Source organism: Lepus europaeus, chromosome 7 (assembly GCF_033115175.1).
Source record: "Lepus europaeus isolate LE1 chromosome 7, mLepTim1.pri, whole genome shotgun sequence".
Classification (NCBI taxonomy): domain Eukaryota; kingdom Metazoa; phylum Chordata; class Mammalia; order Lagomorpha; family Leporidae; genus Lepus; species Lepus europaeus.
This window is the reverse complement of record NC_084833.1, coordinates 121,153,863-121,225,951: the sequence shown is the minus strand read 5'-3', so window position 1 is coordinate 121,225,951 and position 72,089 is coordinate 121,153,863.

The following is a 72,089-nucleotide window of genomic DNA, read 5'->3' as shown; positions in this document are numbered from 1 at the left end:
TGCCTCCCAAGGTGCATACCAGCAGGAAGCTACACTAAGGAGCCACAGCGGGGACCTGAACCCATGTGCTCTGATGTGAGAGCCAGGCACTTCAACCGATTTCTTACCCTCTAGGCCACCTGCCTGCCCCCTCCATGAACTTTCCTAAGTCCCTTCACGTGTAGGCTTCTTGTAGGTAGAATCAGGGAAAAGCCCATTCAAAAAGGGAAGAACTGTGTCTGTGTTGGTTCCAGTGTTCCATGTGACACTAGGCAAACAGGAATTGTTGCATGACACCAGGGCACAAGCATCAAAGGTATGTGAGGAGACATGACGATGCGTTTGCTAAGAAATTCAAAATAAGAAGCTACACAGTAAAACTTAACCTGGACACATCAATTCAGCTCGGCTGTAGACACCAGGAAAATGAGAATGCATTGCTTGGCCTTGACTGCGATGAAGCCATTGGATGCGAGGCACTGGCTCGGGGCAGGGGAATGGGGAGGAGCGTTGTAGCACAGAGATTTGGGGCTGACATTCTTTTCTACCTGACTGTAACTCCGATTTCTCACCTGGGGCAGTCATTTAATGTGCCTAGGCCTCCTGGCCTCTGCAAAGCAGGGGGACTCATACAGTCCATGTAGGGTAACTTCCAGTTCAGAGGTGACACGTGTGAGTTACTCCACAAATGGCGGCCCCCATCATCACTGCTATTATTGTTATTATTACCATGGATGAGCTTGGGGAAAATTAAGGAACTGCAGGGGAAGAGACAATTCTCTAACTTTCACAATGTGTGGGCTGCTGTAAAAGACAGAACTGGAGTTGTGTTCCAGGTCACCTTTATCCAGAAAACACTTAGTAAGCAGTGTTCTTTTTTTTTCCCCCACGGATGCCTGGGCCATTTTAAATATTATGGTTATTTTAATACACTTTTATTTATGGTACCATGATTCCAAAGCATAATGGACACTGTAATGATTTTCTTTTCAGTCATTTACCTGCTCTTCCATAAATCCATTCCATAAGTATATCGGAATTGCTGCTTTTTTCCCCCGCTCCCCTCATATGCATCGGTGACCATCAGACCGGATGCCAAATAGTTTGAAGCTCAAGACCACATCTTTATCTCTTGAGTTTGTTCACTCAGTGGCTCATCCAAGTCTGTATACACTCAGTGCTCACTGCTGCAAAACCACGTTCCCATCACGGTACTCAAACTCCCCAGCTTGTTCTCCTGAGTTTTTCAATTGATACCCATCTACGCTAACCTCCACTCACGTGGACCTGGTTAAGGTTCTCTGAACCCACTATGCACTTCCAAGTCCTGTTGTCCCCATGAGTCTCCTCCAGACACTGCTCACCTCACCATTCATACTGCACCCACCTTCCATAATTGGGTGTTGGGTGTATCTTCTGGATCCCCAGCATCCCAAGGGCCAGGTCATGCTCAGGATGTCATAGGAAGACTGCGGATGCAGGTGCTTGTGCAAGTGTGAGTGCTGCTCATGAATCCAGAGTCAAAAGGCAAGGGTTCAAGTGCAGCTTACAGGTAGGTTCTCTGAAGGCCCCCTGCCCATTTCTCTATAGTAACATTGGATAATAATAGCAACAATAATATCACTTGGTATGCAGTTGTGGAAGCTACTGTGCAGTAAAACATGCACAGTGCCACAACTGAAACCTGTGAGCACACAGTGCAATTGAATGAAGCATACACAGGGTAGGCTTTCAGTCCCCATATCCTCACCAACCGGTGGGGTGATCATGAGCGATTCACTTGGCAATTTTAGATTTCAATTAACTGCCCATAAAATGAGAGCCACAGCAACTATCTTGCCAAGTTATCAGGGCTGTTAGGACGTATGTGAGATGCTATAAGGTAAAACTGTTTGGTGAATTTGCATGGCACTACGGAAAGCAGAGGTGGTGAATGGTGTGACCTGAACAGTCTCTGGACCAGGGGTCTTGCTGGGACCCCAGCTTTAGCAGGTGCAGGCAGAGGGGTAGAGGGTGAGTTTCCCCATCTCTCTGCACCTCCCCTCCTTCTTTACAACATGGGAAACTCTCTCCCAGGATTGTTAGGCACATGAAATGAGTTAACATGGTGGTTCCGAAAAAAAGTTTATGGAAATGCAGATTATGAAAAACCAATGCATGGGGGAGTCCAAACATTTTTTGAAGTTGAATGAACTTATCTATTACTTTCCTTTTCTACTAACTCTTTTGAACTATCCTCCCCCTTAGAAAGTGCTCAAAACATTGCTTGATAAACTAAATAAAGTGAGCTAAGCTGTAATTGTGGGTAGTGTGTTGAGTGTTCCTCCCCTGTGCCACTACATTGTGGCCAGATCTGAGTGAGGCGCATGGGCTGGAGGGTTCAGCCTCATCTCTGCCTTGAAGCCGCTGGAAGAAAGGTAGTATCCTTCTTGGCTTTTCCCATCCATCATTTTTCCTATGTTACTCTGATAGCCTTTAATTCCCCATCCTCCCCGGAACCACAACCCAGATAAGTGACTTTACACTGAGCAGAACTCCTTCCTGCTGGGAGGCAGCCCCAACTCCAGGAATGTCTTAGTTAATATGTTCACATTGCCCTTGAGAATGAAGTCTCTGATATATGGACATGTCCTAGATTCACTGGGCCCAAATCCTGTAACATTTCGAGGCTGTCTTTAAAAAGAACATACCATTACAACTATAAAACTAGGTAAAAGTGCATTTATTGAGAACGAGAAATCACTAGGAATATATTTTTAAAATCTGAAAAATATCCACAAATATCAGTAACTTCAACAAAATAACTTTGTTATTGATTATCTCCTACAATACACTTGTGTTACATGTTTTCTGCATTCTTGGGTACATACTTTTTTTTGTACTCATTTCTTTATATGCTAACAATTTTTTAAAAGACTTACTTATTTGAAAGTCAGAGTTACACAGAGAGATAAGGAAAGGCAGAGAGAGAAAGAGAGAGAGAGAGAGATCCTCAATCCCCAATTGGCCACCGCAACAGCTGGAGTGCGCCGATCCAAAGCCAAGATCTAGGAGCTTCCTCTGGGTCTCCCATATGGGTGCAAGGGCCCAAGGACTTGGGCCATCTTCTACTGCTTTCCCAGGCCATAGCAAAGAGCTGGATCAGAATTGGAGCAGCCAGGACTTGAACCTTGAACTGGTGCCCATATGGGATGCTGGCACTGCAGGCAAAGGCTTCACCCACTACGCCACAGCGCCGGCCCCACTAACAATTTTATATTACCATTTTCCCAAGGATAGAAAGCTCATTCAGTGCATAGTCTACTATGGTTGATTTTTTTAAAAATTTAGTTTGTTTATTTGAAAGGCAATGTTAGAGAGGGAGAGAGAGAGAGAGAGAGAGAGAGAGAGAGAGAGAGAGAGAGAGAGAGAGAGAGAGACTTCTATCCACTGGATTACCTCCCAGATGATTGCAATGACTGGGGCTAGGTCAGGCCAAAAGCAGGAGCTAGGAATTTCTTCAAGGTCTAACACATGTGTGCAGAGACCCAAGCACCTGGGCCATCTTCCACTGCTTTCCCAGGTGCATTAGCAGGGAGCAGGATCAGAAGTCTGAGCACTGGGGACACAGACTGGCGCCCATATGGGATACCAGCACTGCAGGTGGCAGGGCAGCTTAACCCATTACGCCATAGTGCCGGCCTCTAGCATGGTTAGTTTTCAAATGGACAGCTTTGGATAATATCTTACAGCTTCCCAAACTGTCATTGGTAATGTCATAAACATTCTTGGAATTTTGGTCTAGAAGCATATCTATTGAGTTTCTTTCATTTATGTGCTGTGACATGCAAAAGAAATGTCCACAGACTAGTTTCTAGCTTCTGACATCTCAAATCTTGCTTTCCTGCACTCTCCACATACTCCTAGTGATGGGCCCCATGGGGCGCAGTCACATTACCATGTGGCTTCTATGGGACCTTGGGTTCCGCAGCGCAGGTGGTTGGCACAGTCAGGAAGGCATCCCCACGTGGGGGCAGCTAGCAGGAATTCCATATGCACAGATGTGACAGGAAGTGCATTAAATGCATCTGGAGCAACCAAAACTAAATGCATCCCTAAGTCAAATTCTTCCTGGGTAGACCCCCAACATGCCATGGCCACTGGAATGCCACCCATTGTGCAATGATTACTTCAGATGGAAAGCAATAGAATAGGCTAATCCTCCACCTGCGTCGCTGGCACCCTGGGTTCTATTCCCAGTCGGGGCGCCGGATTCTGTCCGGTCACTCCTCTTCCAGTCCAGCTCTCTGCTGTGGCCTGGGAGTGCAGTGGAAGGTGGGCCAAATCCTTGGGCCCTGCACCTGCATGGGAGACCAGGAGGAAGTACCTGGCTACTGGCTTCGGGTCGGTGGGCTGCAACACGCCAGCCGTAGCGGCCACTTGTGGGGTGAACGAACGGAAAAAGGAAGACCTTTCTCTCTCTCAGTCTCTCTCTCTCTCTCACTGTCTAACTCTGCCTGTCAGGAAAAAAAAAAAGCAATAGAAGAACTGACTGCAGTAGAAATATTTTATACTAATAGTTTACATTATACAACCAGGCAACTATCTCTTTAGCACCTCTTCCAAGGGTCTTGGAAGCACCTGCTACAAACGAGGAGCCCTGTGTCTGTTACCTATGGCTGCTTCACAGATCATCCCCAAACAAAACGGGTCAAGGACTTCTGAGCTGCCCCGGCTTCACAGGAACACCCAGCTGAATGCAGCCCTGTGGGCGGCCCCAGCCAGCCCTATGTGAGGCAGAGTTAGGGTGTCCCTGCTGAGTTTGGTGTAAATTGCAGTCCTGAGTGAGTACACAGTGGGTTTTGTTTTGAGCCAGTAGGTTTTCTGCCCAGCAACAGAAAGCAAACAGAGCCACAGACAGCTGCATTTCACCCAGAAGGATGATGCTACCCTAGCAGCGCCAAAGACAAGTGGTGTTGACTGTGGGGGTCATGTGGCAGGGGAGGGGCCAGAGGTGGGGAGCATTGGTAGAGGACTGGAAAGTGGTGAGGCAAGCAGGCGCCTTGAAACTTGGCTGAGACCAGGTGCAAGGTTGCACAGGCCAAGAGGCTCCTTTTGGTGTGTATGTTTAGGTCTTTTTTTTAAATTTATGTATTTATTTGAAAGTCAAAGTTACACACAGAGAGAAGGAGAGGCGAAGAGAGAGATATTCCATTCACTGGTTCATTCTCCAATTGACCGCAACGGCCGGAGCTGTGCCGATCCGAAGCCCAGAGCCAGGAGCTTCTTCCGAGTCTTCTCACATGGGTGCAGAGGCCCAATGACTTGGGCCATCTTCTACTGCTTTCCCAGGCCATAGCAGAGAGCTGGATTGGAAGTAGAGCAGCCAGGACTCGAACTGGCACACATATGGGATGCTGGTGCTGCAGGCGGGGGCTTTACCCGCTATGCCACAGCGTCAGCCCCATGTTTAGGTCTTACACTGAGAAGGAAGACAAAGAACTTATTAGTCTCCAAGTGGAATCTTGAGGACATACTGACATCCCTGGCAGTTTCTCCGGGAGGCAAAAGATTCTTAAAGAACGGGCCTTAGAGGAAAGATCAAGCCCAAGCTGTGGCTCAAGACCCCCATGATAAAGCCTGCAGCAGGTCTGAGACAACTTCCCTTAGAACTCTAACCCAGGATTGAGGTCTCCTCGGCCTTACAGAGCTGTTCATCCGAGCAGCTTCACACACTAGTGGTAGAGAGAAATCAGCTGCCGGAAGAATCATGCTAGGACGTGGATCATGGAGGGTGACCCCCAATAAGAATGATAGACAACACACAGAAGTGTTCTGATGAGAGAGCTTCCAGATTGGTTGAAGGGGTCCAGGAGTCAAAATAAAAGGAAGCTGGGGCCGGCCACTGCAGCGTAGTGGGTAAATGCACTGTCTGCAGTGCCAGCATCCCATATGGGCACCGGTTCAAGTCCCGGCTGCTCTACTTCCAACCCAGCTCTCTGCTATGGTCTGGGAAATCAGTAGAAGTTGGCCCAAGTTCTTGGGCCCCTGTACCTGAGTGGGAGACCCGAAAGAAGCTCCTGGCTCCTGGCTTCGGATCAGCCCAGCTCCAGCCATTGCAGCCAATTGGGGAGTGAACCAGCAGATGGAAGATTCTCTCTCTCTTTCTCTCTCTCTCTCTCTCTCTCTCTCTTTCTGCCTCTCTTTCTCTCTATGTGTAACTCAGACTTTCAAATAAATAAATAAATCTTAAAAAAAAAAAAAAGAAAGGAGGTATGTGAACCCCCGGGTGTCTGTGCTGGGAAAATCAGGCTGGGCAGGCTCTCCAACTGCAAGCATGGACCATTAGATAACGAAAGAGGAAGAATATATCTGAGGCAAAACCAAGACTCTGAAGGCGGAACCAAAAGCTGAAGATGACAGTGGAACCAGAAGACCTCAAAGAGGCACTGATCAGTGAAAACGATTTGCTCCCAAGAAAATGAACGGGGAGCTGAATGCCTTGCTGGGTTTCAGAACTGCTGAGGCTCAGTGATGGGGACCTCTTCCTGTTCCTCTCCTTTTCGGAAGAGGGTTTCCAGGAATTCCCCCAGTCCTGTGTTAGTATTAACACCACAACTGAGGGCCTGTGCTGTGACATAGTGAGTAAAGCCGCCACCTGCAGTGCTGGCATCCCATGTGGGGGGCCGGTTCAAGTCCTGGCTGCTCCACTTCCAATCCAGCTCTCTGCTATGGCTTGAGAAAGTGTAGAAGATGGCCCAAATCCTTGGACCCCTGTACTCACATGAGAGACTCCGAGGAAGCTCTTGGCTCCTGACTTCGGATGGGCGCAGTTCCAGCTGTTGTGGCCATCTGGGGAATAAAATAGTGGATGGAAGACCTCTCTCTCTCTCTCTCTCTCTCTCTCTCTCTCTCTCTCTCTCTTTCTCTCTTTGCCTCTGCCTCTCTGTAACTCTGCCTTTCAAATAAGTAAATATTTAAAAAAAACGAAGACAGTGCCTCTTCCGCTTGCACGCTGGCTCTCTGTGCTAACCATCCTCTGCCATCCCACCCCTGGTCAACTGTTCTCTCCTCTGCTCTGTGCTGTGCCCAGGATTGCCGATCCCCCCCACTGTGTCACCTTCTCCGTTATCAGCGAGTGTCTCACCAGGAAAGTGGTCCCTCCCCGGTACCCTCTGCTCTGTGCCCAGGATTGCTGATCCCCCCCACTGTGTCACCTTCTCTGTTATCAGCGAGTGTCTCACCAGGAAAGTGGTCCCTCTCCGGTACCCTCTGCTCTGTGCCCAGGATTGCCGATCCCCCCCCCCACTGGATCACCTTCTCCGTTATCAGCGAGTGTCTCACCAGGAAAGTGGTCCCTCCCCGGTACCCTCTGCTCTGTGCCCAGGATTGCTGATCCCCCCCCACTGGATCACCTTCTCCGTTATCAGCGAGTGACTCACCAGGAAAGTGGTCCCTCCCCGGTACCCTTTGCTCTGTGCCCAGGATTGCCGATCCCCCCCCCCCCCACTGGATCACCTTCTCCGTTATCAGCGAGTGTCTCACCAGGAAAGTGGTCCCTCCCTGGTACCCTCTGCTCTGTGCCCAGGATTGCTGATCCCCCCCCACTGGATCACCTTCTCCGTTATCAGCGAGTGACTCACCAGGAAAGTGGTCCCTCCCCGGTACCCTCTGCTCTGTGCCTAGGATTGCCGATCCCCCCCACTGGATCACCTTCTCCGTTATCAGCGAGTGTCTCACCAGGAAAGTGGTCCCTCCCCGGTACCCTCTGCTCTGTGCCCAGGATTGCTGATCCCCCCCCCCCACTACATCACCTTCTCCGTTATCAGCGAGTGTCTCACCAGGAAAGTGGTCCCTCCCCGGTACCCTCTGCTCTGCAAAGCTGCTGCCAGCCAGTGGCCAGCACTGCCAAGGCAGAGAAACTGGCAGGCAGCCCCTCTCTGATGGCCGTGAGGTGGTCGCAGCTGCCCGTGACTGGGAATTACTGGGGGCTTCAATCTCCTCTTCAGATTTCCTTTACTCTGCCTACAACTTCTGCCAATTGTCTCCTCATTACCATATCTGCATTTGAGGCCAATGGAATCCTGATTTTTTTTTTTTTTTTTGCTGTTACCTGGACCGATAATCATCCCATGCTCGTTCCCGAATTCCAAATCCTGCTCAGTAGAAAGAAAGAATGACTACAGAACAAGAGGTCATAGATACAGGATTTCTATCTTGAGTTTATAATTTACGAGCTCAGTAACCTTGAACTAATCAATTAAGGTTTTGTGCATGATAATTTTCTCAACTGAATCCAGAAATAATAACAACCAGCTTTGCAGGGCGTTGTTTTGGGCATCCAATCCTGATCAGGCCCTGAATCTTGAACACGAAACATTTTAGGCCCTCCTCCTTTCTGGAGTTAGGCAACTATGAAGCCACCAAGGCCAGAATCAGAGTTAAAAATAAAGGCACAAAAGCCTTGAGCTTAAATAAACCTGGCTGCCATTCCATTATGGCAGTTTCCCAGTGGCCGGTAGCACAGGCCCTAGAAAAGGATTCCTGGTGATGGGTGATGGAGCTGGGATTCAGCAGTGGGAGGGACTCTGGCTCTGTGCTAAGCTCTAGAAATGATGGACAGGTAGGTGTGCACTTTTACTGAATGACAAGGGGGTGGCATGACATGGCAGATGGGAGAATGTGTCATGGAGAGGTCGTTCCTGGGCCATGAGATGCCCACTCCAACTGTTCCTGGGCCTTGCACATTACTCACGCCCAACCCCTCCCACCCCCCAGGGTTGGCATCCTATGATTGGTCTGCTCTCTGAGAGGGGAAAAGATCTTTGGCACAGCCATGGGAGCAAGGCTGATGGTGAGGGGAATGAGAGGGCAAGAGAGGTTACAGAGGAGCTAGGACAGAAAGAGATAAAGGAGAAGGAGAGAAAGGTCTGCCCAGGGTGGCCGAGGCTGCACCTCTCAAACACAAGAGAGTCCAGGGCCTTAGCAAACTGCCTCCATATTCCAGTGGTTCTGGAAGAAGGAAGAGGATGGAGCTCAGCTGTTTTATGTCCCTATGAGCTGCAGAGCAGTGAAATTCTGTTCAAGAGATCCATGTCTGACAGGCTCCAAAAGGTGAACTGGATGGAGACCTGGGCTGCACCAGGTCAGGGAGCTGGGAGACACAGCATCTGAGACAGCCTCAGGTTGAGAAAGGAAGTGAACAAAGCACAACGAATGGATTTTCTCGAGTAAGCTGGAGTCGTGTGTGCCAGAGATGGCTCTTCCGCCTGACACTGGGCCCTCAGGGCCCCACTGGTGGCACAAACCAGCAAAGCCACACCCGCCCCCTTTCCACTCCTAGCACCTAGCTGACTGCCAAGTTCCGGAGGCAGTGGAGCCCCATGTCTGCCTTCCTTTCTGCCCATCCACAGTAATGCTCCCATTATCATTATCGTCATCATCAAATGCTACATCTTTGCCAAGTGTCCTTCATTCGCTATTCTGTGTCAAGGAACTAATATTAACAGAGCTCCAGTAAATGGCGATTGCTCTGTTTGCTATTTAAATTATGTTATCTAAATTAAGCCTTACAACAACCCTGTCAGATGTCACAATCCCCATTTTACAGAGGATAGAACATGCTCAGAGAAATAAAGTAATTTGCCCAAGGTCACATAGCTCACCATAGCTAAGTGTGGATTATCATCCAAGCCTAGGCTGCCCCAGGAGCAGAGACCAGCATCCTCCTTCTCTCCCTCACAATCACGCCAGATGTGGGAGGTCCTCAGTCATTCAGGAGGTTCCACGCTCATTTGTTCAGGGTAGGAGCTAGGGGTCAATGTGCTAGCACAAGTAAAATACCCACTTCTGCACGGGCACATGGTACACGGCTCAAAGCATAAAGCAAGTCCTAGTTCTCTTTTGGAATGGATGGAGGCTGATCTCATCTTCCCTGCTATCCAAATTCTGTCTGCAGGGGATGTTGGATGCAACGTTGATCAGTTGCTAGTTACAGCTGATTCTCAGCTGCAGCACAAATCTTTGTTCCTTTTAGGAATTAACAACCCTGCCACCCACCTCAGAAATGGACATGCCTAGTGGTCCAGGAACAAGGTTTAGCACTACCCTGAGGTGCTGGGACACTGTGATTTTGATTTGTCCTTCTGATCCCAATGCAGCCACTTCCTGGAATGTCAGCATCGGATGAGGTGGGAATTCCTATCCACACACGGTGTGCAGAATGATCTATGCCACTCTTCCCAGTACAGGAGAACCTGCCACCAGCCCTTGCCCTTGTTGGTTTCCCTTGGAGATGGTCCCAAACTGCCCTTGCCCCTCTGTATAGCAACAGTCTTCTGCCTTCTTTCTAGCCTCCTTTGTCAAGAACCACAGATTTGGGCAGGTGCTGTGGCTCAATAGGCTAATTCTCCGCCTGCAGTGCTGGCACACCGGGTTCTAGTCCCAGTCGGGGCGCCGGATTCTGTCCCAGTTGCTCCTCTTCCAGGCCAGCTCTCTGCTGTGGCCCAGGAGTGCAGTGGAGGATGGCCTAAGTCCTTGGGCCCTGCACCTGCATGGGAGACCAGGAGAAGCACCTGGCTCCTGGCTTCGGATCAGCACGATGTGCTGGCTGCAGCGCGCCGGCCACGGTGGCCATTGGAGGGTGAACCAACGGCAAAGGAAGACCTTTCTCTCTGTCTCTCTCTCTCTCACTGCCCACTCTGCCTGTCAAATAAAAGAAAAAGAAAAAGAACCACAGATTTGGATCTCCGTGGGGGCAAATGAGTGTTTCTTGCAGTTGACTTGAGGTCCTGATACCTTGATGAGTATAGATCAGATGCATCCCTGAATTATCTACTGAGAATTCAGAAGGGAAGAATCTGCACACAGTCCCCAGACACTGCCTTGGTGACACCATGCTGGTTGCTTCCGATTTCAGCAGTACCCTCGCCACCACCTCGTTTTGCAAGAATAAAATCCCAAGTTGTGTATCCAATGCAAGGAGGGTTTGGTTGGGATTTTCCATTTAGATCTCTCTGATTTCATTGCCCCTGTGCCATTTTCTGCTTGACTATCAGGTTTCCTGCTTCCTTCTCATGATTGTGCTTTTCCAGGATGTGGCCGGCTGTCTGCAACATTGAAGCTGCTTAGCAAATGTTTATAGAATGAATGAGGAATGAATGACTGAATATCATGTAAATGCCTTTAGGGCTTGAGACCCAGATCGGAAGAGCAGGAGGGGGTTAATGACACGGCTGAGGTAGTCTCTTGGTTTCTGCGAAAAGGAGAAGAAGGGTCTCGATGTTCATCTCATGCTCCTGTGCACAGTCTTCTGTGATGACTCAGGGATGGCCCAACTAATCAGCCGCTCCCACCTGTGCTCCCCACCTCAGCTCCCTTGCCACAGAGCCAAGGGTGCTTGGGCAAGGCCAAGCTGTGTGCTCTTCCAGCTGAGACATGGACCCTCCAGACTCTTAGCTGAAAAAATTTAAAGGACAGGACAATTTCACCTCCTCCAATATTTGCCCTTACAAAGGAAAATCAACTCCTGGGTGTGTGCCAATCTTGTATCTTTGACTGGTATCTATATAGGCTCATGTTCAAATTCAAAAACCTTCCTTTAGTCTCTCTCTCTCTCTTCTTTAATAAAAAAAAATTCTCAATAACAGGAATCCAGTAAAAAGGTATCTGGCATAAAGTGATTTCCATTTGTGTAACTGATAGGACACTTAACATAATGCATGTGGAAAATTAGCCTGTAATCACTGCTTCCTTTTGGTTCTGCTTTAGAGGTATTGAAGCCCAAGGGACCCCTCTAGAGAGGACCCCCCAATCTTCCCTGGGATCCAGCCCCTACTCCTTCTCGTCATCTTGGGTTCTGTTGTCTCCGAGGAAGAAAATGGGGACATTATGGCTGTTGAGATGCTACGTTCAGCCAGCTAGGGGTTCATACAGAAAAGATGATTGCACTGCGTCTGTGCCTGATTTTGTATGATTGAATGGCTTGAATGATCTTGCAGACTCATGGAGGAAATGTCGAAGCTGGCAGCACCATGAGGACATCCCCTTGTCCTGCCGCTCTTGGTCTTTCATTGCCAAGGGCAGAAGATGGACTATGCTTTCCTCAGTGCCCTTTTGTTGGGTCCAAAAAGAGGGGTCAGCGAAATGGAGGAGATCACCAGTCCTCTGAGGCTTTTATGTAGCATAAAATGCAGCAGGAAGGAACGTGTCTGTGTTTTGGCTGGATTCCCCCCTGCCTCTGAGTCACTGTGTGTGCAGAGAACCATCCAAGAGACCCTGGCCAGAGAGACCTGAGGAGCAGCCCCAAGGCATCCAGCAGATTCTGCCTCTGCTTAAGAACCTGACTTCATCTTCCATATCTTGCCTTCTTTCTTCTTCGATCCCTTCATACAAATTCAAATTTCTACTCTGAGTTGGCTGCTTCTTACTAACTTTGGGACCATGAGCAAATATATCACTATACAGCTCTCGGCCTCAGTTTGCACATTCATTGCAAATGGGAATGTAATATCTATTCCCGCGAGTTGTGTAAGGATTGACTAAGAATGCAGGTGACAGTTATGTGTAGACCCAGAGTCTTCCGTAGATACATGCTACTGTGGAAAGCATGGGGCTTCTTGGTATTTAGTAATTTTTAACACACTCTAAAAACTTCTTTAGGAAAGGTAGCACCACCACAGGAGGTATTTCCTGCACTAAAGCCAGAGGAGAGAGCAAAATCCCCATCCCTGTTTGAGCTTCTCTCAAACCTCCAACTTCAGCCTTCCAGTTGAACTTGTCAGCTTAGAAAATCCTGGACCTTACCTGACCCAGAGTCAGTGGCTCTTCGTGCAAAGGAAAATCCTCCAACAATCAGGCAGCATTAAAACTCACATCAGCACTGATTTGTATCTCTCCAAGCATTTGAAAAGAGAGCTGATGGATAATATCAAGCAGACCTCTTAAGATTCACTTCCCCCCACTCCTCTTGGGATTATTCTGTCTCACATATCACAGCTGCTGGAAGCTTTTTCCCCTCCAACCCCCATGCTCAACTTTACCCCCACAAATCACGCCCACACTGGATTTGACTTTTCTCCCCTTCTCGTGTGCTTTGTCTCTGCTTTTTCTCCTCTCCCTTGAGTTTACGCCCTCTACTCCCATACTCTAGTTCTCTCTCTGCCTATCCAGAATCCCAAATTTGCATCACAAAAGCTTATCACAGATGACTAGCTTATAGCAAAGGTAGAATTCTCTTTTGGAGGGTAAAGAGAATAAGGGGAAAGGAGAAATGGAGTGGACAAAAATAACATTGTCTTTGTCAGTCAAGACAGGTCGGGAGACTGTGAAGATCACATATTAATGATGGTTGTCACCATCAAATGTGACCAAGGACGCATCACAGAGCAGTTGCAGATTCTACAGCAGCTCACCCAGGGAGTGTGTAGACAAAGGAATACCAGCACACCCAGGTGAAAGCAAGAGAATGCACGCATTTGTCAGTCTGTTGGATGAAGATCTGAGATGATTTTTGTCCATGAATATGCATCAAATGTTTATATGTTGCAGCTGTCTTTGGTGGTGCTCTATACATGGCTGCTACATGGTGAGATCTGCTCCATGTGAAACCTGAATATTGTGATGAGGGAACCAAGAGATGGACAGAGCTTTAAGAATGTGTAACACATTGGGGGGAGTGGCTTCTCTCCATTACCCTTGGTGCTGGGGCCAAAGGCCATGATCTTATAGAAAATAAAAGGTAGCTCTAATGAATAAGACATGAAAGAGGGTTTGACCATTAGTGGTCATTAATGATCCCATTCCCAGGGCCATTAACCTTGGGTTCCTTGGCATAATTCCAACTAGGTTAATTACATACCGCCTTCTCCAAGTCCCTCCCGCCCTGACAGCTGTATTCAGTATGGTTGTAAGAAATGTTAATGGCATCTGTCTTCATTATTAACCTGAGGATGATGTCTTCATCATTGACTCCCATATTTTAGCATTTCCATTATGAGTCAGGAACCTGGGGTAAACTTACAGTACGACCAAGGAAATCAGGTTTTCTTACCATTCCTTTTGCTTTATGGTGCCCCAGAGAGGCAGATAAGACATCTTCTTGAACCCAAGAGGAGACGGCATGACTGCATTTCAAGGAGAAGATAGCACTGCTAATGATGCAGAGTTCACAATGGTTGTAGGGGTGCCGGAATGTTTCTCATCTATGGGCTCATCAGCTGCTGCCTGCAATGCTAACCACATCCAAAGTTCTCCCTCTTCTTCGGCATAATCCAGCTCCTTCAACCTTTCCTTCACATGGCTGGGATCAGCTGACGACTCATCTTCTGCAAGCCTTTGCCCAGAAAGCCACACACAGCCAGGGATGACAATCGTGTAGCCATAGAGACTGGAGGTACACACTGGCATGGCCACTGGCTTCAAAAACTCTGCAGAGATGCTTCCAAGTCTATCCGATATCTCACATTATTCAAATCTCTCCACTTGTCTTCACCCTCCATATTTGCCTGCCAAACATTCACCTCAAATTCATGGTCTTAGAAGACCATCTTGTCTCCAAATTCTCTGAGGATATGAAGGCCAATAGACATGCTCTACTCAAATTTCCACAATCCTCCATCATTATCAACAACCGACTGTGTTTGTCCTTCCCTGCCTGCTCTCTCATGCCCCTTACTCGGGCATTGTTTGGTGCAGAACACTTTCCAACACCTTCTCTCCTCTGCCTCACCAGGCCCAGTGCACTCCATTTGCACCTCCTCAGTGATTTGCACAACCTCCTCCCTCAACTTCCCCAGGTATTTCTGAAGGCCACCATATTTTCCAGCTCAAATTTTGCATGGGGATAATATATGAATCTGGATGGATCTAGGATACAAAGTGAGAAGAAGCTTCAGGGGATGCAGAGAAGGGTGCTTCCCCAACCCTGACAAGGTGGAACCACAGCTGGATGCTCATCGCCACAGACCACACTTCCTCCTGCATCACGCTCACCTGAGAACAATGGATGCCGTTTAGGACTCTCCCCAGTTTTCCATTTGGGAGGCTCACTGCTAGTTCCTACAATCTGCTCTATAGGGATTCCTTTTATTGTGCTGCTTTATTTTAAACCACCCCTATTTTAGAAACTGCTGGTGCTTAGAAACCAATTCCCGTGCTTATTCCAAAGCATTTGTGGCATTTAGGCACAAGGAACACAAGCTGCATATGAGTTTCATCACTGGAGACCCAAACTCAGCTTTCTCTGAGGCAGGAACAGTCAGGGCCTAGATGATGTCTTTATTTGGTGACAATTCCTAGCATGCAATGGGGGCTCTTCGTGGGTAGAGGAAAGGTCTTTCTGAACCAAGTAACTTGAAACAGAGTTGTCTTTCAATAGAGTAAGGCAAAAATCTAAGAGGACATCAAACAGTAATCGAGACAAATAGCAATTGAATGCAATATTTAAAAATAAAATTTAATGTAAAATAAAAAAAAAAACATGATGCAAAATATATCAAAGGTTTTAGCCATGCTAGGATCACTGCAGTTCCAGGACAAACCATGGAGGATTCATAGGCAAAGGGGAAAAAAAAAAGCAGTCATATTGACCACTTCTGTATTGAAAATTTTAATATTTTATCACTCATGGGGATTTTTAGCATTGGTTTTGAATTTATATTTATTTATATTTGTCATGTTTGTTACTGAATTTTGGAACCCCCTTAAAAATCTGTGAGGCACTGAAAAATGACTGACTTGCTCATCTTCATTCTGGCCCTGCTGTTTCCACACACTATCACCTATGCCTCCTGCTACCTTTTTAAAATTTTTAAAGATTTATTTATTTATTTATTTATTTGAAAGGCAGAGTTACAGCAAGACAGAAAGAGAGAGAGAGAGAAAAAGTGATCTCCCATCTGCTGATTCACTCCCCAAATAGCTGCAATGGCCCAGACTGGATGAAGCCAGAGGCCTGGAACTCCATCTAGGTCTCCCATGTGGATGGCAGGGGCCCAAACACTTGGGCCATCCTCTGATGCTTTTCCAGGCATATTAGCAGGGAGCTGGATAGGAAGATGAGCATCTGGGAATTGAATTGGCACCCATAGGGGATGCCAGTGCTGTAAGGGGAAGCTCAACCTACTGCATCACAATGTCAGCCCTCCAGCTGCCTTTGGAATCACTCCTTCCCTCCCCACCAGCAGCCATAGCCCTTGGTCCTATCCTCATCTCTTTTCTGCAGTAATTCAGTATTTCTCTACTTGATCCACTAAGTTCCAGAGCCTCATCTTTCCGTATCGCTGATTCCATCACTATCGAACTATACTGAGTTCCCCAGAGTTTAACACAAGGACTTATCCTACCTGTAGCAGCTTTCTTTCTCTTTGTTTTGTCTTAGGCAACCCTTAGCTTGCCTCTGCAGCCTTCTTCCTCCCTGTTCCCTCTCCCAGGCCCCCCAGATGACCCACAGGCACGGATCTCTGATGCATTGCATCTTCTGTCAAACAGTTCCTGTCTCTTTCATGCTCCCTTCCACTCGGTTTGTCATTGTCCTCTCTGCCTGGAATCCTTGCCTCTTCCTTCTGTCTGTTTGTGTTAGGCTTCTATTAGCACACATTTCCCATTGCATTATAGTTGTCTGTTTGTACATTTTTCTCCTCCAGCATGATCTAAAATGCTTCACAAGGGCACAGGGGCTGTCTCTAATTCATCTCTATATTGAAGGCACATAGCAGGTGCTCCAAACAAGTTGGGAAGTTATAGAAATGAATTATGAATAATTGGATAATTGAATCACCATGATCAGAATGCTTATAAACAAGGCTTTATTAAGCAGCTGGCTTTGCAAGGTGGCATACAGGGCACTTATAATCAGTGCTGCCCTCAACAAGTGAGAGTTCAAGGTGAACTCCACAAGCCTGGAGCAATCTAGAATCCACCTTTTATCCCTCCTACCCAACATGTGTGTGGAGCAGAGTAGACAGAGCCCTGCTGAATTGAAACATAGGTGCTAGGTTATGTGGAGAAGTTCTGCGTGGCTTTCACAGTGGTGAAATTCTCAATTTCAATTGAAAATGATTGCACTGCATACCACTAGGCACCTGTGCAACGTCGCCACTTCTGGGGAGGAACGTCAGAGTTGCAAGTCTCTTTCTTCCTGGCTTTCATTAGATGAAGTAACCCTTTTCTTTTTCTTCATTTACTTTTCAGTCTTATTTGTAAGGCAGAAAGAGGGAGGCAGAGGTACACAGGCAGACACACACACACACACCGAGAAAACTTCATTCCTCTGCTTCACTCCCTAAATGCCCACATACGGCCAGGGTGAGGCCAAGCCAAAGCCACGAGCCTAGAACTCTGTCTGGATCTTTGGTAGGGACTCAACTACTTGAGCTATCACCTGCTGCCTCCCGGGGTGTGCATTATCAAGAAGCCTAAATTGAAAGTGCAGCTGGGACTCAAACTCGTACCCTCCTATATGTGATGTGGGCATCCCAAGTGGCATGTCAACCACTGTACCAAATGTCAACTTAGAAAACATTATGCTTAAGAATTACAGCCACAGTGGTCTGAGCAGCAAGACTATGAATATACTTGGGGAGATAGCAAGTATAGGCTACTTGTCCCATCTGTAAATATCTTCATTAATTTAGCAATTATGTTGCTAACCATCCACTGTGATCCAACACTTGATAAACAATACAGGAACTCAAAAACAAGAGACTCCCAGCCTTGTAGAGGCATCAGATAAGCACCTTGAATGCATATTTACAGTCCAATGTGATAGTTATAATGGCAGAAGTGTGTGTGAAGCTCTCTCATATCCCAAAGGAATTGTACCTATGTCCTATGTCAGGACTTCAGAAATGCTCCCTGTGTAGAGTCATATATGACTTGGCCCTACAGGAATAATTCCCAATTTTAAAATAGTCCAATGAAAAAGAAGCCTGGAAGCAGGGGCACTCTATGCAAACTTTTCCCAGAAGAAACTACAGGGCAGGGAACAGCAAGAGATGGAGCTTGAATGGTGACTGATGATTAGGTCATAAAAACGTCTCATACCAACTGCAAAGGACTCACCCTGAAAGATTTGGGAGGCATTCACAGGTACTTCAAAGGGAGTCATCTCCTAAGATTTGGTTTTTTTAACTTTTTATTAAGTTCTTATTTATTTATTTGAGATACAGAGTTACAGAGAGAGGGAGAGACAGAGAGAAAGGTCTTCCATCCACTGGTTCACTTTTTTTTTAAAATTTTTTTATTTTTTGACAGGCAGAGTGGACAGTGAGAGAGAGAGACAGAGAGAAAGGTCTTCCTTTGCCGTTGGTTCACCCTTCGATGGCCACCGCGGTTAGCGCGCTGCGGCTGGCGCACCGTGCTGATCTGATGGCAGGAGCCAGGTGCTTATCCTGGTCTCCCATGGGGTGCAGGGCCAAGCACTTGGGCCATCCTCCACTGCACTCCCTGGCCACAGCAGAGAGCTGGCCTGGAAGAGGGGCAACCAGGACAGAATCCGGAGCCCTGACCGGGACTAGAACCTGGTGTGCTGGTGCCGCAAGGTGGAAGATTAGCCTAGTGAGCCGCGTCGCCAGATCGCCGGTTCACTTTTAAAATGGCCTCAATGACTGGAACTGGGCTGACCCGAAGCCAAGAGTCAGGAGGTTCTTCCAGGTCTCACATGTGGGTACAGGGGCCCAAGGACTGGAGCCATCTTCCACTGCTTTCCCAGGCTGTAGCAAAGAGCTGAATCAGAAGAGGAGCAGCCAGGACATGAACTGGTGCCTGTATGGGATGCCGGCACTGCAGGCAGAAGCTTAGCCCATTATGCCAGAGTGCCAGCCCCCTAAGATTTGTTTTGTAGGAAGAGTTATCTTGAAGCTAGTGGAAGAATAGATGAGGGTGGCCCAAGGCTGGAATCAGATCAGTTTAGGGTCTCTTGCTGCAGTGAGACCCAGGAAGTAGCTACACACAGCCCAGTGAAGCAGCAGTGGAGAGAGATTCCACAGGTCTGAACTATGGCTGTCAGAAGTCAGCGGCCAGCTGAAAGTGTGGGCAAAGGCAAGGGAGGAATCTTGGATTTCCCGCAGGCTATACATTTGAGCTTCGGATGGAGGAGGAACAGAAAGGAGAGCAGGGAACAGGATGATCCATGCAGTTCTATCATAGGTATTGTGGAGGTTTGTCAGGGAAGAGATGTATAGAAAATAGATCTGTCTTGCAGATATTAACTTGGATCTTAGGGACACATGATTTTACAAAAATCAGGGAGGATGTCAGATGGTTTAGGGAGGGTGCAGAGATGACAGAGAACAGGATGATGGGTGTGGGTTGGCTAGACACCAGCCTTCAAGAGTTGGGCACAGAACAACAGGTGGAGGAGGCAGAGGAGCCCCCCATGGGGAGGGAGAGAGGAGAAGAAGTGGGATCACAAAGGCCCATGAGCCCCCGATTTCTTTCACTTCCTCTCCTTGGTGGTCAGGAGCATTCACTGGAAAAGGAGCTGGTTCAGATTAGATCCTGTGGCCACAGAGAATGGCAAGACTGGCCCACAGGCAGAAGTGCAGCAGAGCACAGTGTGCCAGGCTCGGGATGAGAAGACCTGCTTTGGTCCTCTGCTCTGTCCTTTGATAGCCACAGAATCTGGACAAGTGAACTCAGTGTTTCCACTCCAGTTCTACTTTGTGAACAGCAGGTGTTTTGTTTCTAAGATGGAGCTGTGATATCAACAGGCGTCTTCGAGATCATTTACTGTGAGAACACCAACACAGATGTGTGATATTATTAATACAAGGTCTCCTGGAGATGAGCGTTAGCCTTTCTTCTCCAAGCATACCAGCTCCCAGGCAGCTTTGCACCTGCCCTTGGTCTGTGTCTAACAAACTCTCCCTGAGACCTGTGATATGTCCACTGCACAATGTACTGTACCTGTAATCAGTGTGTTAGACAAAGGGAGACATGAAACCAGGCATTGTCCACCATCAAATGAATGGATAAAGAAAATGTGGCATATGTACACAATGGAATACAATTCAGCCATGAAAAGGATGGAGCCCTGTCATTTGAAACAACCTGCAAGAAAATGGAAGACATTATTTTAACTGAAGTAAGCCAGAAACAGAAAGACAAATGTTCTCCCTTGTACATGGAAGGGGGAAAAACCCTCAATATTAACACAGAATGGTGATTACTATTAAAAGCTGGGAGGAATAGGCGGTATAAAAGGAGTTTGAATAAAAAAATAGAGGAAGCTGGGTGTGAGTCATTAATTGTGACAAATATATCACACTAGTATGAGACGTTAATAATAGGGGCGGTTAGGAGTGGTTTATTAAGTGTGACAAATATAAAAGGCTAATAATAGGGAAAGGTGGATGTGGGGTATGTGGGAACCCCTATCACCACTTTCCAATGTTTGTTTTATAAATTTAAAAGTATTCTGATAGAAATAGCTAGTTTTTAAAAGCGGAAGATGCTAGGTAGTCATCGCAAGTAACCCCCAAAGTGCTTACTTCCAATCCTGAGTAATCTAACAGGACACCATTTCTTTCTTTCTTTTTTTTTTATTATACAGGCAGAGTTAGAGAGAGAGAGAGAGAGAGAGAGAGAGAGAGAGAGAGAGAGAGGTTTTCCTTCTGACAGGACACCATTTCTAATGAAAGGGATATCCATCTGGAACAGTAGGATGTGGCTGGGTGTGAGGAGGAGATGAAATACCAAGTTCTGGTCGTAGTTAGACCCTGAGATGAAGATCAGTAAGTCCTCTCGTCTGTGTGCAGTACAGGGCAGGAGAGGGGTAGGGGAAGCAGGCAGGGGAAAGTGTAGCTTTAGTTCAAAGCATTCCCTCTTAGAATCTCCTACCATAATAGAGCCATTTTCACTAGAGTGTCTTTTGGCTCCTTCCTCTCTCTTTTATTGTCTTGATAAATCCTTTACTGGGGCAGTTGTCTTACAAAACTGGCCCAGAACACAAATAAATCCCTTTGATCACAAGTTCCGGGCCTTCCCCTTCTCCCGTTGCTCTGGAGCCTATAAATAACCAACTCTTACTAGGCAATGAAGGTAGCAAGTGCCCAGCCCTGAGCCCCAGCCCACCGTTCTCCCCTTCGGAGTAGGTAGCAGATGGACAGCCACCAAGTGGCCTAGATTAACAGAACCCAGCTATGGCCATCAGCTGGGATCCTCGTGGTGCCTGGTCTTAGAATCTCACCTCTCCCACCCACTTGCTGTCTGTTTTAATAATTCATCAGCTTTAACCTATCGAGTTGCTATCTAGACCAGGGGCAGCCTGGCAGAGTTTTCCCTGATCTGAATGGGGAATCATTTGAGCTACACATTTTTTATAAGAGCATACCATGCGTTAAAAGTTAAACGATAAGTTAGTAGTACAGATTTAGCTAATTTAAGCTATTGTAGACCAACAACTAACAACAAGGCACAATTTCCCTTTCTCCTTTCCTCTGTCTCTCCTTCCTGTTCCTCCCACCAATATTTACACCAAGTACCTCTGCCACTGGAGTCAGAGACTGTTTTTTGTGAATCACCATTGGGATCTCAGTGCACAGCACAGCACCTGGTCTATAGAAGCCTAACACATGTTTGTTGGGTATTGTCTTTCATTATCTTTTCCTTCTCTTCCCAGTCATTTGCTGGTAATATCATTTCTCCCTCACTCTATCTCCCACAACCTGTGGGCTATGGCATTCCTTCTCTTTACCATCTATTTCTAAAGCTCAGGTACAATTTGGCCCATCTCACAAGGCTCCATTAAAAATAATTTCTTTGGCAGCTTTTTTATTTTCTTTAAGGAAATGAGCATAAGGCTTCCATGGGTGATGAGTTTGTATTGTTCAGGGAAGAGTTCCATCTTTACTTATATTAGGAGATTGAGGAATTAACTTAAATCCTAACTTATTGTAGTCAGCCACAGGATGAACCCAAGGTGGAACTGCAGTGTGGACTGCTATATCTGGCACTTCTCAGCTCCCTGTGCGCTAATATTCCAGCCCTGCACAGTGCAATTTTTTGTCTTCTGTCCCATTTTGCCAACAGCTTCACCCTCAGCGAACTGCCATGACCCTCTGAGAACTGATCAAACATTTAAGGGGTTAACTTCTTTCTGGAAAAATAAAATGTATAGAGGAGTCTCCAAACCCAAAGGTAAGAAGGAAATCAAAGGAAGGACTTGATGAGGAAGTCATTTTAAGATAATTAGGTATCAGTTTCCCTGGGCCCCACTACTCAAACCATGTGGCTAGGCAGCGACTCATCTACTTACAAGTTTGATTTGCCAAAGTTACTCTCTCCTGTCTCTGTCAGACTTGCCCAGCCAACTGAGAGAACAGACTGAAGTGCTGATGTAGCCCAAAAAAGATGGAGGAAAGAGGAGTGTGACATGTTCCAGGCAGAAGGAACACTATGTGCAGAGGGCTGGAGACATTTGACCATGGCTGAGCCTCCGGCAAGTACCAGTAGGATGGTACCATGATCACACGAAGAGTGAGGACAGGTCATGGGAGTACAGCATGGCTTGGGCATCCCTGGAGGGGAGCGTTCTATGTGGCATGGAAAAGCTTGGGCTTTTTTTCTTTTTCACTTAAATATGGCAGTCACTTGGTCAGCTCTGAGATCAAATGGAGGATCACTCGGGGTGAGAAGGGGACAGAGTGAGTGGAGATGAGGATAGAAAGGAGTCTATTCTAACAGTGCACGAAGGATGCAGAGAGAAGCTAAACTAAGAAAACGATATCACAACAGAAAAGGGATATATTTGAAATAAAAGAAAAAAGTTAGGAGCGGCCGCTGGTTATAAAAGGAGCTCTGGAAAAAAGATGAATATTGAAAAGTCCAGGTTCCTGGCTGGGCAACTGAGCAGATGGAGATCCTACAAATCGAGAAAAAGAATTCAGAAGATGGCAGGGTAGAAGATAAAGATGATGAATTCGATGTTGGAGAGAAAGAGCCGGAAGCATATGGTACCTGGGGTGCATCCAGGTGAGTCTGCTCAGCAGACAGTTGCATATGTAGGTGTGGAACGCACGGAGTGGAGATAATAATTCGGGAATTATTAGCATATCCCAGGAATGTTTAAAAAAAGGCACATGTGAAATCACCCAAGAGAAGATATGGAGTGAGAAGCAAGCTGTGAGTGGAGCCCGATGAAACCAACCCTTTCAAAGGAAAATTGGGGCAGAAAAACAGGTGCCAGAGACATTGAGGAAGGAGAGTTTCTAAATGGAGGGCATTGTTTAATTGCAGCACTGTCACCAAAGTGTGAGACGGGAATATGTTCAGAGAAAGATCAGAGCACTTCTGAAAAGTGCTTTGTAGTTTTTGTCATGGAAGAGGTCATTATTTCTGACTTTAATGAGGGTAATTTCAATGAAATAATGGGGCTAGAGGCCAGCTTACAGTTGACTGAGGCGTGAAGATGAGGTAATAAGGTGAGGAGTAGGCTAGGCATTCAAGAAATCTGGATGAGAATGGCGGGAGAGAGATTGACCAGAAAGGGGCATATGTTTAAGGTTTATTTTTTTTTTCTTAATTTCTAAGGAAAATTTAATAGGTTGAAAAAAAAAGTAGATTGTTAAGAAATAGCTGAAGGGAAGGAGAAGTTGAGTGTGCTGGGGAGAGAGGGGAGAAATGAAGTGGCCAAAGAAAGAACTGGTGACAGAGGTGGCAGGGTCAGCCCGCAGCAGGTCAAGGGACATCCTGTGAGGAGAGGGAAGCAGTCCTTTGTAGCCATACATGAGGCTAGGCCAGGGGAGTAGGATGGCCGAGGGCCTAGCACAGCCCTCCAAGGCACCAGCATAGAGGAGAGTGATCACTAGGTAGTGTCAGTTTCCATCTCCCTGCCCTAACTCAGTTATGCTCCCCAGATTCTTAATGTTGCAGTGAGGAAATCCCAAGTACCATCTCCTCTCGAGTTCTGATATCACTTGGACCCTGCCTACCCCGGCCTCTCTGCTGAGACGTTTAGGGACATCCCTGCCTGTGGTATCCCACGTGCTCCAGAGGGAAAATTGAGCCCCCCAGAGGGCGTGTCTGGTGGACACCCACCGGAATCCCAAGCCCACCCTCCTCCGCCCAGGATCCATACACTCTGCTCTTGGTCTCCATTAGGAAAACTTTCTGGACTAGTTGTCTAAGCAGGGGGCGTGGAGCTTTGCACAGACCACCGGGCCGTGGTCCAAGGTGCCCTTCCTGCTCAGATGCCTCGCGAGTCATCAGCGTTCTCTTTACTCTTGACTGCTACCTCGCCCCAAATCATCAGGAGTGAGAGGCTGACTGTGCAAGGGTGGGGTGAAGCCAGTTATGTAGATCAGAGAACTCGTTAGAGGAGTCAATATTTGTAAAATGTTCTGAACAGGGCTCAGAAAAGGGTAATCACCATGTAAATGCCAGCTATTATTGTTAAATATTATTACTATTCCCCACATTCCCTTTAGGCTCCAGATCTATCCCAGGCATGCCGTGGAACCTCAATGAGTATTCTGAAGAGCAATTCATCGATATGGGATAGACACAGCTTGAAAAAGGGGTGACTTACTCCCTGGGATGTAATGGGATATGGAATCAGACAGACATGAGTCCAAACTGGATATCTACCACTTATTGAGTTTCCTTAGCCTTAACTTCATTGTCTGTCCAATGGGTATATTAAATACTACCTTAGAGGGCTGCTACTCCAAGGAGTAAAATTGCCAAAAATCCCCAAGTTTAATTAACAAACAATTAAATCCCTTCTCCTTTACCCTCTTTATTTCCCACTTCTCAGAGGAAGAAAGCAACACTGGAATTGTTTGGATAAAAGGCTGCACCTTGCCGATGGCACTTGATACGTGCTATCTTGCATTTTGTGATTGTAAGTACTGTCCAACGCTCTCTCTCTTCCCTCAACCACTCTGTAAAGACACACACACACATACTCACACACTCACACACACAGTCAAGCCAGCCAGCAAGCAGTCAACCAGACTGTAAATGTTAGGCGCAGAACAAGTCAAATCCATGAACCAGGGCAGCTGTCCCTGGGATGAGTTCTGCTTTCTGCCCAGGTACCCTTCCTGTTTTCAGCCATCTAGCCATTTTCCTTGCCCCTGGTCTCCCCTAACATCTTCGCACTAGTTTCCTGGGATAAGACTGACATGTAAGAGCCACTGTACAGGGAGAGTGCTCACACACCAGGTGGAAACACCGAATGGAATTCAAGGAAGCCGGGCTGGCTTCCCCTGTAAGTCACCCAACTAAACAGTCACACAATAACTCACTCGAGGACATCCCGCTGATGTCTGCACAAGGAAGAGACTCAATCACAGCCTGGGACTGGGCCAGCTTGTTGTTATTTTTCATACAGCATTCTGATTAGGAAGCTGAGGCCGAGACATGATCAGATGTGTAGGCGTCGCCCTTTGGTTGAAACCTCATGGTTGCAGGAAGGGCTTGGAATTCCCCGCATTCACAACCCTGCACGCATGTCTGCATTCCTAGCAGAATCTCTCCCAAGTAAATTGTGGTTCTCCCACTTCAGTCTGTGGTAGGAAGAGCTTACTCCCAGAGCTCAGCAGGTGGAAAGACACACACTCGGCAATCTGAGGAAATCCCCGTACTCTCAGGTTAGTAGCTAGAAGGCGCAAGAGCAGTCCCTCTGCTGTCTAGCATGTGGGCAAGGGCAGGCTGCCCACAAGAGCCAGGAGCAAGCATTTGCCTTTTAAAACACAGTGCATTCACTGGGATGCTTCCATAACATCTATGCCCACAGTCTGAAGAAAGGCAAAATCCTGTTAACCTTACCCCTCAACCTTGGCCCCACACCTCCAATTTTCTTGGAATTCTCATACTGATTCTTGACGCTCTAATGTCACTACTGTGGCCTTTAAGTCCTCTTCCCTCAGCAGCATCCTGCCTCAGGGCAGATTTCGGTAGAGTTCCTGTTCTATACCCTTCCAACATTTCTCTAATCCCCAGCAGCATTTGTAACTATTGCTACTAAATAATTCATGTAGTTATGGTGAAGTATCTTTCTTTTCCCTATATGTAATGAATCCTGAGTGACCAGACTGGAGATATCTTCATCATCCCTGTATTTCCCAGTACAGTGTCTGGCATATGGTATGCACTCTGCAAATATTGGTTGAATGAGTGGATGAATTGACCAAGGAAAGATTTCTTTGGGAAGGCAAATAAAATTATCCACTCTTATAGTCATCATACAAATACTGCCACTTAAAGAAATCAGACAGCAGCTAAACCAATGCCAAAAAAAAAAAAAAAAAAAAAAAACAAGTTCTGCCAGACTTAATCTTAGAATGCAAAGACACACAGGCCAGCTTCCCAAGTTCTTCACTTGGAAACACACGAGGAGCTCAGCTGAAGTGAACTGGCAGTGCTGACAGCTCTCGTGTCGGTACCAAGCCCAGTGTCCTCTCGGCACATCGGGGATCTCACTCAGAACCCTGATTCATAGGGGCGGCGCCAGAGCCGATGTTGGCAGTGCCAGGTGGAAGAAGTTGGCATGGACGTCGTGGAGGAGGAGGATGGAAGAGTCGCCCCCTGCCAATGGGCACGCTAATGAGGACAGTGGTGAGCAGGAGGCGGGCAACAAGGTAGATGAAGAAGAGGAAGGAGGTGGAGAGGAGGAGGAGGAGGAGGGCGACGGTGAGGAAGATGAAGGTGAAGAGGCCGAGGCAGCTGAAGATGATGATGACAGTCTTGACGCCAAGAAGCAGAAGACTGATGGGGATGACTAGACAGCAAAGGAAAAGTTAAATAAATAAATAAATGGCCACTGTGACCTATTCAGAATCCTCCTCTTCCCATCTCAGATTCTAAACGCGGTAGAGGCCGCCGTCCCCGCGGCAGCGCCACCTGCAGGCGACGCGCGCTCTCTCCACCACCCAACCCAAATCAAGTGCATTTGCAACAGGGGAGGAACAGAACCCAAATTTCCAGGCCCTGATTTTTTTCTTAAAAGTACCTTAAAAAGGAAAATTTGTATTTTTATTTACATTTTATATCTTTGTACCTATTGTTCGGGGCCAGCCACTTTTAATGATCTTGGGATGATCAAACCAGCGTTGGGAGGCTTCTCTCTCCTGCTGCTGACTGTACTTGTGGTGGGACCATGTTCATTATAATCTCAAAGGAGAAAAAAACCTTGAAAAAAAGCAACACAACAACAAATCTCATTCGAGAGTTCTAGTAACTTTCATTGTGTGTGTACTTAGCTGTACTATAAGGAGTTGGTCTGTATGAGATGGCTAAAAAATTCAAAGATAGGTTTCTTTTTTCCCTTTTTTGTCTATGAATCTGCTTTTTATTTTATTTTTTGTATCTGTGAAACAATGTTGTCCAACAATAAACCAGAATATTATCTTGCTGAACTGTTCTAAAAGAGAGAGAAACCTGATTTATAAAAAAAAAAAAAATCAGCCAGGAAAGCCTAAAACTTTTTGGAAATAAGCAAAATACACACATGCCAGTGTTTCAGTTGCATCATCAGGGCTGGCACCACAGCAAAGCCATTGGTTGACACACCAGCATCCTGTAACTGAGCACTGGTTTGAGTTTTGGTTGTTATGCTTCCAATCCGCCAATTTAGCTCCCTTCTAATGCACCTGGGAAAGTAGAGGATGATGACCCAGTAGTTGGGCCCCTGCCACCCATGGAGGAGAACCAGATGGAGCTCCGGGCTCTTGAATTCAGCCTGGCCCAGCCTTTGTTGTTGTGAACTTGGGGCGTGAACCAGCAGATGGAAGATCTCATTCTCTGTGTCTCTCCCACTCTATCACTCTGCCTTTGCAATAAATGAGTAAAAACTTTTAAGTAATACTATCAACAATTTGCTGGTTTTGAACACTGATTGTTTCTTCCCAATGTTCATCACCTTCTTCCCTGCTATCCCGCTGTAAAAAGTTTTATTCTTACTGTAAAACAGAGGTTGTTTTGTCCAAGGATTAAAAGGATTTTGTTGGTGCTTTGTAACATGTGGTGTATCTATAACTGAGATTGAACAGCAAAATAGAGGTTCCGTGGTGATGTTAGATATTAACTAAGACAAAGATGTTTGTGATAACATTTAAAAACTATTTTATGTTTTATATAATAGCATACTTCATTTAGCTTAAAAGCTATCAATGGAATTTTGATCATAATATGAGTGACTAAACCAGTATTTCCTAAATATACCTCATGCATATAATTGATTTTGTGCTAAACTTTTAAAAGATTCTCCTTTTTTGAAACATGTGCTTAAAATGTAATATCTTTTGAGTTCCCATGCTAAATCCTTACTCTTTGAGCATTAGAAATATTTGTAAAGTCTTGTTTACTAGTTCTAAGATACGTTGTCTATGAAAGATCAAATAGCTACTCATTTCTATTCCTTATATTTTAAGTTTGCTGTGTCTTGAGGTTGTTTAGATTGTAATTTGATGTACACTTATTCTGACTAAAACTAATTTAATTAATAAAAAAATAATTCTGAATTAGGCATTGTGTTTGGAGAAGCCACACATGCCTGGTAACATCTTGTGGATCAGGCCCTCTCGGGGACTTACCAGGTTCAAGACTGCCCTCCCCAGCGCCTGAGCCAATGACTCTCCCGTGTGGATGACATGTCTGTGGTAGGAGTCAGTTTGGATTTTTGAGGCATTCTTCGAGCCTCTAACATGTTTCCCGCATGAAGCGAGGCTGCAAGGGATGTCAAAGGGCATGCCAGGTCTCCTGTCCGCTCTCGGTTTATGATCTGAGGCAGATGGAATTTCTATTCGGGGAGCACAGTGCAGTTCAGAAACGGATTGCATGCTCTAGTCTATGGAAGCTCGGAAATTCAGGCCTTAATGAGCATGACTTCTCGGCTGGCTTCCTGCTTGACAAAGGCTGGGGAAACCTGGCTGCTTTCCCTTTCAAGTCCAGGAGCCTCTCCTTCCCCCTGCCCACCCCAGGACCTTGGATAACCTGCTGCATGCAAGCAGCATACCAACCTTCCCTTCCGGGTCTGACCTGGCACTTCTCATGCCTGCCAGACGTATGCAGACTCAGAGTGCACCCACATGACCACCCCTAAGGAATGGGGGGATTCTTTCAGGGCAACTTGTATCAGTTCCCATTGGCCAGGCTTCAGACACGCCCATCCCTCTTGCTGCTTTGGGCTATTGCACTTTGTTCTTCCCCCAGGGGACTGCTGGCTTTCCTAATAGTTGCAGTGTGTGCCAGTGTGAGGGTTCAGAGGAGACAAGATTAATTGCTCTCACGTCAAAGAAAGGAACAGTGGTAAATTTTGATGTTTGGAGAAAGATGAGCTGGTGAAACACAGCCAAGATACTTTGCCCAGTCTTTTATTTTGGAATGAAAAATGCCCAATACAGTTAGACAAAAGCTCATTTTTCTAGGGTGCCTCCTTGCTTGGAGTTTAATATGGAATCTCAAATCGCTTTGCCTTGTAGACTGCTGAGAACTCTCTTGGAGCCATGTATGTGGACTGGAGTCTTACTTTCCCACTAAATTTCTAGCCTTGAGCTAGTAGCCAAACAACACTTTTTTAAAAAAAAATTATTTATTTATTTGAAAGGTGGAATTACATAGAGCAAGAGACAGAGACTGACAGATCTTTCATCTGTTGGTTAACTCTCCAAATGACCACAATAAGCAGGGCAGATCCAGGCTGAATCCAGGAGCCAGAAGCTTCTTACCTGATCTCCCACATGGGTGGAGGGGGCCCACAAACTTGGAACATCATCTGTGCTTTCCAAGGCACAGTAACAGGAACCTGGATTGGAAGTGGAGCAGCTGGGATATGAACCAGTGACTATGTGGGATGGTGCCATTGCAGGTGGCGGCTTAACCCACTGCTCCACAGTGCTAGTCCCAAGCAACACTTTTTGATAATGAAGGTATGGGTTGGCACTATGGCCTCGTTGATAAAACTACCTCCTGCCATGCCAGCATCTCATATGGGCACCAGTTTGAGTCCCAGCTGCTCCGCTTCCAATCCAGCTTTCTGTGATGGCCTGGAAAACAGTAGAAGATGGCCCAAGTCCTTGGGACCCTGCACACTCATGGGAAACCTGGAAGAAGCTCCTGGCTCCTGGCTTCGGATCAGTCCAGCTCTGGCCATTGGGGAGTGAACCAGTGGATAGAAGATCTCTCTCTTTCTGCCTCTGCCTCTGCCTCTCTGTAACTCTGCCTTTCAAATAAATAAATAAACCTGAAAAAAACAGTGAAGGTGATCCCTTTCTTATCCACGGGAGATAACTGGGGGTCATGTGCTCATGGGACATGAGATTGACATGACACCGACAGGCCTTGCTAACATGGATGGGATACATGTGTTCATGCTGATCACACTGCTCAGTCATCCCAGTTCTCACCTCTAATTTTGTTCTCCTTGGCACAACACCAAAAGGAGCTACAGACAGACCAGATTCACAAAAGCTTCAAACCAAAGCAGCCTATAAAGAGCAATGCAGCTAATCCTGTGTTATTATGGTATAACAGAAGCAAAAGTTAAATAATGGTAACCAACACATATCACATGCTTACTCTAACTATTCTACCTGTAGCATCTCAGTTATCAATGCCATTCCTATTGTATGTTCGGGCTGTCAGTTAAGACAGAGGTAAACATGCCTCTAGCCCACATTGAAGTGCCTTGGTTTTCCTTGTCCAGTTTCAGCTCCTGACCCCAGCTTCCTGCTGGTGCAGAAACCAGTGAGGCAGTGATGATGGCTCAAGTGACAGGGTTCCTGCTGCCAACCAGGACACCTGGATGGAGTCCCTAGCCCCCATGTTTGGGCCTTACTGTGCTCTGGAGCTTTTTGGGCACTGAGGAAGTGAACCAGTGGCTGGAAGATTCCTTCCTCCTTCTCTTCCTCTCTCTCTCTCTCTCTCTCTCTCTCTCTCTCTGTGTGTGTGTGTGTGTGTGTATCTGCCTGTTGGATAAATTAACTAAAAATCCCCACAAGGGTGGTATTATGATTGTCACCTCATTGTATAGAAGAGGAAACTAACAGGAAGTGACTTCCTCAAGGTTCCATGCTGATGGACCTGGGAATGAAATCCAGGATATCAGATATCTAACCCTGAATCCACACTCTCCACTATTACCCTGGATACTGCCTCAAAACTGAGTTCCACAAAGGTATTGAGAACTCGCTCAAGATAACTCAGCCATCAGGGTCTCCTGCCCCCTAGTGTTGGACAGCAGAACAATGTGGTGGACATGACCTTGGGTTCAAATCCCGACTGGATATTCAGTAGTGGGAATGACCTTGGACAAGTTATTAGCCTCCCTAGGACCTGGATTTTCCTTCAGAGTGTTATAACATCTTTCTCATAGATTATTGTTGAAGTTAGTAGAAACGGTGTATGTATGGCCCTGAACATAGCTGCCCAGCAGAGAGATGGCTCCATGCCATCATGCTGCTTCCTTCCGAAGGCTGCAGAGAGAAGTAAGGTGGCAGGAGTGGATGTCATGATGACAGCAAGGCCCAGAGAGGCCGGTTGTGGAAGCAAGGAATGCTCCAGAAACTTACGCTTCAGGCAAAGGACAGCAGCTGGCCTCTCCAGGAAAAGGATGAAGGCATAAAGCAGTTAGCATCGCTGACAACTGTAAGAACCCCAGAACGCTTTCCTGGCTCAGCTTTGCATTCGTCGTGTGCCCTCTTCCCAAAGTGGACCAGCAGTTGAAGGGGAACCAGCCCAGTGCCACCACCCATCAGGTGCAGGCACCGAGGCCCTGAACTATCTGCTCCTTTTCTTTTTAATTTTCTTTCTTTTTCTTTTTTTTTTTTTTTTTTTTTTTTTTGGCAGGTAGAGTGGACTGTGAGAGAGAGAGACAGAGAGAAAGGTCTTCCTTTTCCGTTGGTTCACCCCGCAATGGCCGCTGCGCTGGCGTGCTGCAGCTAGCGCACTGCACTGATCCCAAGGCAGGAGCCAGGTGCTTCTCCTGGTCTCCCATGGGGTGCAGGGCCCAAGGACTTGGGCCATCCTCCACTGCACTCCCGGGCCACAGCAGAGAGCTGGCCTGGAAGAGGGGCAACCGGGACAGAATCCGGTGCCCCGACCTGGGCTAGAACCCGGTGTGCCGGCGCTGCAGGCGGAGGATTAGCCTTTTGAGCTGTGGCGCCGGCCTCTGCTCCTTTTCAAAGCCATGTGACAGCCAAGTCTGGCTGGCCAATCGGCTGCCAAACCTCAGGTTCCCAGCCAAGGAAGGAGCCTTTTACTCTCCCCAAGGGAGTCCTGAAGCTGTGCAAACTTTAGCAATCGCTTCTGGCTGCTGGAATCTCTCTCCCTGTGTTAACAACTCGACAGACATCTTGTCTGTGTTTGATAAATAAGTGTCTCTGTTGATTCAGGGGAGTGAATTTGTAGCTATTATGATTCCAATGACATTGACATGATATTTTCCCTCTTTTTCCACCTCCCTGCTGTTGAATCCAGAAAAGAAAATTCATGGGAAAAAAAAAAAAACAGAAAATCACAAAACCCAAAGCGATTACTCTGCATACTGGCCCATGAAATAAACAAATAAATGCATAAGCTAACTCTCTTTTTGGGTGGAGGTAAGGGAAATGATAAATAATTTAGAATATGCTGTTGCTCGTGGTTCTGAGAGATGCAGCTGGTCTGTGCTAATACGAGGCACAAGTTGCATTCGCTAGGCACTGAGCAACGTTTTAATTCCTCAACCATTAATGTTATCTTCAAGTAGGGCTGCACTCAGACTCAGATCCCAGGGATGTCAATCAACCAGTTACACAGCATCGGCTTTGTCGTGTGGGGTGTTACCTCTCATTAGGCTGCTGCCTGAATCAGCCAGTCAGAAGGGACTGGCAAAGACAGGCAGATGGGGGATGCGGGCAAGGTGCAGGGCAGGCGCGCAGTGCACCTGCGGCAAAGTGGAAGCTGCTGTGCTAATTGCCCTTCTTGTGAGATCAGTCTCCACCAAACTTGTCTCAGCACCTTCCCCAACTGCACTCTGCCTGAACTGTCAAAGGAGTGGCTCAGGAAGTCTCTGTAAAGTTCTGGATGTCCATGATGTACTAGAATCTTCTCAAATATCAAATCCCACAGACAGCAGGATGGTGGAAGAGTTTGTGACCCTAAGACATCTTGGCACATGTGCTCCAGCTCCAAGTGGTTTGGCAAAGCAGCTCCGAGTCAGAAATTCACAGTCTGTGTAGGGACCCCCTGTGTCATTTTACAGTGTGACTTTTGGCCTGTCCTGGTTGGGACTCACAGGAAGAAATTCATACCACACCACATCACAACATACACATATACACACAGACCAGTGAAGTCAAATGTGCATAAAATTCCCTTAGGATATGTTACACACTTCATTCCGTTATTCTTTAGTCTCTTCTATTTTGTTCTTTTCAACTACAAATGGAGATCAGTAAGCTACTTAATAATTTCTAATGGATTCAGGCTTCAGTTTGAGCCACACTGATCTTGTGCCACACTTAGGTGTCTTGGGATGGGAAAATGAGCAGGCCTGTAGCCAAGGCAGGCATCTACCTTGGCGAGACCACGACAAATGTGTGGGAGAGGAACTTTTCTAACAGCCAGTTTTAAACTCAGCTGGGCAACAGTTATGAAGTGTAGTTGATTTTTTTTTTTTAGTTTGTATAAAACCAATATCTGGGGGCAGTGTGGCCGGATTGATGATGTCCAAGTGCAAAGCGATCCTGGTGGGAGCTGGTTCCTGACTACCACAGGCTTGCAATGGGAGCTGGAGACATTTCTATTGATCCTGCAAGGTGGGCACTGCTACGGGCTTGCATGTCAAAGTCACAGCCTTGTCTGAGTTACAATTCACTTCGCCTTAGGACTGCTCTGTCTCCCCAGCCACTTTGCTTTTCGTTCCTCTCATGTCCCCCTGTGCTCTCCTTCACCCTCTGTCTTCCCTTTATCAACAATAAATATCTATTTAAAACTTGTCATTACTCACCATCTACAATTGGCTGAACTGATTCTTCAAAGCTCCAGAAAACTAAGGATTAAGTGGAGAGGCTTCTGGGGTGTGTGTGGTGTGTGTGTGTGTGTGTGTTTGGGTGTGTATGTGTGTGAGAGGGAGAGAGAGAGAAAGAGAGAAGCTGATGTGTGTGATAAGCTGATGTGTGTGTGTGATAAGCTGATGTGTGTATCTGTGTGTGTGTGTGTGTGTGTGATGAGCTGGGACACTTCCTTTCCGGCTTCACTTCCCTTGCACCAGAGGCTTGGATAATAGGACTTGGAGGGAAGAAAAAGCCTGCAAATCTACCACACTAAGAAAATAAACTAAGAGAAGAAATTATTGCTTTATTAGTTTGCCTTCAGAAAAGCCATCTCCCTTCCAAGGATATTAGCTGTAACTTTGATGCTATTGCGCTATTAGCAACTGCAGCGATTAGAAGCCATGGCATGCCCAATCACCTAATTGCACTGAGAAGGCGGGAATTGGTGGAGACGGAAACTGAGAAGTTGGCTATGCTGCGAATTTAAGTTAGCAATGCTGCAAATTTAATAAACACAGCTCGCTGTGCTGCAGAACAGAGCACAGTGGAGAGAGATGAGTGGGATGTTCCCATCACAGAGAGAAGCTGAGAAAGGGCCCCCACACAGCCTGTGAGACTCCAGGGAAGTGTTGGTTCCCTGAAAGCTGATAAACTCTCTTGTGACTTTTCCCGAAGCGCCACGGCTTCTTAAACCCCATACAAGCTTAGGTGTCTTAGCGGAGGTTTGCTAAGCATTTAGAGTCTAAGTTTCAGCAGCTAGAAGATGGAGACAATAATAGCACCTGTTGTAATAAGATTGCTGCAGAGATTAAATGAGACAGACTATCCACAAGGCCTGGCCCTTAAGAGGTGCTCAATGAATCTTGGCTACATTTGAAGCCTGGAATACCTCCCAGCCACCCTGTTTACATTTCCTTCTCTGTCTTCTCACTGCTCTTTTCTGGGTGTACCTCTCTCTTTCTCTCTCTCTCTCTCTCTCTCTCTCTCGTCTCTCGTCTCTTGTCTCTTGTCTCTCATCTCCTCTCCTGAGTTCCTTTCAGGAGCATAATCCTTGACTCCCAGGACTGGGACCAGCAACTGAGCAGTCATCTAAAATACCAGTGATGTGTGGTTGGGGGGGAGTAAATCATGCACCTGCTCCCTCTTGCTGTCTCTTTGCTGAATGCGCTGAAGGCTGATGGGTTTGGGCAAACACTTATAGTTTCCGGAAAGATACACATCCTGCTCTGTTGGAGTCCCTGCAGGCGGCCAGGGGAGTGGGGTGGTGGTGGCAGGGGATGAGTTACGAAAAGCAGTTTGAAGCGCAGTGCCCTTGGAGCTCCTCAGCCATCTGTTGGCTATTAGCGATGGTCAGGGCCCTTGCTGGGGCTTTAGGGGCAGAGGAAGGTTTTGTGGCTCCAGAAATGGCCATGAGACAGCCACAGAACTTTTCTCTTAGGGCCCCGTGTCACTGCTGCCTAGAGGTCCTGTACAGCCATGCTTTGGGAACAGTCCTGTGTGTTCAGGGAGCCTCTAGCCTCATCTGTCTAAGTTCACTATAACCTACTTTGGAATTCTAAGAAAGGAAGAGACAGCATTCGCCATGGAATTCAATACTTTATTGACTTCCAATCAGAGCTTGTGTTCAGCTCTGTGAAATCACAGCACCCAAGAAATCCAAAATTAGTATGCAGGTTCCCAGGGCTTAGAGCAGGGGAACAAAAGGCCCTGCCTATGGCAAAACCATTAACTGTATTTAGGACAAGATGGAGCCAGCTGGTTCCTGGACACTATCACAGGACAGTTTTACCTCTTGGGCCATCATGGCTGCCTGCACCCAAGGTTATTACTCCTACTATTCCTGGTTTAAAGGGAACAAAAAGAAAATGAAGAGAGGACCATTGGGATTGAGTGTCTGGCTCAGTGGTTAACCTCCACCACTTCTTGAGACACTGAATCCTATAGTAAAATGCCTGCTTTTGATCCAGCTTCCATTCCTGCTCATGCATATACTGGGAGGCAGTATTTTATGTCTTAAGTATTTGGATGCCTGTCACCCACATGGATGATCCAGATTGAGATTTCATTTTCTAACTTTGACCTGGTCCAGCCCCGCTGTTGCAGGCATTTGGGGAGTGAACCAGCAATAGAACATCCCCCCCCCCCCGAAAAAATAAAAATTGAATAAAATTGGTTTTTAAAAGACTCAGATTTTTCTGACATTTCAGTGTGATTCAAAGTCATAATTCCCTGTTCTGTTATACTACGGAGAATGGGCTTCCATCTTTGCATGCAGCTGACACTGTGATCTGGTGACCAGCAGGTGCCCGTGGTAGGGTCCTCAGTGTGCAGCTCATCCCTGAGCAGGCCGACCTCCCACCCAGCTGGTATGCACCCAACAAAAGCAAGCACATTTGTCAGCCAAGCAAAGCCCAATTAAGAAGGTAATGCCATTAGGCATTACTTGCCTGACGTACACCAAAGCCACATATAAATCATTCTGGGGTTATCCCTTCTTGGGACTCAGAGCAGTACATGGAGTATCTTCACAAACTTCGTGGAATGCAATTAAAAGAAAACTTCATTTTGGTGCAAAAATTCTTTGAAGTCTAAAAATAGATTTCATAAGATGCATCTTTCATGAGCTTTGGGAGATCCTTCATAGGCACAGAGTTCAACTTATTTTTGCACCAAAATAAACTCATTTTAAAAATTCCAATTTCCACAAACTTTCTGAAGTACCCACGTGTATACATGTATTTATTTTACTCCTCCACAGAGACTTTAATATTCCCCTCCCCTAAATCAAGTTTCTAGAAACATTGGGTAAAAATGAAAATAGAAGACCTTGTCCAGAAGAGATATCAGGGGAGCATGAAGCATTCAGAGAGCTGGGGTTTTAGGAAAAGCAGGTGCATTATTGGACCAACTTGTTAAGCTTTACTTGCTGCTACCCTTGACCCCTGTAGCACCAGCTGGACATTGATAGATGAATTCCTGCCAGAGTCTTCGACAAAATGTGATTCTCAGCTGGCAGAAGGACATCCTGGCCCTGTGGAGGGCACTGCTGGTTCCCAGGATTCAAACTCAAGACACCTCTGATTTGTGAGCCTGTTGGGGGTGTCACAGTGTCTGAGTCAGTGGGATGCTTGCCAAGGTGGTGGTAGGGGGAGGCCCTAAGGGAAAGCAGTCTGAAAGAGAGGAGGAGGGAGGCAGGCGGGGAGAAGGAAGCTAGGAGAGTGGGAATTGTGTTAGAGAGGCAAAACTTGGTGCATGCCTCTGTTAATTTATAACCAGTGAAATACGCGGCTCAGGTTAGAGACAGCTGCCAGAGAGTGCAGACCTAGTAGTGAATTTACAGTGGCTTCCTTTCCCCTCCTGTTGGTGCAGGGACTTGGGAAGGACCTGACCGCCCTCTGTATAGGCAGCTGCTGCTCATTGCACAGTGTCACGGCTCCTCGAGGTGCTGGCCACTCCCTTTTCTGCTCTCAAAGCATCCAAACCTCGGCATCAGGTCCTGTACTGATTCAAGCCCAAGGATTTAGTTCTTGCAGGTGTCCAGTTGGGCCCCTTGCAGCCCCTTCCTGGGCTCAGTTGCACCCTCATCCACAGTCCCCAGAGGGAGGAAACTCTTTGACCTCAAGTGGGAAACGGGGAACTGCTTAGAAAGCCAAGCCCCAGGAAAACAGCATTGACAAAACAAGAGCTGCTATTTTAATTGTGGTTTCTCGTGCTGCTGTCTCACCAGCCCTTTTTCTCACACATTCACTGGAAACTTGGTGATGCATCAATCCCTGGAAGCCAGGAGCTGCCAGGGCCGCTGTGGCCTGGGGGGCTCCAGGCTCGCTCCTTCCCTGCCCCCTGGCTGGGTCTTCCTGGAGCCACAGACTGATTAGCAGGCAGCCCGGCCCCATGGACTTTGGATGAGGCTGTGGGTTCCATAGAGACGATTTCGGCAAGGGAGGCAGGCTCAGTAGGAAGATTTGCAAGATTTATAAAGGTAGAAGTACGTAAAGGCAGTTCCTGCTAGTCAAAATAATAATGGATGATTCTAATCAATTCATTGTTAATGCATTACTTTAATACATAGGCAATAAAATAAATAGATGTGAAAATCATCTTAGCAGCTGGCATTGTCTAAATGTATGTGATGTAGTCTGGTGGATTTAGGAACTTCCTATGATGAGTCCTTAGAATCCACTCGGCTACAGAAAGTGCAGTAGAGCCTCAGACTCCAGGTCAGATGCGGTGGAGAACAGGGTGAAGTGTGCGCCTCCGGGCTGCAGTGTATGACTTCCCAGGCATGTGTATGCCCCTGTCTTGGGATCCTGGCACCTGCACCTGCTGGCCGCATTCAAAGAGATGCCAGGGCCCCATGAATCAAGAGCACTGGTGGCTCCTCCCTAAGGGAGGAGGAGGAGGACTGTGGGAAAGGACCTCAGGCATCTTGTCATCTTTTTATCCTGTGTCCGGAAGACAAGGCTGAGGTTCAGAGTGGTGGATCACTGACCTCAGGACAAACCCTTCACAAGGACCCTGTTCACGGAAATCCTGGCTGGCTACTTCTGTATTTGATGTCAAGAGGATGAAAAGAAAGCTGCTCTAAAACCCTGAAAGCATAGTCCAAGTCCTCTTCTTCCCGTGGTCTTGTTCAGGGGCTGGCAAGAGGCCTTTTGTGATTCAAGGTGTCCTTTTCTATTGTCTGTGTGCCCGAGGCAAGGGCAGGCCTGCTCTAGAGACACTGTGGTTTGCTGGCCAGTCCTTCCCGGAAGTCCCTGCCCCATGCCTAGAAGGGGACAGGATCTCCTTGGTGTTTCCCTCCCTAATGTCATGGAAAGGGAAGAAAGGGAACCATGCAAATACAATAGAATTTCTTTTGGCTGGAATAATAGCAGTAACAATAACAAGCTCTGATGTGAGGAAGAGGGGACTCAGCTGGGAGAAGCAGGATAGAAACGACAAACACCAAGGCCTCCCAGGGCTGAGCCTGGCTCCCATCTCCTACCTCACCTCCTCCCAAGGCCGATCCAGCCCTCGATCACCTCTCTATGCCATCCTTGTTGTCTGATTTTTCAAAGGTGTGATTTTCAACCAGTGAAATCCACTATTTTTAGCCTACAGTTCTGGATGTTTGGGTAAACGTGCAGTTATGTAACCTCTTGCATAATCCAGATACAGGGCATTCACTTCCCCCAGAAAGTCCCTGGTGCCAACCTGTGGTCCATCCTCGCTCCAGCTCCAGTGCCTGACCTGCTTTCTGCCATTAGAGCTGTGCTTTTTCCAGAAAGTCCTATACATGGAATCACACAGTATGTAGTTTTAGGTCTGCATTAGAGGCGTGGCAGCCATTTCTTTAAAACAATATATAAAATGAATTCATTAACTTGAAAGGTGAGAGAGAGAGGGAGAAAGAGAGAGTGAGGGGGAAAGAGAGAGAGAGAGTAGAGAGGCTCCCTGGTTCATTCCCAAATACCCACAATGGCTATGCCTGGGCTGAGCTGAAGCCAGGGGGTTGAAATGCAATCAGGATCTCCCACAGGTCTCTGGCAGGAAGTTGGAGTCAGGAGCAGAATCCGGGACTGAAACCCAAGCCTTCTGTTGTGGGATGCAGCCACTTCAACCAAGAGGCCAAACACACACTGGCCCGGCTGCCCCTTCCCTTTTACTGCTGAGCAACCTTCCGTTGGATGACGTGGCTCAGCCTTTTATCCACTCAGCAGATGAAGCACATTTAGGTTCTTTGCAGGTTTTGAACATAACAAGCAAAGTTGCTCTAAATATTTGTAGGCAAGTTTCTGCATGAATCTATGTTTTCATTTCTCCTGGGTTTGCTGGGGTGTAAGGCAGGAAGGGTGTGTAAATCTTGACACCCCCCCCCCCGTTAGATCTATCATTTTTTCAGCTTTATTAAGGGACAACTGGCAAACAAAATTGTGTCTATTCAGGATATACTGGGGCCAGTGCTGGGGTGTAGTGGATAAAGCTGCCACCTGCAGTGCTGGCATCCCATATGGGCGCCGGTTTGAGTCCTGGCTGCTCCACTTCCAATGCAGCTCTCTGCTATGGCCTGGGAAAGCAGTAGAAGATGGCCCAAGTCCTTGGGACCCTGAACCCACGTGGGAGACCCGGAAGAAGCTCCTGGCTTATGGCTTCAGATCGGTGTAGCTCCAGCCATTGCGGCCAATTGGCAAGTGAACCAGTGGATGGAAGACTCTCTCTCTCTGCTCTTCTCTCTGCAACTCTGACTTTCATATAAATACATAAATCTTTTTTTTTAGAAAGATGTATCATGTGATGTTTTAATATTAATTTATATTACCACAATCAACTCATGACTCACAGTTACCATTGTATTGTGGTGAAAACAGTTAAGGTCTACTCTGTTAATGCACTCCAAGTACGCATGTAATTATTCGCTATGCCACCCTGCGGTACATTAAGTCTTCAGAACTTACTCAAATTCTTATTGTAAGCATGCACCTTTGGAGTGACATATCCCACTGTCCCCCACCCCGCTGACTCCTGGGCATTTCTATTCCACTGTCCACTTTTTGTGAGTTCAACTCCTAGATTCCACATATTGTCTCTCACATCACTGCAGTCCAGTTCCACAGAGTTACATCATTAGTCGTTTTCTAATTCTGCTCCTCAACTAAAAATACCTGCACACGGAGTGGTGCCAAGCAGTACACAGACACAGAGGGACAAGGATACAATGCTTTCCTAAGGTGTGCCTGTCTCCAATTCATCCAGTCTGTTGATTGAGTAGTAGAGGTTCTACTGTATCACAAAAAGGAAGCTGGAAAGATAATGCACTGTACAGCCCACGTCGTGTTGGCACAGAATTGCTTATAAACATCTACTACGTTGTGTGTATACAGTAAAGCATAAAGCACAATAGCACCTCAGACCCATAGGTACACTCAAAGTCTGGCTCATGGGCCATCCTTCATGTAGAAGGATGGCAATTTCCCCATCAGGAGACACTGATCTAAAATATTTGGAGAATAACAATAGTTTCTACTGACAGTTCTTTGTATTTACAAGCTTAAAAAAATCACAGTCACTTTATTTTCATACTATAAGGCCGTCTTGTTCAACCTCTTATCTGATAATTGAATCTCTCTGCAACATCATTGCTCAGCCAATGGCTGAATGTCCTCACGGATCTCACACACTCTCCCGATCACCGGTGAATCAAGCATTGTGTTCAGATGTGCTTTGTAAAACATCATGAATTATTACAATTTTTGATAACTTCATTGTCATCACTGATTTCATTATTTGGGCCATTATTTCACCCATAGGCAATTATGAATATTAAAAAATATTCCTGATAATAAGCCAAAATCTAAGAACCCCATTACTTCATCCATTGACCTTACTTTTGACCTTTGAGGCCATTCAAAGTGGAATTTACATGGGAGATTTCAAAACACAAGTGGACTTCAAAAAATTCATGGAAAAATAAAATCCAAAGAGAAGTTTAGTTTGGTCAGCGATTTTTCTAAAATCCATGCAATTTTTTTCATAATATTTACATTTTCATGAGCTTTTTGAAGACCCTCCCCTCTTAGACAAGTATTTCAAATATTTTTGCAACACCATAACTTACCTTCTAATTCCATTTCCCACAAATTCTTAAGTAGCTTTGCAGGTGACTCTTTTTTTTAAAGATTTATTTATTTATTTGAAAGAGTTACAGAGAGAGGTAGAGCCAGAGAGAAAGAGAGAGAGGTCTCCCATCTGCTGGTTTATTCCCCACTTGGCTGCAATGGCCAGAGCTGCGCCAGAAACCAGGAGCTTCCTCTGAGTCTCCCATGAGGGTACAGCCTGCTCCTGCTGTCCCAGGCCATAGCAGAGAGCTGCATTGGAAGTGGAGCAGCCGGGACTCAATCGGCGTCCATATGGGATGCTGGCACTGCAGGCCAGGGCTTTAACCTGTTACACCACAGTGCCAGCTCCAGCACATGAACTCTTCAGTCCTCTCTCAGGCTGCAAGCTCAGTTCCCAGCTCTCATCATAAGACACATTATCCAGTGTATTCATCATCATCGGGGTCACTCAGGAAAGGATTCTGTTTGCCTCTTATAATGCTGCAAAGGCCGTTTGTCCTGGACACTGCGGATCCATTAACACAGCCCCATACATCAACTTTTGCGGAAGTTGCGTTGCACTAACAACACCATATGCTTTCTAGCAAATAAAATCCTTAACCATTTTTGTAAGTTCTGCTCCTGCGCCTTGTTCCTATTCAGTGCTTTGACACAATTGCTTTTTTTTTTTTTGTAAAAAATCTGGCCCACTTGCTGAGCTTGTCAAGATCCTTCAAAGCCCAAGTCTGCCATGTTGATGATTAACTCCCGTTCTAGCTTGCGATCTGCGTGCCTTCAGCATCTCTACACCTGTACTCTGATAAGGATGTTAAACAGAGTAGGTGGAAAATGAAACCTTCCTGTTGGTTGACTTGGATCTGTGACTCAGAACACTGCGAGAATTGTCATTCCAATAGGTACAAACCCATCTACCACCTAGGAAGAATGATCATGTTTGAAGGGCAATCTAGGGGCCGGCTCTGTGGCATAGTGGGTAAAGCTATGCCACATGCGCATCGTTTCAAGTCCCGGCTGGCTGCTCCACTTCGGATCCAGCTCTCTGCTGTGGCCTGGGAACGCAGTAGAAGATGGCCTAAGTCCTTGGGTCCCTGCACCAGCATGGGAGACCAAGAAGAAGCTCCTGGCTTCGCATTGGAACAGCTCTGGCCATTGTGGCCATCTGGGGAGTGATCCAGCGGCTGGAAGACCGACCTCTCTCCTCTTTCTCTCTCTCTCTCTCTCTCTCTCTCTCTCTCTCTCTCTCTTTCTCTCTCTCTCTGCTTCAGCCTCTCTGAAACTCTGCCTATCCAATAAATAAATAAATCTTTTTTAAAAAGGGCAATTTATACCAAATTTCTCCCTGAGGAACTAGGTATACAAGAAAGTGAGGTTGAACTAATAATGTTCAGCCATGGTGAACTGATGCCTCCTGCTAGTAAGCGCCGTTTTCCTTTTCAAGTGCTTGTAATCATCCTATTAATAGTTCTCTTCTCCTTACATGTTTTTTCCCTAAAAGCAGGTAGTACATAAAAGTTAAAATTTTGAATATTCAGAAGGAATATTTAGAATATTTCTCAACAAGCTTAGAGAGAATTTCACACATCTCATTTCAGAGATGTGCAATGAACAACTCTGCAAGACAGGTTTAAAAAAAATCTTAGGGAGTCACCAAGCACATTTAGAATCCAGATGATGAAACTATAGAGAAAGGGATGAGAGGGACTTGGACTTGTTTATTTGGCACTTCTGCCGCTGAGTGCAAAAGGCCTGTGGTCCCCGGTCTCAGCAGGTTGGAGCGCCATTGTCTGTCCTGCTCTCTGATGGTGGCACAGCTGCTTGCCCCTGCACCAGGAGGGAGGCTCCTGCATGGCGCCATGCTGGCATTTGAACAGCATTTGCATTCTCCCATGCAGTCAGGCCAGATGCCTTTTACGCACAGAACCGGGAGCCAGCTTCTCCAGGGGAGACAAATAACAGGCGTGCTGAAAAGAAGGGGCACGGTGCAGCTCCAGGGCAGTGCTTCTCTAAGTGTGATCTAGAAGCTGCAGTACTAATTGGGAGCTTGTTAGAAATGCAAATTCTTGAGCTACTCCAGACCTACTGAATCAGAAACACTGGGGTAGGGCCCAGAGACCTGTGGTTACTCAGTCCCCAGGTGACTTGATATGCAGTAAGCTTTCAGAAGCACCGCTCCAGGGTTTGACAGCTCAGTTTAGACAGCCCTGGGAATGAATGGGTGGCCTGAGTTTCGTGACAACTCTCAAAATCAAATTCTGCAAACACTTTACAGAGGGGCTGAACTGCTGCAGGCCATGTGTCAGGTCCTAGAGGTCCTGGATACAAATGTAAGTAACAGGTAGTGCAGCTTATGTTGCTTACAATGTTACAACAGAAACAGCAGCAGCCGGCAACAGGTGCAGTGTCATATGTACCCTAAGGCGCGTTGGGAAGAGAAAGGGAATCAGTCTGATTAAGTAGGGGATGACAAGAGGGGAAGGGGGGTGAGGGCAGATCCATGGAGCAGATGATCTTTGGGATGGTTTGGAGTTTGCTAGGCACAGGTCAAGCAAAGAGTTCCCCATTCTCCTGTGTGCCCTCTAAATACTCCCCCTGTGGGGCTCATCTTTAAGTATGCCCCACCCCTACCAGAGAAGCTGTGGTCAGGCTCTTGGTGGCCTGGCCGCATTCATGTCCAGGGGTCTCATTCCAGTTCTAGGCTTCCCCCTACGTGCCAACAATGCTTGCCCACTTGACCTCTCACAGGAAGCCACTCCTTCTGCTTCATCCTGCCCTGTGGCTCTGCCTTCTCCACTGAGTGTTGGACTAACTCAGGGTCCGATGCTCAAACCTCTTCATTTTTGTACCCATACTCAGTCCTTACGTGATCCAAACTCAAATAACTGAATTTCATATACAGATGCCTAGGTCAATCAATCAGGGCTGCTGTAACAGAATACTAAGGGCTGGGTGGGTTACAAACAACAGAACTGTATTTTTCATGGTGCTGGGGGCTGGAAGCCAGAAATTGTCAGATCAGCACACATGGCTGCTGCTCGCTTTCTTGTACCCTTACAGAGGAAGACAGGGCTCTCTGGGTTCTGCTTCCTAAGGACACGAATCCCACGCATGAGGCTCCCTCCTCATGACCTCATCATCTCCCAGAGGTCCCACCTCCCGATACTATCACAGCAATGGGGTGAGGATTTCCACATAGGAATGGGAGAACACAAACATTCAGTCCATTGCACCAGTGATTATAAAACCATCAGTCCAGGCCTCTGGCTGAACTTGAAGTCCAGGTGCAAACACTCACCTCCCATCTCCACTTTGCCAAACTATAGGCACCTTTAATTTCCAGGACCCACCAGAATCGGCTCCCATTTCCTGCCCATCTCCTCCTTCCTCTGTTGTCCTCATTTCAAGAGAAGGAAGCCACACCTTCCCAAACTCCTGATAAAAACTTGGAGCCACCTTGGACTCCATCTTTTGAACCCCGCATCTGTTCGGCTGTCTGAAATGGCAGCCTCCACTTCTGTTTTTTGTTTCCATTCACTACCAACTTCCTTCATTCACAGCCATCTATCTACTTCCTATCTCTACCACAGTAAAATGCATTGGCACTGTCTAAGTAGTCCTACATGGTCTGGCCCTTCCTCTCTTTCTGGCTGGGTCTGCTGTTTTCCGTTCCCTCATTCCTCTTTAACCCCTTGAGCCCCACAGCTTATGCTCTACCTCAGGACCTTTGTGCATGTGAGCCCCTACTGCATGGAATGTATCTCCTCCACAGCCCTCTGCATGCCCTCACTTTCTGACATGTCTGCTCCAACATTACCTTATTTGAGAAGCTACCCCCTGGCCACTTTATCTAAAGAATTACACCTTGCATTTTCTGACTCAGCCTTCCTTATTTTTCCTCATCGCAGTTGTCTTGTCTTCTTTGTTCACTTAGATCCTTGGAGGATCCTGGCTCTGTCAATGTTCACCACTAGGTCCCCAACACCTAGAATATCCTCATGGCATGAAGAGGATGCCCAATTAGTGCTCAATGAATTAATGATCCGTGATAAGTTACAAGTCCATTTTGCTGCTCTCCTTGAAAACGACGTCTTACATATTACTGGACCTCCATCATGCAGCATAACACCTGTCATGTTGCTCTGAATGAGTGAAGAGCGCTTTCTAGCATGGTGTCTACACTTACTCACAGAGGCAGGACACCACAGAAAGCCAAGGTTCAGCCAAGAACCCATTTAGCTGGAGCAGAGGTCTGTTTGAAAAGAAACAACTCATCAACGGTAAGCCTTAAAGTTCAGGGGAAAATGGAACTGAAGCATAACTTTATTTTGGTGCAAAGGAATTTGAAATCCATATACAGCTTTTCCATAACACCTATTTTTCATAAGCTCTTTGAAGACATCTCGTCTGCAAGAGTCATTGATTTGAACCCCAATTCAACATATAATCACCCCAAAGCCCTTACAACTAGTCAGGATTTTCCCCATAGGCAGAGAAGCTCTTTGGTTCCAACTGAACATTACTCAGAATACTGTGTTCCCTTCCCCGTCTCAGCCCCATTTCCCTTGGAGCTGAGCTGAATGTCCAGCTGTCCTGGACCTGTCCATGGTGGCAGCTATGATGGGTGCTTGGCTTGGGTAGAGGAGATGAGGATGGAGGGCAGGAGGAAGCCCCAGCTCAGCTCCCAAAGCAGAGGCAATATGCCAAGTGGAGTTGTGTCCAGCACCTTGCAAAGTGAGCCACTTCTTGCTGGTGCCTCCAGCCTCCCGGTCCACCTCAGGCTGCCTGTCTGCAGAGTTCAGGCCTATCAGCTCCGGAGCCACCAGATAGCTCCTCTCTCCAGCCCTGGGCTCAGTCCTCCGTTTGAGCCTGAACTTAAGCGAAGCTCTATTTGACTTTGAGGACCATTGCTAACCCCCACCCTGTCCAAGCTTTCTGAGACCCTCCCTCTATTCGTCTGGGGCTCTTTCCCTCCTTCAAGGGGCCAAATCACTCCCGTGGAACAGTTCCTAACCTGATGCCTGGTTCTCTTCCTTTCTGATCCTGAACTAAGTGGTCTGTGACCACAGGAATTCCACCAGCAGCCGGCTCCTGGGGATGCTTGAGGCCCGCAGGCTTCAGAGGGCTGCACAGCCTCCAGGCCAGGCTGGCTCTGAGTCTGCCTTGCCTGCAGCACCTCCCTGCCTCCCAGTGTGTGGCCAAGCCTTGCGTGCCCAGGGGCCCCGGCTGCAGCTGCTGCATTACATCGGCAGATTTCAGGTCAATTACTGAGCTGCCCATTGACAGCACCTGATGCTTTCACTGGCCCAGCAGCTGCGGAGCGGAGATTTTTTTTTAAAGTCTCGCTGAGCCTCTGAAATGGAACTCTCCTGCTTGCATTGAAGAGAACACACACGAAATCAGAAAATTTATAGTCTGCAAGGGTATCAGCAACAATGTTTCCTGTTTGGGGGAAGACAGGCTGATTAAAAATATTAAAGATTGTGATGTCTTCCCCCTACCTTTCAGTTCCCCCCCTCTTTCTCTTTTCCTCTCTGTGTTTATCTTTTCCTGGAGGCACATTTCAGAGCTTAAGGCTGACAGTTTCATTTAAAATTATTTAAACTATGCCAAACACAGGACCTGTATCCAGGTGATTCTTCTTTCCTCCGTGGTCCCAGCTTCGTACTGAATCAGGATGTGGAGCTCGCTGCGGGTGTCATTAATTTCTAAGTCTCCATCCGGCCCCATACCTCGCTGTTTCCCACCCCCTGTCCGCACCTCTCTGTGCACACACACACTGCCCATGCAGACAGCTTCCTCAAATTTATAGCACCTGCAACTTGTGTGCTATCTTGGATGGATATAAGCTCTCGGCTTCTCCCCCCGCCTTGGCCAACAAAATGCCTGGCCATGGATGTAATGCTGCAAAGAAACTGGAAGCAGCCACAGGTTGGAATCTGATCCTTGGACCCAGAGAGGGAGGAGGTGTGTTAGGGGACAGCTGCACGTGGCCTTTTAGAGACAGGGGTGAGTAAAAAAAGGAAAGGCTGTGTTTGGAAGAGAGAAAAAGAGAACAAGCCAGCTGAGGGGTGTCTGGATGTAAAATGTCTAAGAAAGAAAACATACTGGGAGATGACACCTGAGTGGAAGTTAAGACATGCCACCCAGTGCACTCAGGCTGGAAGGGAGAAGAGGAGACAGCTTTATCAGCCCAGCTTGTGCATCCCAGTGTCCCCATCAGGAACCTTGAAGCCTCCACCCTCTGATGCCCAAGCCCGCCACCAAAGGGGAGGGCCACACTTGCACACTAGTGAGCGAGCAAGGGCCACATGGGCGCTAGAGGAACTATGCTGCCCTCTTCAGGAGGAAATCTGCTGGGCAGATGTTGACGATGGAAAAAGTCCCGTGCTCTCAATATGGACCCAGAAGCTGGCGATATAAAATTTGAGCCACTTCCTGTCATTTAGCAAGCACGTGCTATGTGCTGGGGCCTGCTCCAATTTCCTAGGTTGGAGCCTAGTCCCCAGTGCAATGGCATCACAAGGTGGACCTTCAGAAGGGGATTCTGTCATGAAGATAAGTCTTGCTCCTCTGCCATGTGAGGACACAGCAAAAAAGGCACCAGACAGACACCAAGTCTGTCAGCACCTTGGCCTTGGACTTAACCTGCAGAGCTGTGAAGGATGAATTCCTGTAGACTGCCTGGTCTAAGTGTTCAGTTACAGCAGCTGAATAGAGTGACCCTACGCCAGCACACCAGCTCCCCACACACCCAAAAGGTGACTGTTGCACAAGGCCCCTGTGGGCTGCTCTTCCCTAGAGAAGCTCTTCTCCTTTTGTTTGCCTCTCGTGGGTACAGCTCCTCTTCCCCTGGTACTCATCTCTCTGTCTCTCTCTTTTTTTATTTCTAGAGACGGAGTCAGTCCTCAGTGTGCAGGAAATAATCCTTGCACCCTGGTGTGTAGGTAGCATTGTCAGCACCAATTAGGATCCTCCAGCCTCCTACAGGCGAGAAGGTTTCAGTTACTCATCTTTATTGATAGGCATCACAGGGGGTCTCTCTGAAGCCACAATGGGGACAGGCTGAAGCTCACTTTGCTAGGGGACAAGCTGAGGCTCACTTTGCTAGGGGGCGGGCTGAAGCTCACTTTGCTATAGAAGGCACTGGGGATGGGCTGAGGCTCACTTTAGAAGGTGTTTCTTTTCCACTGTCCTATGTGCAGGTCTCCAAAACTCTCTGCTGTCTGTGTGAATCTGGGGAATCCTCCTCTGCCTATGGCAGTTGAGAGCGGAGCATCTGACTTCTCATCCTTGCCCAGTGGTCCTGAGGGGCTTGTGTGGGTGTGAAGGGAGACTGGGAGATCCAGAAAACATCACTGGCTCCAGATTCGTGGAAACATGGTCATGGGAGAGCTGGCCCCTGAGTGAAGAGAAACCAGGGTTCTCTGGTGTTTATTACCCAGGACAGTGACAATGGTCCAGCCCCAGAGGGCGACTTAGGCACAGGGATGGCTGTGTTCTCTAAATTCTCAGTCACCCCAAGACATCTGCGCTACAGGAGGAGAATGTGAGCACACTCAGGAACCTTGGAGGAGCTGAGCTTGTACCAATGGCCAGAACCAGCTCTGGGGCCATGCAAAAGCCCTGAAATCTTCAACAGAGAAAACACACATGTCAGTGAGTAACGGCCGTCCTTATGGGGCCCCAACCGTGCAAGTGGTAGTCTCACATGCCCTCCTGTAGCTTGACAGGGTTGCATGAAAGGTATTCCAAGCCCATTCTGCAAATGAGAACATGCCACTGGGGTCACACAGCTTTCAACTGGCCCAATTTAATTCAGCACACACTAGAAATAAGCAGCCTTGACCTAAGAGTCAAGGCTCCAGCCAGGGGGACTCTTTGCTCAAGTTTTAAGAGGAGGATGCCTTCAAAGCAAGGGGCCTCCACACCTGAGACCCCCCGAGAGACCATGGCAGGAGTGAAGAGTGTGTTCTATGTTCTGAGAATGAGCTTGGCCCAAGGCACTGGACAATGAAGCGGGTTTGGAGTCTAGCTTCTGTCGACTGACTGCGTTTCCATTTCTCAGCCCATTAAACACAGAAAACTCCCAACACTCAGAAGACTTTTATGGCAATAAAACAGTATCGAGCCCACCTTGCCCCATCACCATCCCTTCTCAATGAGGCATTACTCCAAGTGCAAATCCAGGAGCCTGCATTATCTCCAGCTGGGTGGGGAGAGGATGCCAAGGGCACAAGGAGGGGACTGGTCAGCTCATAGACCACAGGAACAGAAGTCATCTTCAGTGAGGGCCTAGAGCTCCACTGGCTACCCTTCTGGATGTGCTAAAGCTCCCACACCCCCCACACCTTCCTGCTATTGCCATGGTCATTGGAGCCAAGGACCTCCTGGTCAGACACCCACATGGCCCCTGTCTCTCCTCATGGCATCTTTCACACTTGCCACTGTCAGACTCAGGCCTGCAAAAACCACATGACCATAGGAGCCCCTGGGTCACACACTGACAGGGGCTCCATCACCACCAGCTTCTGTCTGCCAGCACCTCAGAGCCATTCTCTCGGAAGACATGGACTCTAGGCTCCTCACTCCAAACGCCTGTGGTTCCAGCTGCACTTGTCTCTAAAAAGGCCACAACACACATACATAGTTCTGGGTCTTCCACAAGAGTCCTCTGGACAGGGCTTCCCTATGCCCACGCCCATCCCACATGGGCCTGTTGCTGCAGCCCAAGCCCACAGCCAATGCAGAGCCTTCCTGGAGACATCAGACACAGTGGTTTTGCCCTCTTCTTAGTCCCTTTGTATTATTTTCTGTGCTGTATAATTAGCACCTGATGGCATGCTATCTTCATCCCTAATTATCTGTACCAAGTAATGTGTTCCTTAACAATATCCAATGAAAACACTCATGCATACATTCCCTTCTTGTGCCTCTGCTTGGCTTCTCTATGTATATTGCAAGCTCAGGATGTGTCACTCCCAGTTCCACTTGGATTTAGGCATACAGTCAGCACCCAATAAATGCTGCTAACAAAATATGTGTGAGTTGCTTCTTGGTTTTTCTTTCCCTGCATGGATTTTTTTTCTTTTTTAATATTTTATCTATTCTCATTTTATTTGCAAGGCAGGGAGACAGAGATCTTCCATACACAAGTTCACTCCCCAAATGCCTAAAACACTCAAGAGTTGGGCCAGCCTGAAGTCAGGAGCCTGGAACTCAGCCAAGGTCTCCCAGGCGAGGGAAGGGACCCAAGTACTTGAGCCATCATCTATTGCCTCCCAGGGTTCGCATTAGCAGGAAGCTGGATTGGAAGCCGAAGAGCTCAGACTCAAACCAGGCTCTTTGAATCCACGATGCAGACATCCCAAGCATTGCTTACAGTCTCTATGAAAGGTCTTTAAAAAGTTCATGGAGAACATGTAGCATGAAAATAACTAGGCATCAATTTCAATTTTTTCACCAAAATAAATTATTGTTGAGTCTAGTTTCCAAGAACTTTTCGAAATACTCAAGAACCACTAATCCAAAGTGCTATCCATGGTCAAAACTGAAATTAGGGGTCGGTATTTGGCCTGGTGGTTAAGCTGAGTTTGAATCCAAGCTCCCACTTCTAATTCCAGTTTCCTTCTAATGCAGACCCTGGGAGATAGCGGTGATGGCTCAAATAGTTGGGTCCCTACCTTCCATGTAAAAGACTCAGACTGACTTCCTGGCTCTTGGTTTTGGTCCCAGACAGGGGCCATTGTAGCTAGGTCCCAGATAGGGGCCATGACCGTGACCTTGGCCTTTAGCAAAAGCATGTTCTGGGAATCTCAGAGCCCAGGTCCCCAATTCCACTGCTACTTCGGCTTCTACCTGGAATCATCAGGGCAAGGAGGCCAGTGTCCCTCACCCAGTCTGCTTCTGGTCCTCAAAGTGGTTTGACAGAGTGGCCCGTGTGTCAGGACAGGCTCTACCACACGCAGCGCCTACTGGTACCATGAGCAGGGCTTCCAAGGACGTTCCAGTCCCCTGTGAGCAGAACAAGCTCAGCTAGCACACCTGTGGCCCCGTGCTCCTGGGGACACACACACACACACACACATACACACACACTCCTCTGAAGGACCAGCTGGCAGAAATTATCACAAGGACGGAGTGAGAGCAAGTTAATTAGGAGAAGGCAGAGGGTTTGATGAGAAAGATGATAGAGGCACGGGTCTGGGTGATGCTGGAGCTGCCACCTGGATGTGCAGACTGTGGACAGGTGCAGATCATCCCTCTGCAGGCAAGACAACCCAGGGTGGCCCAGCCGACCATTGCCACCAGCTCCCGGTGCACCCCAGATGAGTCCCTTCAAGGTGCTCCCCACCTGAACAAGGAGCTCCTTCCCTGTCTATAAATGCAGACCATCAGCCCCATCTCCTCACCCCTGCAGGAGTCCATGCGACTGAGTGGCCGAGTCTGGTCACCCTCAGTCCCCGCACCTGTGCTCGGCTGGTCTCCGGCAGCTCCCTGGCTGTCCATCTCCGCTGCTAATCTCATGCATGAGTAAGTGCACGGCAGCGCCATTACCAGCCTTAGTGTCCGTGCTGATGAGAACAAAGTAAATGCAAGCACCTCATCTGAACGTGCCGATTTATAGCTCAGCGTGCCCGGAGACCTGCCAGCCCGCCTTCCTCTGCCCTGGGAGCACAGCGCCCTTTGTTCTCCAAACGCTGTTTCTTCACCATAGCATCCCACCCTGTGCTGGCACAGGCCTTCACTGCTGTCCCCTAGAGGGCCCTTGGTGAACCAACAAAAGCCTCTTCCCAGGCAGAAGCAGGGGCTATGGAGACACACCCAGTGAGACTCCCAGCATCACTTTGGCAGCCATGCCCCCAGCTCTGATGGGGCCCTCTCCAGCTATGGTTGGAGGTCATTAACAGGCAATGATCTTGTTCTGGGTCTTCTGGGCCACTGACATGATCGATCTGTTTGCTGGTGGTTGCCCCTCTGGTGGGAGTGGTGGGGGGTTAGGAGAGCTCCCAGCCCTGGAGGAAGGGGCTACAGTTAGAGGCCCTGGAGACCTGTTCCCACTCTCCTTACTGCAGCCTGAAGAGTATACCCCAGGGACAGGGGTCTCAGCTTTGGTGTAAGGGGACCCCGGGCCTGACCCACAAGCAGAGAGTCTTCCTGGAGACACTGAGTATGGCAGCCTCTCCAGGTTTCAGTGAGTGAGAGCTCTTGTGAGCACCTGATGGCCTGATAGGTCCCCAGGGAGGGCAGAGTCTGGCTTCCCTGTGGGCTTTAGATTCGCACAGCTCATCCTGGGAAATACCACACCAGGAGGGGCTGGGAGGCCCCACATCCTGTGTGCAGGTGCAGAGTCCAGGGATGGGGCTGCTCCTTGCATCAGACTGGGAGCTGGTATCTGCGGGGCAGGGACAGAAGTGAGGAAGGGCCAGTGTGGCAGAGAGGGGAGAGCAGACCACAGCATGGAGAACCTGGACACCAGCGAGAGGAGAAGATGATGCAGCTGTAAAAATTGCTCCGCCACCCCACTCAGAGGCTGGACAGGGCAAAGACAGCCTGAGCCGGGAGCCATCATCTGAGCCAGCTGCCGAGTAAAGACCAGCCTCTGCCGCTCCAGGGGGAAGCACCGAGCTCTGTGATGCTGCAGGCAGGAGAGGCATGCCCCAGCACAGGGCGTGCACAGCAGTCTGGCTGCAAACACTGTCCCAGGCACGGGCCCACCATGCCGCAGGGCCAGAAGCTACTGTCTCAGAACCAGGGCCGCCCAGCTTTCCAGGATCTATCTTATTTGCTTTATAGCATTTGCAAGAAATGGGTGGAAAACCCAACTGCCCGAGACACAGAAGTACAAGGAGAATGAGCGAACAGAGACACCGAAGTAGGCCAGGCCTGCAGTGCACCAAGAGGGACTCCCCCGCCCGCCCAGCTCCGAGCGGCTTTGCCTTAGGCCTCTGCTCTGGAGGCCCGAACGGAGATGCGCATCTCATAATGAAACATCTGTCTCTCCTCTCCTTTCCCTTCCCACAGCTCATCCAATTACCACATCGAACATTATCCATCATCTCGTCTTTGCGGCAGCAGGAATGGGCGAGCAGACTGGGGAGGGGAGAGAGGGAATTAATAATAATTGTTGGTGTCACGGCGCGGGATGCAATCCGAAGTCGGCATGGAAGCAAACACAAATACAAACAAACCGTATTTATTCTTCTGAAAGATTGCTCGATTCCCGCTCCCGCCTCCCCCAAGAGCTGCTGACGGTGGAGCCGAGGAAAGAGATGAATCAGCGCTAATGTGGGGATTAGGAATTGATTCTTCAGCCCGGCCTGCTCCGCCACAGAGCGCGCTGTAATTGAAATTAGAGCGGGGAGTTGAGAGCCTCCAAAGAGACAACTAGAATCCATCAGGGCCCAAGGGGGAACCATGGGGAAGGGAGGCCTCTTTATTTCAAGGATCGGTGCCTGAACTCTGAACAGAGAAAATGACCAACTGCAGTGCCTGCCCAGGAAACACAGACCGAGGAGCTCGTTCATCTAAGCTTTGTTTTTATAGGGAGATCAGGAGTCCTAAGGGAGCCCCAACCAGCCTTGTGGCCACGCCCAAACCAAGCTGTCCTGTCCCCATATACAAGTCTTCACTCTCCAGCCTCTGTCTCTGAATTAGACCCAGGCTATTCGGGGGAGCATTAGCAGGCCTCCTATAAAATGGCAGAATGTCTAAGCCAAAAAATAATTATTTGGTCCTGCTTCTGCCTCTCCTCTCCGACAATGTTTTTGGTCAGGCTAATAGTTGGCGACATTTGCTTCCCATCAGCCTCTCTGTCCGCAGCCTCATCCAGAGATGGCTGCCAACACCTGTCGGTAGCAATCCCAGCAGAGTTGTGTAGAAACGGAGGCCTGGAGTGGAGCCCACCTGAGCTGGAAGCCTGCCTTTGCCTCTTACTTGTCGGTGGGACTTCAAGGAGAATTGACTCCCCCGTCTCAGCCCATGTCTTTATCAGTATCACCTGCTCCAGGAGTGGGCTACGTGGGAAACTACGTGCAAGTCTGCTGCTCTGTGGTTGGCATGCGGAAGGGGCTCAGTGGATGCAGCCATGTGCATGTCACCTGTGCAAAATTGGATCCCTTCACAGCCAGGGCCACGTGCCTTTTCCTTCAGAGACAATAGAGCTTCAGAGAAAAAGGATGCAGGTCTGTTGAGGGGAGGAGTGGAGGGTGTGGCACTTCCGACATCCCGGTTTGATATCACCTGTCGCGGAAGTCTAACACTCATGGCACCTGGTCACCCTCACGTGGCTTCTCTGCTCTGAAACATCGTGTCCCCACCTCCTCCAAAGCAAAGCTCAAGCCCTGCTTCTCAATGATTTTGCCTGCGAATAATCATCTCTGGGAAGAGTGCTGTGGTTCTCACTGGACCGGTGTTTCTTGTTGAGCAGCACAGCTGTGATTCTGGTAAAAAACGTTCACCCTCTTGCCACGTAGCCAACAGATGGAAATAGCCGAGCCCCATAGTAGGAGCCCAACAGACAGTAGGCACATCTGCCATGCAGCAAGAGTCTAGAGCCGTCTGTCCCGTGTGCCTGCCTTTCCTCCATCTCCTGCTTCCCTAATCCAGTCCAAGGCAGAAGCTGCCTTAGGAGCGTGGAGGGTTTAAAATGAGTGACTGTGCAGTTAAGTTGTTAGCAGGTGCTTATTGAGAGGCATTGTGGGTCCACAAAACCCTACCAACCATGGATTCGTGTTAGGCAGCCAAGATTGCACCTCTCTATGCTTGTAGGTGCTGGGGATCTGCCCCAAGCCCAGTTGATGGGGCTGGTTTAGATGGTCAGTGCCACTGTCTGGGTCTCTGCTGCAAACAAATCCATTTTCTAAAATCAGAACATCACTCTCCATACCCTCAATGCTGCCTCTATGCAGTGGACTTTAACCTTCGTGGATTTAGTTTGAATTTGCTACTTGGCTTCGAATACAATGAGATGTTGACTGTGAAGTGTCACGGCTGACTTTCAGCCTAGGTTGGATGCAGCAAATGGGACCTGATCAAGATGTGACATGTTGGGGCTGGTGCTGTGCCATAGCAGGTAATAGCTGCATCCCATATGGGCATGGTTCCAGTCCCGGCTGCTCCACTTCCCATCCAGCTCTCTGCTATGGCCTGGGAAAGCAGTAGATGGCCCAACTGCTTGGGCCCCTGCACCTGTGTGAGAGACCTGGAAGAAGCCCCTGGCTCCCGGCTTCGGATCGGCACATCTCTGGCCATTGCGGCTAATTGGGGAGTGAACCAGTGGATGGAAACCCCGCCCCTCTCTGCCTCTCCTCTCTGTGTGTAACTCTGACTTTCAAATAAATAAATAAATCTTCTTAAAAAGTGACATGTTTCCTGGGGATACTCTAGGTAATGGTAAGGATGGAGGTCTCAAAGCATGCCGAGTATGGCAAAGAAGCCAATTGGATCTAACAGACTGCATTAACCACCGTGAAACATATAGCATCGTCATTGACTGAACATACACACCCTTAGAGTTGACCTGCTCCACAACCCTGGGCTTCACAGCATCATTTACGACGTAAGAAGAACTCAGAGTAGGCCTGCGGGGCCCGCATGCTGTACGGCAGGTTGTGAGTACTCACTCTGATTTGCTCTCAGGGCTCTGAGTTCAGAGGTGAGGGAGAGAAGGTGAAGGCATGACTACCAGGTGTGAGGGGAGCAGTAAGCCCTTGCATGTGAAGGATTAATGTTTTTCCTTGAAGGCGCTTAAGTGGTCCTATTTACTGTCTCCACTGAGTATCAAAGCAGAGAGAAAAGAGCAGAATTTGAGTATGGAACTCCAAGCGTGCTTGCTTGGAAGTTCTAAAAGGAAAAACAAGTGAAATTCAGCATAACAGCTGGGAAGTGTGAATAGAGACAATGCGAAGTCTGTTTCTCAATAGAAATTCCGCAAATTAGAGCTGCTCTGGACCTAGAAAGTTCTATCGGAATGCAAATAGCACAGAAACTATTAAGGCTCCTGCTCTCACACTTGCCAAACCTGAGGGGGTTGGGGTGAAGGGTGGGGAATTCCTCCAGTGTCAGCCAGCCAGTCTTTCATCCACTAGGCTTGCAGAACCGTCTGAGAAGTACGACACCTTAAATTGAATATTTGAAAACTCAGATTTGCTGTCAAAAATAAGCAGGGTTGATCTGCAGAGATTAGTTGTAAGTTTTCTCTCATGAGATAGGTCAACCTAGAACAGAGGTGAGCAATTTTTTTTTTTTTTATAAATAGTCAGATATTTTGGGCTCTGCAGGCCATAAAGTCTTTGTTTCAGTTTCTCAAGTCTGCCATTGTATTGAAAGAACCAGCCATAGGCAGTGTGTCAAGAGTGTACATGGCTAAATTACTGTAAAACTTCCCAGGCTAAGAGAAGTGGGGGACTGTGTCTGCACAGAGAGAAAGGTCTTCCTTCCGTTGGTTCACCCCCCAGATGGCCACTATGGCCAGTGCACTGTGCCCATCCAAAGCCAGGAGCCAGGTGCTTCCTCCTGGTCTCCCATGCAGGTGCAGGACCCAAGCACTTGGGCCATCCTCTACTGCCTTCCTGGGCCACAGCAGAGAGCTGGACTGGAAGAGGAGCAACCAGGACTAGAACCCAGCGCCCATATGGGATGCTGGTGCCACAGGCGGGGGATTAACCAAGTGAGCCATGGCGCCGGCCCCTGCACAGTAGATTTTGCTGAGTTCTCCAATCCTTCGTCAAGAAGAAAAAAAAAAACTCAGGCTCATAACAGTTTATGTGGTATCCTCAAAAATCCATCTTGCAGGAATTGTTAATATCTACCAGTCCCATCATCAAATGTTTCCTTATCATTTGCATTGTTCCTCTTTTCCATAACTTCCATGCACCTGTTTCCCACTCCCACATTCTGGGATGGATGATCACAGGCCTGATGGCTAACAGGACTCAGCTCCTCAGTGGCACCCTACAAGGTCACAGCCTAACCTCTGATGCCCACATCCACCCAGCGTGGGCAATAACGCCCCAAGCTTGAGATTTGCCCCTCTCTCCTGTCTCATGTCATCTCCTCCATCAAAAGGGAAATTCTCTTTTTTTTTCTCAGTCATTGAGAAAGTGATGGATACACAGTGCGTCCCCAGGTAATCCTTGAGAACTGCATGAACTCCAAAATCTAAAAGTGCAAATATGTCAATGGTTGCTAAGGATTCAAGGCAGGGACTCCGACTGCTCTATAACTACCCTTAGGGTTTCAGAGCATTGTGTCAAGATAAACATACCACAGGAGCATACATTTTATTTGAATAATTTTGGAGGAAAAATAAATATTATAACTAATTCAAAACATTCTATAATAAAATATGACTATACTAAGGATCACAATATAGATAGTACAGATTAATAATTTATGTGAATTTCTGAGCTTGCTGTTGCCTGCTTTGTGCTATGATTTCGGATTATGAGCGATGTGCATTCACGCTTCGCTCTCATTAGGGGTGTTGAGAGGCAAACTTTGAGAAGCAGAGTCTTGCTATGTGCCTCCTTCTTGCTTTGTGGAGAAAATCAAGGTCACAGATAACCCCACTGTTTCTCATCCTCCTTCCAGGAAACACATTTAAACCCACACGTGGTCTTCTCTTCCCTCTGGTCTCGGCTAATGGAGAGGCCTATTTAGGTCAACTGCCTCCACCTGCGTCCTTGACCCCAGCTTTCCCCACTCTCTCTGTGGCTTTCTTTCAGTGATCATCTCTCTCCTTCTAGCTCTATTATATCCATAGACACACTCAAGAGCCCTCTGGGAAAAGTCCTCATTTTATGCCATGTCCTCCTTGGCCATCTAATTCTTCTCCTTCCTTCTTCAATTCATTCTTCTCAAAACATGGTGTAAGGTCTCTTTCTTCCATTCCTCAGTCTACTGCCATGATTTCTACTTTCCCCGTTCTGTTGAAACTGCTCTTAGTAAGATCACACATGACCTCCTAATAGCCAAACTTGTAGGTCCTTTCAAGCCTTATATTGTCAGACCTATCTGCGATGCAACATTTAAGATAGTCAATGCGTCCTCCCTCATTCTTTCCGTAAAATGCACTCGTTGGAATTTTGTTATCTGAAATTATCCTGGTTTTCCTATTTCACTCTTACTGTGTCTTCCTTCTGTTCCCCCTGTTTGCTCCTTTTCTGTATTTATTTTTGAGGTCTCTCCTTTCCAGGGGTGAAGAACATGTGGCCTTCCCAAGGCAACTGCAGGTGGGGCCTTGAAATTAAAAAATCTATAGCAGGCGTATTTTTAAATTGATGATTTGGTGTGGCCCATGAATGAAGTTACAGATGTCCAAATGGACCTTGACAGAAAAAGAGTTCCCCACCCTCTGCTAGACACTGGTGGATATCAGGTTCTATTTCTCTTTCTCAATACCACCTTTCTAAATGAGCTCAAATAGTCTCATAATTTTAACTACCTATTGCTGTGTAATAAGTTACCCCAAGATGTAGCCACTTAGTACCACAAACATTTGTTTTCTTGTAGCTTCTCGGGGTCAGGAACAGGAAAGGAGCTTGGCTGGGTGATCTCTTGTGAGATTACAGCCCCTCCTCCCCATTATCCAATACTAGTTGCATTTGAGGGCTCAGATTGGGGTTCAGGGGAACGTTCTTCCATCTTCAGTCACATGTTTGGGTTTTCCTTTTCTGGTCTTGATTTCTTGCCTCTCCATAGAGAGGCCTCTCAACATGGAAGCTGACTTCACTGAAAGATTTAGCAAGGACTGAGAAAGAGAGCCCAAGGTTGAAGCCACAGTGCTTTCATCACATAGTCTCCGAAGCGATTTTCCTTCCCTTCTGCTATGGTCCACTCATTAAAGTGGCTGAGTCAGGGCAGCCCATGCTCAGGGGAGAGGGCGCCAAGGACACAGGCATCCATAGGGGCTGTTGTAGAGATCGGCTGCCTTCCACCATTGCACCGATGGTCCCCACGTGTGCATCTCTCCTCCTAGACTTCCCCCTGAAGTTCTAGACTCTTGTACTTACTGCTTACGAGACAGCTTGCCTTGGATGACTCCTAGGCATAATTTATACAACAAGCTAAGTTTATGACAAGCATAGAGTTTTCTTATGTAATAACCTATGGTCTTCCATTCTTCAAGTATGGTACAATCAGAAACTCTGGCATCCTACCTGCAAATCGGGAGGACCAACTTCCTCTCTCGCTTCCCTTTATTCTACCCTAATAGCATGAGATTTTGTTTCCGGATTTTGTTGGTAGCGCCTTTCAACCTTTTCATTTCTTCCAATGCTCTACCTCTTACAGATCAAGTTGCTCCTTGTGTCTAACCTGAACCACTGAAGTAAAAAAAGTTTTTTTTTTTTTTTTAAGATTTACTTCCTTTATTTGAAAGGCAGAGTTGCAGAGAGAGAGAGTGGGAGAACTAGAGAGAGAGAGAGATCTTCCATCTGCTGGTTCACTCCCAAATGGCTGTAATGGCTGGGGCAGGGCCAGACAGAAGCCAGGACCCAGGAGCTTCTTCTGTGTCTCCCATGTAGATGTAGGGACCCAGACACTTGGACCATCTCTCGCAGCTTTCCCAGGTGCCTTAGCAGGGAGCTGAATCAGAAGTAGAGCAGCCAGGACTCGAACTGGTGCCCATATGGGATGTCCATGTCGCAGGCACCGGCTTTACCTGAACGCCACAATGCAGGCCCCAGATAAACTTAATTTATGATTGCTACAGTCTTCATCACCCCATTCAGCTCAGCGTACGTCTATGTATCAGAAGCTCTCAAGTTCTGAGGACAGAGATGGACATGGGTAACCTATACTGCAAGAGCTGGAAGCTGAGTGCATCCAGCGCTATGGTGCAACTGCTGCGGTGGTCTCTATGGTTGATAGGGATGATGGCAGTAACGATAATATAGATGAGTTGCACAATCACCATAATACGATGTGATCTTCCATCTCGACCAAGGATACGAACAAGTTTCATCGAACTCCTGAGATGTTCAGCACTTGTCAGAAATGCCAGCATCACGGGTTCCAATGCCACATGTCATCATCCCGGCTTCTGCACCTGGGTGTTCAGTTAAGGCTCAGCCCTCAAAATAAACTCTGTTTGTGAATGAGGAAATCATTGCAGTCTAATTGGGGCTGCTGAAGAGCGTGGGCTGTCATTCCAATTGAACGCTATTCTGAAGTTTTCCCCTGTGATCTGAGGGCTGGCACAGCTGATCAATCATCTAATCAATGATTGAATCCATTAGAGATGGACCCATAGGCTGGCCCTCTCCTACATTTTCTCCAGGCCTCTGCTTTCTCCCTGTCTCCTGTAAGGACAGAGGCAATTTCCCAGGAGTAATCAGCTAAGTCCTTACCACCAGCCCTTGCACAGCAGAGAGTGCCTTGCTGGAAAAGCTGTGAGACAAGATATCATCACCTGGAAGCAGCAGCCAGCCCCTCTCTGCCTGTGAATTCAATGGACTTCCAAATGCAAAAAGACACTTGGCGCCTTAGGACAAATTTAGCTGTGGCTGGGCTGCATCATGGCTGGTTACTAGCATGAAAATTCATTCATATGAGTTTGGAATATAATACCTGCCACAAGATATATCGTGGCTGCCATGTTCCAATCCCAGATAAGGACACAGCAGTAACAGATGGAGGAACAAGGTACTTATCTTGTTAGTTGATGGATTTATCTTTTTTTCCTCTTCCCTACATATTCCATAGTGTTTAGTGACTGTTGGTTTTTACCGTACAGCATATGGAGAGTGAATTGATTTCTTTTCTCCCTCCTTAATTCAATAAGAACCAAAGAGGAGGATAAACAGCTTGTTGTGTTAGAAAAATTTCCAAACAGTCGAGAAAATTTCAAACTGCTTTTTCGTGTGTGTGTGTGTGTGTGTATGTGAGATGTGGTTAGGATTTTGGTTCAGGGAAACATTCCTCCCTCAGCACAAATAGAAATGAGAGTGCTTTGCATGATTAGGATAATGGCACATTCATGGTCTCTGGGCTCTGGTTGGGGACAGCATCAGCTCATTCCAAATGTGTGGCCAGGGAGCGCTGTGCTTATCATGGGGGGAGGGAGGCGGTCCCTTGTGGTCAAAACCATTCTAGACATGACTAATTACAGTGGCTTGAAGAACTACTTCCTCCCCATAACCCTCTGAAATAACAGTAAAAGAAAAACACCCTATGTAGACAAAATGAGAGAAAATATCAGTAGATGAAATATGTTGGCCAAATTAGGATGGAAAGCAGAAGAATGAATGGTGACTGATTTGGCAGAGCAGGGGAAGCTAAAACCAGAATGTCTGGACAGGAGAAGAAGCTGATTCAAGCTGCAACCCCCCAACACGTGCTCCTGAATTTGAGACACCGTGGTTTTACAGAGGCTCCTGTGAGGGAGCCAGCCACTACTGGGAGAAGGCATGGAAAGCTTATTCTCAACAACAGCGAGTTTTTCAAAACGTGTGGTCCATAAACCAACAGTCAGCATCACCTGGTAACTTGTTAGTGATGCGAATGCAGTACAGATTCCACCCCAGAACCACTGAAGGGGAAACTTGGGATAGCAGAGGAGGCAGGAGGCTGTGTCTTCCCAAACCCTCCAGGGAGTGCTGATATAAAAGCTCAAATATGTGAACCACTTGGGAAGGAGGGATAGCATAACCAGAGATGAGGAATTTAAGCAGGTTGAAAGAGACTTCTCCAAAGAAGGTATTCACAGCAACAGAGCAAAAATTATTGAAGGAAAAAGAGAGGAAAAAAACCTCAAAGGTGGCAATTAACGACTACAACAAAAAAGTAGCAAAAGGTGTCTCGAAAACTGATTGCAAAGGCATTCATTAGGTATGCAGGAGAATGGTGCAAGAAAGCAGCAGGGGGCATATCCAAAGGCAGTGTACCTAGAGATGCTTCTGACTTATAGTGGGGTCCCACTAAACTATCATACTTTGAAAATACCATGATTGAAATGCCTGAAGTACCCCTCATCTCTCAACCACCCTAGCTCAGCAATATAGCACAATGCGGAGAATTGTCTGTTTCCCCTTGTGATTGCAGGGGTGACTGGGAGCTATGGCTGCCCAGCTCCAAGACAGCATCTTACTGCACAGCGTTAGCCCAGGGAAACAGCCAAATTTGAAATTCACAGTGCGGTCTCCGGAAGGTATATTGCTTTTGCACCAGGGAAGAATTAAAAATCATAGTTGAAACATTGTAAGTTGGGAACTATCTGCATATGGAAATTCCAAAATGCTAGGGGTAAAAAGAATTGCCTACATCCTTGTGGAAAACAACTATATGTAAATCACACACAACAAAGCAAGAATCAAAGTGGCACATTTGTAAACAGCCATCCAGGCAGTTAGAGAATGGTGAGAATGTTCTAGAGGAAGAGGTAACAATTCTATACCTAACCGGACGAACAAGTAAAGACAGACGGAGAATAGTCCTCAAACGTGCATGTTGGCAACACTTTTCTCAGGAAATAACTGGAAAGATCACTCTTCCAAAACATGGGGAAACATCAAGAGCAAAGAATCAAGCAGCCCTGGAAACAGCGATCCCATGTGGAAGAGAGGCTGCGTGATTGTATCAAGGCATGTTCTGATGTGCGGCCACGTGACAGCTCATCGCCAAGGGTTCCCAAAGGGACCCCAGGTCCACCCCACAACTACCACAATCCAAACCCTGCATAGCCTCAGGCCAGAGACTCAGAGCTCAGTGGGAACACTTCTGAAGAAAATAAGCACACGTGAACAGAAAAATAAATCACTCCAGGAAAAACAGGAAATTGTATGGGAAAATAAATGATCATTCATGCGGTATGCTTTGTATTGTATTGACAATTAGAATGTTGACTATTGATTCAACCAACAACTGTGATGTAAAAGTACATATTGGGGAAATGGGAGATGTAAATATGACAGGGGAGCTTTAAGAATGGCAAATCTTCCTCTTGGGTAGTAGGTGAGTGTCTACAATTGTAGATGGAGCTTTATGAATATGTTAGAAATCTGGAGGTAAATATCCAATTATATAAACAAGAGCAAAAAAATGATTGCCTTTGGGGAATGGGGTTCTGGAGTGAGAAGCAGAAAGCCAATTTTCTTTTTAAAATTATATTTCTAGTATTATTGCTATTTAATTATGTTCATGAAAAATAACATCTTTTTTAAAGCCTGGTGGAAATCTCTGACCCTAATCCTGATTCTCCTGCATCCCACATGTCCTGGTTACATGGACGTGAGCAATTCATCACCTTCACTTAACCAGGCAGAGTTTACAGCTGTCATCTCCAAGTGACTGTCACTTCCTCAAAGAGCATCTCCCTGACACCGTCCTGGGTCAGGGCGCCCCCACCCCCAGCACTCATCAAAATCCTTAATGAGATGATTGTCAGTGATATTCTGGAGAGACCAGGAAGGTTGAGTCTTGGCTCATTCCCCATGGCCAAGCACAGAATGAGGAGGGAATATGAGCTTGCCCCTCCCAAGGCTACTTTCTTACTTGGCTAACCAGGTGTTCTCTCCTCAGAGGAGGGTTTTGCCCTCCCCTCTCGGCTGTCTCATTATTAGCAGTGAGAACCCACACTGGACAGAGTCAGGAACATTTCATCCTAAGTGGGTTCAAAACCTTCTGACCTCATAGTGGCCGGTGACGCAGCTCAATAGGCTAACCCTCCGCCTGTGGCGCCGGCACACCGGGTTCTAGTCCTGGTCAGGGTGCCGGATTCTGTCCCGGTTGCTCCTCTTCCAGGCCAGCTCTCTGCTGTGGCCGGTGGAGGATGGCCCAAGTCCTTGGGCCCTGCACCCACATGGGAGACCAGGAGAAGAACCTGGCTCCTGCCTTCGGATCAGCGCAGTGCACCGGCCACAGCGTGCTGGCCACAGTGGCCATTGGGGGATGAACCATGGAAAAAGGAAGACCTTTCTCTCTGTCTCTCTCTCACTGTCTTACTCTGCCTGTCAAAAAAAAAAAAAAAAAAAAGAGAGAGAGAGAGAGAGAGGAGTTTGTGCAGAAGAAAAAAAAAAAACCCTCTGTCCTCATGAACTGTGTTTCAGGACTACAAATAAGGATCATTAAGTATAAGAGTATTTCTTCCTTGAAATTTCATTTGGTAGATGCCTTTTTCCATGCCTCCCTTCACCACTCAAATCAGGAGAGTTTGGGTGTACTCAGGGGTGGAAGGTATGGGTGGGAGGGGTGGGATATGATAGCAGAAGTGTGTTGGGTGTCGGGGGGTGAAGATTCAGGTGTTGGAGACAAACAGAGCTCCAGTGACTGCTCGTTAAGGAGATGCACTCTTGGCTGCAGACTCCATGCACCCTGGAGAGACTGCTCCTCACCTGTGAAATGGGCACAGAAACACAAGCTATTTTATCCAAGTCTCATACATGATAATAGCCAGGTAGTGAGTATGGGAGTGAGATAATGCACCATTCCATGGCGGCTGGGGTTAGCTCATGAGCACAAGGGCCCCTGATACCTCCCCCTGCTCCTTGTTTGGGGAGCAGGTCACTGACGGGGGTCCTCATTCAAGGCCACCTGGAACTCAGCTGAGCCACGCTGGCATCTTGGAAATGTGCTTGGCGGTCTCCTTGTATGTTACCTGCCTGTCCTTTCGCTCACTCTCTCAGCCAACTAAAGGTGAGCATCTGATGGGTCCAGGAAGGCGGTGTTTTGTCCAGGAAGGAAATATCAGGACTATAGCCTTGGCAATGTCGAATGAGGCCCCATCAGGCATCCTTTTTCTCTTCCCTCCCTTCCCATAGCCCTTGAGACACCCAAACAAGAGGCAGACACTGGCACGGAGTGATTCCCACCAGACTCCCTGCAGTCCTGAGCTCAGGGGAGGGACTGAGGGGTGGCTATAAAATCAGACAGGTATCCCTGATAAACTGCAAAAGGCAAACATAATCAAGACTGCAGGGATTTGTGCAGGTCCCTGCGACACTCTGCACCGAGAGGCAGCAAATCATGCTCATAGGAATCGCCCGGGCGTATCTCCTGCAGCCCGCAGGAGGCTGCGGCACTTCGGGGGACAGCCCAGTGGGGAAGGAGACACTGACTAGGAGCCAGCAACAGGTCTGGGGTCCCTGTGGGAGTGGCAGCCTGCGGGACCCTGCTGAGAGACAGCATCCTGGGGAGGCAGATGATTCAGGATGCCTGGCCTGAGATGCCCTTAGCTGCTGAGGCCTGCAGGGACACTTTTGTAATGGGTAACAACAGGCAGTTTGCACTGCAGGGGGCACAGGGCCCGTCCTGTGTCCTGTCCACTGCGTTTGAGTGCTGTGATAAGGTGCCAGACTGGCATTAGGGCCATTTACTGCCAGTGAATGTGATGCACCATTTCCTGGGGGCGATCGGTCTGGATCCCTGCCCCACTGTCCTCAAGGCCTGCTCCCATTTCCCATTTTCCTGACCGCTGCTGGGGGTTGTGCAGGTTGGCCCGTGAGAAAAACCTGCAGATTCCGGTTCTTATTCTGTCATCCGTTGACTTGGCCAGCAGAGGAAGCAAGCCAGCGCATCTGCCTTTGCTTCAGGTGTTTTGTGGTTTCAACTGTCCTTGCAGCTTCCTGTTTCTGGTTCACCACTCTCTGATAGTCTGGGCGATTCCTGCCGCCTCTCATCTCAAACACCCACACAGCAGTAGCCTGGCCAAGCTGAACCTGGGTGGTAGGAACTCAGAACAGATCTCCCCCGTGGGTGGCAGGGTCGCAACTACTTGAACCATCACCTGTGGCCCTCAGGGGGTGCAGTAGCAGGAAGCTAAAAGTGAGAGCAGAGCTGGGACTTGAATCCAGGCCCTCTGATAGGCAGGCATCCCAAGCAGCATCTTCACCACTATGCCAAACACCCACTTCTGTTCCTCATATTTTAGATTTTAATATCATTTCCTCAACGAAGCATGTACTATACCCACACACAGTTGGAGACTCCTGTAATTCTCCTAGAATGTTGTATTTTTGCTTTATTGCGATTACTGGAATTTTAATTAAATGGTTGCTTATAGCTGAGCCCTGGTAGTCCACAGACTCGATGAGCAACATGACTGGGACAGCTAGCGTGGTGAGAGTTACTGCACACATACGCCCGTCACCAGTGAATGAAGGAACAGCAAACACCTTCATGCTGCTCTAGGTACAAGGTGCACGGTACATAGGATGCAGCCCCTGTGCTTAGACATTCACATATTCTTCGGGACAGACTGAGAAATCAGCCAACAATTGCAATGTCAGTGCCTTGATAAGGAGGCGACCAGAGCAGCTTGGGACACCCAGAGGGAAATACCGCCTATTTCAAGGGACTCAGTAGAGGTTGGTGGCACAGTTGATCATTGCCTTCTAAATCCTGCTGAATATGAACATGTAAGGTTGAAAGCCCTGTGACAGGGGCACTAGACAGACATGACTTCTTAATCACTTGTTCACACGAGAGACCCTTAGTCTGACGTGTTCAGATAACGTGTATGGAAGTGCAAGTGTTGCAACGGAAGGGGCCCTAATGCTCGCCAATGTTGTCATTTGTTTCGACATTCCTAAGTGATTTATGCAGCTGTTTATTTTTGTGTCACTTTGTGTCTTTATTATTCATACTTTTTTTTTCACAATCATCATTATCATCAGCACCACAGATGATTACTTGAAAAAGTAATAACATCCAAATCTGGGCTCATGAATGACTGTGAAAACACATAGGGTCTCATTGAATTTTTACAGCCACCTTGTGGAGTAAGAAATCTTATCCCTGTTTACAAATAGAAACCTGAGGCTGAGGAGGAAGGGGGAGGAGAGCCAGTTCTCACCATCTCCACTGTGCTGTTTGCACTCTGTTCTAAGGAAGCTGCCCTCTCCCTTGCCCACCTCTCTCCTGTGTGGCTTACAGAACAGGGGTATTTATTTTCACTGGTCCTCATCACCATCTCTCAATACCTGGGAAGTCAGACTCCATCTCCCTGGGTCTCAGGTGAGGACTCTTTGTAGAACCAAATAGGCCTCTATGACTTTCTATGTCAGAAGCAAAATTCAGTATTTATTCAAACACTTATTCAGTCACTGCACCGAGATTTGCTGAAATTCTGTGTGCCAGGGATTGTGATCCAGAGTCAGAATGATACAAGGATTAAAGAATTGCTTTCTCTCTGTTTTTTCCTCAGTTTTGGGATTGGGACAGGTGTGTCACTGCACAGCACACCGAGGAATGATGTCATCAGGGAACACTCAAGAGTAAGTAGCTAGTTCTACCTGGGAGAAGAGAAGTGGTTTTGCAAAGGAACCATCATCCCAGGCAGGTCTGGTAGGATAAGGCACTGGAGGAAAAAGGCCTGACACGATGGGTATTTGTAGATAGATCTAGGAATAGCCTGGATTTGTTGTAAGTTTTGCAGTCTTGGAAGTGTAGATTTGGCCAGATTTTAACCTACATGCACTAAGCTAGGCGGTCTGGACTTAAAGAGAATGAGGAAGTGCACAGAGGGAAGAGTGAAGGACGTGACCAAAGGTTCCGCTTGGGCCAACAGCTGGACAAGGTGCCACTGATCCTGGTCATGGCAAGAGGAGGAGGAGAAGGTTCAAGCATGCGGTTTCTATGTACTAAGCTTGGGAGGCCCGTGGGATCATCAGGAGCACATGTCTGATCAATTAATTGGTAACTGGGAATATGGATCTAGGTCACTGGGGGAGAGAATAGGAGACAGGATAATAGAGAGATCACTGAGATAGGCCACAGAAAAGCATGACCATCAAGGACGAAAACTTTGCAGGCATTGATATCAACTCGGGCTGAGAACCAGGCAGAGAAGTGCAGGGAGCCACAGAGGCAGAAGAAGCAGAACGCAGGGCCCTGGAGGCCAAGTCTGGGAAGAGCTTCAGTGAGCAGGGGGCACATCCTGCCCCCCCTTCAACGAGATGACATCTAACGTGGAATGACAGGATGGGTCAGCGGTCAGGGCTGACTCCCACCGGGGGGTCCTGGTGGAAGCTGATTTGTCATGGATCGAGAACTGCGGGATGACCGAAGACCTGGGGACTCGCTTGCAAGGTCCCCAGCTGTGAAGCAGCGTGAAATGGGGCCGTAGGAGAAGGCCCTGCTTGCTGTGAGATCATGATTGTTGGGTGTCAGTGAGGAGATCTGCAGATTCCTCTGCCAGGTGAGGTCCGTCTTTGCACGGTTTCCCAGGGACCACACAGAGGTCTCATTCATAAGCAGGTATGGTCACTTCCTCTTCCTGGCCCCTGCATCTGAGAAGGAAAACAGGAAGTCCGGAACTTTAATGGCATTTGGAATGATCTACTAGCCCTTTCTAGGGTGAATACCTAACAATCCACATTTTTAATTTTTTTTTTTTAATTTTTGACAGGCAGAGTGGACAGTGAGAGAGAGAGAGACAGAGAGAAAGGTCTTCCTTTTGCTATTGGTTCACCCTCCAATGGCCGCCATGGTTGGCGCGCTGCGGCTGGCACACCGCGCTGATCTGAAGCCAGGAGCCAGGTGCTTCTCCTGGTCTCCTATGGGGTGCAGGGCCCAAGCACTTGGGCCATTCTCCACTGCACTCCCAGGCCATAGCAGAGAGCTGGCCTGGAAGAGGGGCAACCAGGACAGAATCCAGCACCCCAACCGGGACTAGAAAGGGACTAGAACCCGGTGTGCCGGTGCCACAAGGCGGAGGATTAGCCTGTTGAGCCACGGCGCCGGCCTAACAATCCACATTTTTAAAACCCCAGGCCTTCACTGGACTTGCTTTAGGGAGCATGCTGCTGTCTTCCTTATGATTGTACAGAAAAATACAAAACATGCCCTCCTCCCTCTCCTGTGTAGATAACCCTGATGCTTCAGGTGCTGGTCTTTGGTTTGAGGACTAGACACACCTGATGGAGACTCATGACATCTCTCATTTCATCCCGAACATAGTCTGGATTCAGGGAGAGCTACGGGCCTCGTTTAGTCAAGGTCAACATGTTTCTCCTCCTTGGCAAGCCCCCAACCCCCAGCTCTGCTGGCCTCCTCCCCTCCACCCTTGAAGGTCAAAGGGGTAAAGACCAACTCGGGGAAGATAATAGAGTGACAGCACCTCATAAAAGGGAAATACGAGGATGGCGGTGAAGCGCCGCTGGCCAGATTAGGTGCTTCTGTTGATTTGGAGAAGAGGAATCTTGACCCTGTGAACTCAATTTGCTCCACTGCTTTACACTTAAGAAAATATTCCAGTTCTTTCTCTGCCTTTTGTGCCCCCAAGAAAGTCCAATGGCTGCAGTTCTCCGCACCCTGCCACCTGCCTACTAATTTAGTCGTTGAGCAGGGAGCCCGAGTTCTGACAGGTGGGCCTTCCGACAAGGGGAGAATGGATATCAGGGTCTCTGGCCTTTGGGCCCCAGCCCGGGCTGATTTCATTTCAGATTAAGAGCTGCTGAAATGCACCAATCGATAACTCAGCTCTTTTGTTTGCTTGTTTTTTCCAAGTCCCCAAAGAGATTAGATCTGCTTTCACAGACCTTTAGCAAATTTAATTGTTTTTTATTCACAGTTGTTCAGTATAACTTCTTAGGAGCTGGGAGCAGAGAAATTCTAGCCCTGCATACTGGGCCCCATTGAGCTGAAACGCTGGCGTTCCGCAGGTGTGCCGAGGAGCGCAGGCCCTGGCTTCCTGTTGCTCTCCACCACTCTGCCACCACCCTCCCGACCACCATCCTGGGATGGGATTTCTGTCATTCTCACTCATAGGAACAACAAAGAAACATGTGAGCATGAAAATGGGAAGCTGTCCTCTTCATTCCTGGACTGACCCATGACGCTCACTAGAAGGGCACTGAGGGCCTCCAGGGAGACTGAGAAGAGGCTGAACACACGGGTCACCCCTGATCCAAACAAAAGGGAGGAGAGGAAAGAGCTTAGTCCCAGGCCACCCCAGGCCTCCACGATGGCTTCCATGCAGTGACCAGAACAATCTTCCAAGCAGTGACAGCCATTGGTCATCAACTCCAGAGAATATTCCCACCATGAGCCAAGGGTCCCAGACTTTGCTGTCCACATAAATGTCTTTATTATTCCATGTCTTCTTCAGCACAACTTTAATATTGCAAATGACTATATTGTTCCTTCTAAGAATTTCCTGGAATATCCCCCACTGGGCCATGAGTAGAGAACACCAAAGGACAGGTTCTATCACAAGACTCCTTCTGACCATTGACCCTGCAGGATGGCATGCTGGTCCTGGCAAAGCCTCATCAGCAACCTCCAAGCCCCTGTGCTGAAACCAGGCTGTGAAATCACAATAGCTCAATGCTGCCCTTCTCCTTGGAGGCCCCACCACATATGTAGGAGTGGTGCTCCTACACAGAGCAGGAAGCAGTGGACTTGACTGTCTCATCAAACATTGTTCCATTGCTTTAGGAGGAGAGCCAATATTTGACCCTGGCTTCAGGGCAGACTTATGACTCTTTCCCCACTCAGAGTTCTAAATTCTCTATACCATATTTGAAGGGTTTTAATGTGTATATTATTACTCTAGTGCATTTAGGCCTTAACGTCAAAGAGATGCTGTTGACTGAGACACCTGCCCCATTCTGTTTAGAGACAGGTGCATCACTCTCAACAAGGATCTATGGGAATTTTAGGTAGAACTTGACCTTACATCGAACAAAATTTTCCATATGACTTATTTAAATTACCCCTCAACTCTCCCAAACAGAACCAAAGAAGTGATTAACAAGCATCCTTATTCCAAAAATGAAAGCACAATAAACACACACGCAAACAAAAAACGTTTCTGAGACCCACAAAAGTTAACTAACTTACCCTAGCTGGGAAGACAGAGGAGAAAATTAAAATGTAGTTATTCAGGTTTTCCCCTCTTAGTCCAATGACCTAAGCATACTTTAATTTGAAAAGATAAAACATGAAGAATAAAAAGCATAGAGCAAATAACTAAGATGTTGAAAATCAGACAGCAAGTTGTAGGTATAATCCCACCGAGGAAACCATGCTGGTTCCTAGACCAATTAGATATCTGCTAGCGATCTGAATAAGCTCCATAACTCAGCTTGCCAGCCTGTAAAATGGGTCTAAATGGTTCATGCACCATGGAGAAGCTGAAAATTCAGGCTGGCAAAGCCTTTGCAGTGTAGAGGCAGCAAAGCAGGGAGGCGGGCCCTGTCCCCAGTGTAGTGTGACGGGCACCACGTTTCCTGTAGCTTCCACCCAGACCTGTACGCAAACCCCCTAGCATGATGTGATCCAATTGCTTTCCCATCTGCTATTTTCTTTCTTTTCCCCTCTTCTTTCTTTCCAAATAATAATAAAAAAACTTCCCACTGCGCATTAGTGCTTGATGTAATGGTGTTAGGCATTTTCCATTTATCACTGCAATGTCAGGCAAAAGAACCCCCAGTGATGGAATGCAAAGGGACAGCCATTAGAGAGACTTCACACAGCAGCTTAAAGCTCATTCTCCACTTGGGGATGGTGTGAAATGGAAGTTAGATGGTCAAGGAGACCTCCTTCTAACCAGCGTACTGAGGGGGTGCACAGATCCCAACCCGTGTACCCTCAGGGGAAGGGATGCACCCGGGGTTGTGAAAGA